The sequence below is a fragment of the Castor canadensis genome, chromosome 5 (genome assembly GCF_047511655.1).
Source record: "Castor canadensis chromosome 5, mCasCan1.hap1v2, whole genome shotgun sequence".
In the NCBI taxonomy this organism is placed as follows: Eukaryota; Metazoa; Chordata; class Mammalia; order Rodentia; family Castoridae; genus Castor; species Castor canadensis.
In genome coordinates, this window is record NC_133390.1 from 153793135 (window position 1) to 153865223 (window position 72089).

Below are 72089 nucleotides of genomic sequence, written 5' to 3' on the forward strand. Positions count from 1 at the left end.
TACAAGGCAAAATAAAAGTGATTTTAAAAAAGATTGCACATGTTAGATTAAAGCAAAGAAAGCTTAGTGTGCCTAAAAAAGGCTTCTGGGAGGAGGTAACATTTAAAACAGATTAAATCATTCAACACTGGTTCCAACTCCCTTTTAGTTGGCCTTTAGAAGCTAGAAAACTTAAAACCTTCCCAGACTCCCTTAGACCTGGGGGTGGTTAGGTGGCTCCATTCTGTCCAATGAGACATTCAGAGGCTTATTCTAGGAGAGCTTCTAGCTCTTTCTTCTTGCCTGGTACATGTATAACGCCTAGAGCCACAGCAGCTGTTACTAAAGAAGGTGGAGAGCACAGATGGCAGGAGCCTGGTTCCTGGATGGAATCCCTAAGGTGCCATACCAGCCCTAGACTGCCTACACGAGATAAATTAATCCCTATTTGGTTCAGCCAACATTGCAGGACTTCTCTTAAATGCCACTGAACAGCTCAGCATCTGAGAGAAACAATGGACATATGGGACTGTGTTGAACTAAAGAGCTTCTGCACAGCAAAGGAAACAGTCACCAAGCTCAAGAGACAGCACACACAATGGGAGGAAATCTTTGCCAGCTACTCATCCGATAAGGGACTAATATCCAGAATGTACAGAAAACTGAGCCCCCAAAGAATCAACACTCTGATGAAGAAATGGGCACATGAATTAAACAGGGAATTTTCACAGGAAGAGGTATAAATGGCCAGTAAATACATGAAAAAGTGTTCAACTTCCCTGGTTATAAAAGAAATGTAAATCAAAATAACACTTAGATTTCAGCTTATCCCAGTTAGAATGGCCGTAATCAAGGGTAATAACAATGAGGATGTGGCAAAACAGGAACTCTTATACACTGCTGTGGGAATGCAAATTAGTACAGCCACCATGGAAAGCAGTATGGAGATTCCCCAAAAAAACTAGAGCTAGAACTGCCATATGATCCAGTGATACTCCTCCTGGGCATCTACCCAAAGGAATGTAAATCAGGATACAATAGAGACACCTGTACACTGATGTTCATCCCAGCACTATTCACAATAGCTAAACTCTGGAAACAAACCAGGTGCCCTACAACCAATGAATGGATCAAGAAATTGTGGTATATATACACAATGGAGTAGTACTCAGCCACAAGGAATAATGACATGTTATTTGAAGGTAAATGGATGCAACTGGAGGACATCATGTTAAGTGAAGTTAGCCAGGATCAGAAACACAAAAGCCACATGTTTTCTCTCACATGTGGAAGATCGATCCAAAGATAAACATATACACAAAAATAAGCATGATCATATACAAACTCAGATGTAGAACATGTTTGTAACAGTGGAACTACTCTGTGGAACTCGGGGAAAGAGGGAGGGGAAAAGAGAATGATAGAGCATCAGTAATATTGCATACCATAAGATGTGAAGGTAGAGGATATATGGATATGTACTGAAAGCTGTTGAAAAATGGGAGGTGGAAGGTGAAGGGGTAAGGGAGAGTGATGGGTGGTGGGACTGAATGGACCAAAGTGGAGCATGCCCACAGTGGGCATACATTTGAACCTGAACTTAAATATTGATGGAGAAAACCAGGACTGTGGGATAGGTACAGTGTGTGTACAGTGTGTGCTGGTGGGAGGGAAGAGAGTGAAGGAAGGAGATTGAGGTGATGGTGGATGGTTAATGAACTTCATGCACCTATGTGGAGTGGAACTGGGAACCTCTTGCAATTGTTTTGAGTGGGGTGGGGAGGAGGCTGAGGGGGAGAGATGAAGCGGCAATGTAAATAACATACAATATAAGTCGGATTGGAATTGTCACTATGAATGCCCCCCCCCCCCGTATAATGAATATATCCTAATAAAAAATTTATATAAAAAATGCTGCTGAACCCACCCTGGATCAATTCACTGGCCTATGAAAGCTGTGGGATTTCAACAAGCAGAGGGAGTAGAGAGGTGATTCCAGGATGGGGAGAGCACGGGGCTTGTTCTTGGCAAAGCAGGAAGGAGCAGAGAGGGAGAACAGAAGAGAGGTCCAGAAAGGCAGGCTGGAGGTGGGGATGGAAGGCTGGGGGCGTAGAGTGTAGAGGGGGCTTCATTCTAAAAGCAGATGTTACCAAACCAGGCTGTTTGCCCACCATGCAGTATGCCAATTGCAGAAGTGATGAGTTTTGCAAATGACACAAAGTTTATTCAAAAAGTGACCAATGTGAGGAGGGAGATTTCCCAGATTCAAATCTGTCTCCCCAGGATAGGGTTTAGGAATATTTATGGAATAAAGAAACAGGTTGGTCTCAGGTAGGGGAAAGGCGATTGGAGGTAAGGAAAGGTGTAGTAATCAAACTTCATGGGTCTTCAAGGGATGCGTGTTCAGAAAACAGCAGCCTTGGTATGATCTGAGAGTTTCTGGCTCTCTGATGTCAAAAGTCACCCACTGGACACTTGTGCAGGCCCAAGTAAAGGGTTTCATGGCTTTGACCAGTTTGAGTTAGATAAGGCTAGGTGCAAATGCCTAAAGAAAAATGTTAAGTAATTGTTACTAAAGCGACTATACACCATAGGTGTTAGAGTAAAGCTAGCTATCCACAGCTACTTTTATTGACTGGTCAAGCAAGTTCTAAAGTCAGTCATGAAAGTGAGTAACTAGATGGAGGTGAAGCTATGGGGTTTATTCAGATTTTCCCTGAAAGTCCAAAGAGAGAATGAGCTCTTTGGTTTTTTAAACTTTAATCAGGGAATGAGAATGGCCTAAACCTCTCTCAAGAGAGAAAACTATTAATTTTATTATGAGGACTTACGCAGAGCGGAATTGTAGCAAGAAGTGAGTGGGCTGTTACCATGAGCTGAGGTTAGTTTCTTTGCACTGAATACCAGGAGGATGGGTGAGGAGCCAGGAGACTGGGTGAGCAGGCAGGGCGGGAGCTGGGAGCCTGGAGCCAGAGTGGGTGGCCTCACTCATTCTAATCTGTTGGCATATATTACATTCCTGTTGGCTGAGGATTTACACGGGGCACCACGAACCACAATACCGCAGACTTGCTCAGGTTCCGAAGGCCCTGTTCCTAGTGTGTCACTTTCCACCCACCAGCAATTACCAGGCTGGCAAGCCACAGCAGTTGAACCCAGCCCTCTGGCTTCTAACACGTGCCCTGCTTTGGCTGCAGCCCAGTGCAGGCCACAAACATGGTGGTCAAGAGTGGCCAGGGATGGAAGTGATAAGACAGATGTGTATAAAAGGAAAACATGGTCTCAGGTCATTGATAGGAAAATGGAAGTGGAAAAGACATCCAGCCTGCTGTGGCTCTGAACAGCGTTTAAGAACTCTGGCAGCTATGAGAAAGAAATACTCAGTTGGTTTCACCTTTCTTTGTGTCTTTGGCTCTCTGTGTCTGCTCATTCTGTATTCCTGGATGCAACCAACCTCAGATGGAACATATTTGAGAAAAAAATTGTACGAAACATGCACAGACTTTTTCTTATCATTACCCCCTAGCAATACAGATAACTTTTTACATAGGATTTACTTTATAGTGAGCATTATAAATACTCTAGAGATGATTTATGTATAAAAGAATGTGCATAGTTTATTCACAAAATTCTACATTGTTTTATATCTATTTATTTATTTTTCAGTGAGACTGGGGTTTTAGCTCAGGGCTTTACACTTACAGAACAGGGTCTCTACCACTTGAATCATACCTCCAATCCATTTTGCTCTGGTTATTTTGGAGATGGTGGTCTCACAAATTACTTGACTGGCTTGAACCTTGATCCTCCTGATCTCAGCCTCCCAAATATCTAGATTTATAGGTGTGAGACACCAGCACCCAGACACATCACAGGCACCTAGCTACATCATTTTATATAAGGGACCTGAGCCTCAAAGATTTTGGTTATTTGCAGGAGCCCTGGAACCATGCCATGGATGCCGAGGGATGGCTAGATGTGTTTCTCTGACTTAGATACTGGAGCTTCCTTCAGAGGCAGGGTGACGACGCAGCAGAAAAATTACTGCTCACAGTCTGCTCCCAACTCAATATATGAGCTCAAAACTCAAAACCAAATCAAAAACAACCAAAAAATAAAACTACTATTCCTTAGGCTTCAAACTTCTCACCTATCCACTTATCTATTGAGAGGTTTGGACCAGAGAAACAAAAGTCAAATCAGTGTTCTTTAAAAATTTTTTTTAAATTGACAAATAATAATATGGAGTACACTGTAATGTTTTGATATATGCTTACATTGTGGAGTGATTAAAACAAGTTGATTAGCAAATCCATTGTCCCATTAATAACCTTTTTTTTTGTGGTGAGAATATTGGAAATCTACTCTTTTAGCAATTTTAAAATACACAATAATACTGACAGTTGCCATTCTGTGCTAAGGCTCACTAAAGCTTATTTCTCCTGTCTCCTTGAGACTTTGAATTCCTTAAGAATGCTGACCTGAACCTCCCTGGACAGATAGCAGAGGTACACCTCACATACCAGGTCTCACATTTTATGTGGTTTGAATCTGTTCTGAGTCCCCGCATGGTTCCTCCAGGCCAAGAATCCTATTTTGTCCACGGTAGCTATACACAGCAGAAAGTCAGCAAATCTTTACAGAATAGATCAGTGAGCTACCCTGGTTATTTCTTTTTGTTCATTTGCTTGAGACAGAGTCTGGCTTTGTAGCCCAGGCTAAGCTCAAACTTGTGATCCTTCTTCTTCAGCCTCCCAAGTGCTGGTCAAAAAACTTTAGAAATTTTCTAACCTCACCCTCCCTGCCTCCCATCCTTGGCCCCATTAGCTTAGTAAAGGCCCCCAGAAGTACAATATAAAGATATCTGCAGTCTTCTGGAAAAAAATTCCAGGGGTAAAATCCAACCAACCAATATAGGGTCAAAATGGAACGTACAACACCAAAACTCAGTGGTAAGACTGAAATTTGAATGATTATAGAATTACAGCTATATCACTATGAAAGTATTGTTCTAAGAGTATGATACAAACCATGTCAATGTAAAAACAACAATATAACTAAGAAAGTTAGGAATGGAAAGATGGGAAGTGGGAGAAATGAAAGTTATTAGCTTTCTTTCATTATTCATAACAATAAGACAGTAAGTCAATAACCACTGTTTAAAATTGAAGCACACTGTAATATATATAACATACACATATAATATGCATAAATCGCAAAATTATTTTTCCCTTAATCTCAAAGAAATTATTTAGAAACTAATGGTTCCTGTGGTCAAGAAATATTTATTAGTTTCAATATTTCTATTAATATTTAGTTGTTTTTTTCTGTTCAACTCAAAGTTAAATTAGTTTTCTTTTTTAAAGTATATTTTGTATGGACTTAATTTTATAAAAACTCTTCTATCCAACCTTTTTTTTCTATATACCTACCTACATACATATGTTTATAAGATAAAGAATTCTGTCTGGAGGTCAGGGGCAGATGGCTCACGCCTGTAATATTAGCTACTCAGGAGGCAGAGATCAGGAGGATCACAGCTGGAAATCAGTCTGGGCAAATAGTTCATGAGACCCTATCTTGAAAAATCTCATTACAAAAAAGGGCTAGTGGAGTGGCTCAAGGTGTCAGCCCTGATTTCAAACCCCATACCACAAAAGAAAAAAAAAGAATTCTGTCTGGAAGAATGAACATCTCATATTTGTAATGGTTCCTCATAAGTAGTAAGAATAAAAGTAAATTTTGACTTGCATTTTTGTAAATTCCTGTATTTTTAAGAAATAATAAGCATGTATTATTTTTATAAAGTAATAAGCAAATGCTAAAAAGAAAAGCTATTTGCTCAGTTTTGTGTGACCTAGAAATCTCCAACTTACTTATCCATGAAACCTGTTTTTGGAAAACACCTACAGGCATAAAAACAGGTAAAGAAATGCTGGTTTAGTGTAAATGGTTTTTAGAGTGATGTTTTCACTTACAAACCCATATGAAGAGCCCCTCTAGGACCAAAACTGACTGATTGCTGCATAAACAAATGGATAAGACATGGCAATGACTGCCATGACATACACATGCTAGAAATGAGTATGCCAATTGAAGACACAGGAACAATCATCTCAGCAATGCAAAACTTTACTTCTGGCCAAAAGGGTGCTAGCATGCATATAGGCAAAACCAGCACAAAGCGGGGTGGGCAGTCTGTTCCCCCTTATATCCCTGAGCGAATTATCTGCCTCTTGACCTGGATTGGTCCAGATCAAAAGTTCAGAATTTTCTCGACTAGCCGAAATTCTATACCTACTTGAGGGAGGTGTAGTGACAATTCTCGCAGGCAGTGGGGGCTCTGCAAGAATCTGGGAAAAACAAAGCAGGTGGAAACACAGGCAATTAAAATGGCGACTTTGACTAGCTAGCATTTGTTGCCCTTAACGCAGAGAAACTAAAGCAGATACCTTAAAGCAACTGAGGCCAATAGGAAAAGGGGAACAGGAACTAGAGAAAAGGTTAGATCAAAAAGAATTAACCTAGAAGGTAACACCCACGCACAGGAAATCAATGTGAGTCAATGCCCTGTATAGCTATCCTTATCTCAACCAGCAAAAACCCTTGTTCCTTCCTATTATTGCTTATACTCTCTCTACAACAAAATTAGAAATAAGGGCAAAATAGTTTCTGCTGGGTATTGGGGGGGGGGAGAGGGAGGGGGTAGAGTGGGTGGTGAGGGAGGGGGTGGGGGCAGGGGGGAGAAATGAACCAAGCCTTGTATGCACATATGAATAATAAAAGAAAAATGAAAATAAAATAAAATAAAGCAAGACCTTATTTGAAAAATAAATAAATAAATAAAATGGCGACTTTGATAGAAAAGACTATTTTCTCACAATTCCCTCTTCTTTTATTTCATATTCTTTTCTTCAAACTCTTTTAATATCAATTGACTTTCCATTTCAGCTGTGCTTAACAACAGCTGGCGTAACACAGAAATTTGTTTAGCTAGAGCAGTTTCTATGAGCCAAATTGTCAATCTTCGTATACAGAGAATAATAGAGCACCCAATTAAGGTTAGGGCCCCAAATACAACAATGAGGGTTATTAAAATTGAGGCCATCACTCCCTTCCATTTTCCAAACCATTGTTCTAACCAGCTTATAAAGGAGTCATTTATTCCTGAATTTTTGATAGTTTATTCCACAGGGCTGTCAGGCCCTGGAGGGCCTTGGCCTTGGTTATAGTTCTATCTGGGGCTGTATTGATAAGGATGTATATGCAATATTCTCCTCCAATTAGCACACATACTCCGCCCTTTCTCTGCTAGAATAATGTCCAGAGCTATTCAGTTTTCCCATGCCATTTTACTAGTGGGGCTTAGCTGTTTCACAATTCCCTTTATTGCATCTCGGGTGTAGTTAACAAACCTCTGTTGATTATAATAGTTGTAATTAATCCTGTCTACATTCTTATTGATAGTAGATCATCAAAATAATGCTAATTCAAAGCCTGCAGCTAGTTGATTTCTTGCTTTGAATTCATCAGGATCTCCTCCTGGGACCCTGATAGCATCTATATAAACATGAGAGTCAAATGACCCTCTGGGGGAAGTAAGATCTCACTTTTTTGTCTCCTCCTAGCCAGAGAGGGTTTAGGGTTTTGAAATGCCAAGGTGAAAGGGATAGCCAATTGGACTAAAGTACAAGTCCCACTCCATTTAACTAGAAGAAACTCAAGTAAGGGTCTACCACAATACTACCAGACATGTGCCCTGGCAACAGCTAGAGTGGTTTTACTAGTTACCTCTTCAAAGGATTGGCCTTCACTGCACTCTAATAATGCAGGAACTCCAGTTCTTCCCCCTACCTGGAGAGGCATGAGGTATAGTTAGAGTTTCAAAGTGGGGGTCTCACCAACTTAGGTGGCCTTGACCTTCCAAGGTCATTAAATGAGGGGAACAGTAGTGACAAGGTCTGGCAAGACCTATTGCCCCAGGCTGTCCTTTCTTGGAAGAGAGCAATCATACAAGCCATTCCAGCATTGTCTGTGGTCCATCCCAAAGGAAAGAGGACAACTCGGGGTTCTGGTCTCCCTGCCACACATGCATAGCAACCTTTTTTGTTTAGAGTGTGGATGGAATAGTTAATCCATTCCAGCCAGGCATTTGTCTCCCCATAACATGTCTCAATGGCTATAATTTGCCTTAAGTCTTTGACATCTACTGTAGTTACTCCTATCTGATTATGGTGGAGTTTGGGAGACAACACTGAGAGCAGAGCATTAGGGGGTGTTAGGGTAGTAGGTTCTGGGAGCAATTCGAAAAGAAACTTACCTATTGGGTTTCTATAAGCATTATGAGCTCCTAGACCATATTTTTCTGAAGACAGATGGCTCGGTGGACATAGAGGAAGGGTCATCGATAATCAGTATAAGGGGGTTTCATTGAAGATGCTGACAGTTGGGAGGGGGCGTGGCCCTATGGATTTGCATTTTTGGCAGTATATGTTTCCAAAAAGGATGATTCATACAGTCAGAGAACCATGAAGCCGCCTGTGCAGCACTCCCCTTTGAGTGCTGTCCACCACTCAGCACTCCAACTAGCACATGGAGGATTGTTACATTGGCTAGTACCATTATCTCGATAGGAATGGGGGTAGGGGGCAGAGCGCCACATGCATATATATATTTCTAAGCCCTGGATATAATGTTGGTTTTTAAGATAACCACAGGGTATAGCAAGACATGTATCAAACTTGATGGTTATAGGAGAGGAAGCTTGGAGAACACTAATAGTAGTTATGTAATTCCCTAGATAAAGAAGAAACAACAGTCCCATTAGTGTCTTTTCAAAGTTACTTTTGTATCACCCTGTTTTGAGGACACAGCCCAGTGCTCTCCCTGGGGTGCTAACTTTATTTGAGCGTAATGGATCTATTTTCTTTCAGCAATACATACTGCTATCTCAGTAGTGAGTAGCACCTGGTATGGTCCCTCCCAGGATGGCTCACACTTCTGTTTGCTCCAGGTTCTGACCTGTAATCTCTAGGCTGATGTTGGTGTGTTGGGAACTCAAGTGGTGGGGCCTGAGCCAGAAGTCCTTGGTGCCTAAGGGATGACAAGACTGAAGAGAGACCAAGTACATAGTTTGAGAGGAACTGGTCTTTGGTTATAAAGGAGAGAAGGCCCAAGGGCTGGCCTAAGTAAGGTAACCCATATAACATCTCATGAGGAAAAACTCCTGTGAGATACATCCTTTCGGAGAGCTGTTCTGATCTGAAAGCAAGGCAAGCGATAGGCACGTAGTCCAGGGTAGTCTGGTCTCAAGAACTAACTTAGTTAATTATCTTTTTAGGTCTGGTTCATCCTTTCAACTCTTCCTGAGGAAGAGGGGTGCCATGGGGTATGACATGCCCATCTGAGGCTTAGTGCTTTCATGAATTCCTTAATTACATTGGCTGTGAAGTGGTTTCCATTATTTTAACAAGTCCAAATTGAGGGATTATGTTACCCAAAAGTACTTTAACCACTCCTTTTGCAGTGGCACTTGATGGAGGCATAGCCTCAACCCAATTGGTTAGATGGTCAACCATAACCAGTAAATATTTCAAATGTCCCCAACCCCCAAGGTAACTCCATGTAACCCACTTGAATACTCCAGAAGGGCCTTAATCCTGGACTTCTTCCTCCTGGGAGTTGTCCTCTCAGAGCCTGCTTGTTAACTTTTCAGCAAGTTAAACAACTTTGAATAACCTGCTTTGCTAAGGTATAAGTTCCTGGGCACACATAAGCCCTGAGAATAGCATCACACATGGCTTAAATTCCCCAATAACTTCCCCAGTGCAACTGAGTCATTACTTCTCTCATAAGGGGCTTAGAAAGTACTTCTCTCCCATCTGGAAGAAGCCATTTCCCTTCTGGGGTTTGGGAAGCACCCAGCTTCTCTAGTTGGACCCTCTTCAAGGGAGTGAAAACGGGTTTCATGGATGGTGCCTGGATAATGGGGGTGAGATGTAACATTTGAGTTCCAGATCGGGGGCAGCTCAGCCATATCAGCCAAATTGTTTCCCTGAGCCTCTGGGGAGTTACCCCACTGATGTCCTGGGATGTGGACCATTGCAGTTTCTTCAGGAAGCGTGAGACTCTCTAGCAGTTTAATAATCAATTCTTTGTGGATTAGATCTTGTCCTCTACTGTTAATTAATCCCCTTTCCACCCATATCTTCCCACAAGTGTGTACTACCCCAAATACATACTTAGAATCTGTATAGATGGTTCCTTCCTTATCCTTAAGTAACTTCAGGGCCTGATTTAATGCAAACAATTCACAGGTCTGGGCCAACCAGTTGTTAGGTAATCCTCTCTTCCTTTTTCCCTTCAGGACATTCTCATTTGAAATGTCCCAGTTTCCCACATTGTATATTTGTTTTCTTTCTTTCTGCCTGGGGTCTGTGAATCCTGCCTTCCTTTCCCAGGTTTTGGAGGAGGTTTATATCCAGCTCTTTGAGAAGTGCTTTTTTCTTCACTTTCTGCCCCAGGGTGGACAGCATAATTTTAGGCTTCTGTTTTTGTTTTTCTTCATCCCATCTCACGTAAACCTTTTGGGCTTCCCTCAATAAATCATCCAAACTTTTGTCCTTCCAGTTTTCTATTTTCTGTAATTTCTTAGCAATGTCTGGCCAACTATTACTTATAAAATGAAGCTTAAGGATTCCCTGTCCCAGGAGATCATCTGTATTTAGCTCTGAATACCTTCTCATCTGGTCTTTCAGTCTATGAAGGAAGTCAGCAGATCCTTCATTTTTCCCTGCTGCACATCAAAGGCCTTGGTTATGTTCTGGGACCATGGAACAGATTCCCTAATCCCTTTAACGATCAGGTTCCTCAAGACCCTCATTTTCCCCCTGTCTTTGGGATAATTGTTACTCTGATGAGGATCCTCAAGAGGAAATTTTCTGTCAGCTCAGTCAACTCCAGGGCCAGGGGGTGCTCTCTCTCCCATATGGCCATGGTGACCCTCCTTATCATAATTCTTTCCTCCCCAGAGAATAAGATTCCCAGAATTGGCATAAGTTCCACCCAGGTGTGAATTTGTGGGCCCAGAAATTGGTCGAGCTGGTCAGCAACCTTATGTGGATCTTCTAAAAGGGACTTTAATTCTCTCTTAAAATTCCAGACCTCAAAAAAAAAAATAAATAAATAAAATAAAATAAAGGAAATCTGAAAAAAAAAAAAAAATTCCGGACCTCAGAGATAGTCAGAAGAACATCAACAAAACTGAAGTTTCTGCCTCCAGTTGGGCCCTCTCTGAGTGATGGCATCTTGGGAGATGAGGGAAAGGGGAGGATTTGAATGTCCCTCTGACATTGTTGAAGCTCCATTCTGAGCCCTGAAAGGGATGATCAGTGACCCGAAGGTGGGTCCAAGACTGGTTGGGAGTCACTTGAGGACTCAAGAGGCTTTATAAGATGGGGAGGTAGAGGGGGACAAATGGGAAAGAGGGTCCCATCTGGAGGGCTTTTCCTTTGGTTGTGTTTTGTTCTCTGTTTTATTATCTTTCCCTGATTTTAGAGGGAATGGACTATAGGTCTCTGTCTCCAACAGAGAACATATTCAATTTCTTCTTTCTTCAATTCAGTAATTGACAAACCCAGTCCTCAGCTGACCCAAATCTTGGCCAGAAAAATGCTAGTTTGAGGATAGGTCCTTGAATCCAGATATGACAGCAATATTTAATCATCTGTTGCTTCTTTTTGCCTTTGGTCCTCAGGTTATTGGACCAGTATCCTAACATCTGTCCTAAAGGAGCTGTCTGAAGGGATTTTATTTGTGGATCCATTTTCCCCAGAGCTCTTTTTACTTTATTGTTTCCCATCCTGGTCTATCTTACTGGTGAGAAAACCCAGCAGGTGCTTAACCTCTCTAATTCCCTGGAGGTGTCTCACACCTACCCCACTTGGCTCCTTTCTGACTCATTCCCTTGTGGGACTAGGACGATAAGGCTGGTCGGTATAAATCCCCGACTAGGACCTTGTGGTTGGCCAGAAAGCTGTATGTAGCCACCTGGATACCTACGGAACTGTGAATCACAACTCTGCATTCACTCTGTGTCTTAGATCGTCTCATTCACTCTCACGCAACCTCTAAGACACACCCCCACCACCCGCATCCTGTCACCAAGGAATACTTCGCCACCCAATGGTACTTCTTACCTTGGCCTATGCGTAGGATTTGCTTGACTGCTGTGGAAACACAATCAAAATGGCAACTTTAATAGAAAACACTATCTTCTCACCCATGTAACAGTTCAGGCCATTATTATTATAATCATTTCATTCAATTAACATGTACTTGACATCAGTTGATTATCTATTGTGTCAAACATGACAGCTGGAAAGATAAATAAGACAGGTTTCACCACAAGAGCACTACCTAATGGGGAAGAGAAAGTAAGTATGGAATCACGGGCTAAGTATAAGCAGATGCTATAGAAGCCAGAAGAAGATACCTGAAAACTAGACCTTGAACAGTAAAAATAATAGCATTAATGATGAAGCCTTCATATAGTTCATGCCATGTATCACACTGTTGCAAACATTTTACATATATTACCCTACCCAAACCTCGCAGCAGTCTTAACCGTGTACCTTCAATACTTGCATTTTATGAATGAGATCAGTGAGGCTCAGAGAGGCTAAGGAACTTGCCCAAGGTCACACAGCCAGAAATAGGCACAGTCAGTATTCAAACTCAGGTGATCTGATTCCAGGGTCTATGTTTTTCAGGTCTAGGCTGTACTGTCTCTCCAAGGATGACCAGTACTAGATGGAGAAGAACAGAAACCCCCCCAGGCAAGGGGAAAAGAGAAAACAGCAAGGAATTCTGTGTGTATAGAAACACAGACTCCATGGGGGAGTCACAGCAGGTAAGAGTGGATACAGAGATTGGGACAAGAGTCACTAATTGTGAGGACTCCCAAAGCTGTGCTAGCAAGTTCTGATGTATCCTGTGGACTGTGTTCTCAGACTTTTCCACTAAAGTCCTTCAGGCAAGAAAGGAAAACATGGGCCTTTATGTGAGTCTGGAAAGGCAGCTTGAGTTATCTCCATGAATTTCTTCTGAAGTCTCCTACTGCCATCTGAAAAATTCATAAGAATCCCACTTTTTATACTATAATAGAATTGTGTTGATTTAATAAGAAAACTTTAACTACTTACCAATTCAGTTAACATTTTTACATGGAACTCCAGGAAGCTATGCCATTGTTTCTTTGTGGCCCCAGGTATCCCTGGCAACCTGCCTTTGCATCTCCAGTTCCCAGTTGGATGCAGAGCTGTAAATGGTGGAAGTCATTTAGGATGTCTGAGTCAGGGGTAGAGATGAGCACATTCAGGTTTTCAAAAGATAATTCTTGGAAGAGCAAGATTCTACAAAGAACTTAGGTATCCATAAAGAGAGTACCGGTTAGAGTAAATTTGCATTCAGACAACAGACAATAGAATATTATGATCTTTGAAAAGGTGAGGGCTGGGGATGTAGCTTAGTGGTAGTGTACTTGCCTAGCAATGCCCTACACTGAGAGAGAGAGAGAGAGAGAGAGAGAGAGAGAGAGAGAGAGAGAGAGAGAGAGAGAGAGAGAGGAAGATAGATCAGGTAAATGAAGAGCAAAATGTGGAGAGTATACAGTGTATTCCTGTTTGTGTTTTTAGGGTTTCTCTACCTACGCACGCTGTATACACAGAGAAAAAATGGAAGGGTATGCAACAGATTAGTGAATACCTGTGGGAAAGGGCACTGGGAATATGTTTTGTTTTTGCTGGTGCTGGGGACAGAAACCAGGGCCTTGTGCAGATGCAAACCCCTGGCCAGCACAGGAAGTAAGTATATCCTTTCATACTATTGGAATTTCTGCCATGTGCATGTGCCACTTTTTCAAATGAAAGAAACAGTGTAGCGAATCTTAAACTATTTCTACAGAGTTAAAAAGATTTTAGTAAAAAGAAAAATTAAAAATAATTCTGACAGCAGTCAACATGAATAGTACATGGGGACAAAAGGACAGACAGCCATTATAGAAAAATACCTATTAGAAAGCCTTACTGTCCCAAAGCAAGATGACAAAAATTGAGGTAAGGAAACAGTAGTGGGAAAAAGGAAGAAGACTAGAGACATTTAAGCAGGATGGGGCTGCCAGCAGCAGTGGCGAGCATAACAGAATACAGGTAAAAAGGGGTAAGGGTGGAAGGGATGCAAAGGGATCATGAATTCATTTTTAGACACACTTGGTTTGAGGGATCCTAGGACATTCAGATAAAGATGGTCTCCTAGAAATATATGAGTCTAAGATTTGTGATGACAGGCGATCACTTTTACCTTATCTTCTTTCTAATAGAATAAAGTCTGAAAGCCTTTCTGTGTAGTACAGCGTTAACAAAGCAGGCCTGAGCCTTTTGGCCATACAAAGGCTATTCTGTAAGGTTGTCCCTTGGGAACCTGCCCTGTAAACAGCTCCCTACAGATATGAAACTTGCCCTAAACGAGGGGGAATGGAAGAGCATAGACTGTTCGTGCCAACAGTACAGCTTATGCTGAGTTTCCTTCTAGAATTCCAGAAGTTTGGAACACACCTGGCAAAAAGTGCCAATGTGATCAGCCCTGAGTCTTGAATGAGTGTCTCTTGGTAGGCAACATCTAATATGAGTTGTCACAAGTCATTGGTGGAGGACTTAGACCCATCCTGTGTGAGTCTACTGGGAGAGGACCCTGAGACTGACTCCTGCTTTCCTCTGGATTTTACCTCACATCCTTCCCCTATTTTGGGGCCTTCATTTTGGATTCTTTCCTTGTAATAAATCTTAGCCATGAGTACAACTAATGCTGATTCTTGTGATTCTTTCTAGCTAATATCCAAACCTGGGCTGGATGTGGGATCCCCAACACTCCTTCTCTCAGATGGAGGTGAGATAGAAGCTATAAACTTTGATTGTGCCTGGCCTGAGGCCTCTCCTCACTGTCTGCACATCTCTGTCATAGTTCCAATGAAGATATAACTTTCAAATGTTAAGAAAAGCCTTGGAGCTTCTCATAAAGAGGGGGTATTGCAAGAGAAGTGTAACCCCCACACCTCGATACTATGTCCTGGGAGTTCTGCTGCATGCCTCAACCTGAGCCGCTCATCTCTGGAGCTCGAACATGATGTTTGGTTGATGACTGCATGTCTTGTAATTCTGACAGTTTGTCACTCTGTGATTGTCCCATGTTTGAATGGTTTGGGATTTTCCCAAGACAAATTCCAACAGAGGAGACAAAGGCCACAAAAATAGAGGTACAGGGCAAACTCTTCTATCACTGGCTAGACTCCAGAGAAGCCCCAATTAACATGGGATGAGTGCAGAGTGAGCCACCGAGAGCTTTTGTTCTGCATTGTCCCCACGCTGTCCAGTTCAAGAATCTTCTCCCAGCCAGGCCCTGGCTCCAGGGGGTCTCAGTCATAAAGGTGTGGCAGGGAGGAGCTGCTAGGACAAGCAATGGTTCCTGTGTTGGCTCTACTCTGGAAACTGGCAAAGACACTTTCCTAAGTATAGGAGTGGAGCATGAGGACTTTTTACGTTCTAAGTCACAAGTGTTTTTTTTTTTTTTTTTTTGCTGCCACACCTTAAAAGACATTATCATGAGCTGGGTAGAGAACAAGACCTGGCGAGCCCTTCATTGTTGAGCCCATCATTCAAGGACTGACCTCCTTCCTCCAGCTTTAACTTGGCTGCACTGCTTTTTCTTTTATTCTTTCTAGAATACTCCTCCCAGGGAAACCTAATATCACCAGTATCAAAAGTAATCATCCTACACAGCTATGAATGGGATTGATAGGGATACAGCTTCATCCCTATATGTGAAAGTTGGTCATTGTTTTCCTGTAATTCTAGAAACTGTCTAAGCCTTCATAAGACTTAATCTTTTTTAAAAAGAGAATTCTTAATCTTCATTCTTTGATACAGTTATCTGAGTTTAATCTGGCCTAGAATCTGGGTTCTTATCTTGGCAGTTTACTGAGAAATTTCTATTTTCTTCTTAGTCTTACCCAAATTCTATTTCTATCCAAGCTATAATAGTCTGTCTATATTTCATTGATTTATTGAATAACCATAGTTCTGAATGGTTAAGATCCAGAAGGCTTCACTTCAAATCTTATCTATCAGCTATAACCCAAAACATCATAAATGAGGTTAAAATAAAAGCAAAGGAAGTTTTTATTTGGGTATAGAATAGATTTACAAATCAGGAGATACAGGTTTAGTTAGAAAACAGAGAGGTAGTCCATCAAGGGGAAGGAAGACCGGGTTTTTAAAGAAAAAAAGGGGACAATGGAATGAGGTAAAGTAACTTGTTTTGGACAATTTTTACTTGGCCTCCTTAGTTACCCAAGCTATTATGAGCTTAGACTGGTGCTGAGGGTCTGTTCATATTTAAACTACATGTGACTAGCTGCTGGGGCCTCGGTGAGGGTGTCTTTCAAGACACCTAATAAGGCAGCAGAAGTCCTATGACTGGAAATGGTCACAATCAAGGGTCTTAGAAGCATGTTTTCTCTGCTCTCACTCTTAGCCAAACTGTGGCCATCTTGATTTTTATTTCCATACAACTTTAGGCAAATCAGTTGCATAATCTCCTGAGCTTCCCTTTCCTCACCTGTAAAATAGGGGCCCTGTGAGGAAATGCAGTTGTTCATGTGCCACTCAAGTTTTAAGCCTGCCACAGGCACTGACTCACAGTAGTTTCTATGACATTACTTGCCATTCTTGAGGCTTTTTAGGATTTGGTTCTCCTGATTTCTGAAAGGAGAGGCTCCCACACTGACAAAAGTATTGCCTTTTTCTTCCATTTCTTTGTCTTATATTTTATTAACTTGTGACTTTTTTTTCTCATCTCCTTGTGATTTATCCACCAAGATACCCGAGTCCTGGAGGCACTCTTGCCTGACCTTTATTCTCTATAATTCCTTCTCACTTACCCATTCTTCACACTTCCTCTTCAGTCCATCAGCACGTGTTCACAGAGAAATTTACACACCACAGGCAACATTTTCATGTCACATAAGACACATTTTTTTTTATATGAGTCACTGGGAATTCATGATTAACAAAGGATCCCAGGAAAAAGTTGGTTTTCTGATTTAGTTCTGAGTTTTGTAATACCTGTGACAAAGGTATATAATTGACTGAGATATCTGTATGGACAGTTTTTCTTTTTTGGTCATAAGCCTCATGCATTCTAGATGTCTCTCTCCAGGTTCTTTCTCTTCGGGTTCTACTTCTTCTGCCAGAATAACAATGGCCATATGGCACACTGTTCATATATGTGGGTTTCTGGGATCTGCAGGGAAAAATAAGTGTGAAACCACTATCATAAACCTAGCCTGGATAACTCCAAGGTAATGCAAAGGAGGGCTCTTAAATGTTAGATTCCAAAAGCTGTAAGGTCCAGTAACTGGTAGACATAAATCAAAACTATAAGGAGATATCACTTCATACCCACTAGGATGGTGATCACAAAAAGAGCTGACAATGTTGTAGAGCAATTGCTGGTGGGAATATAAAATGGTGCAGTCACTTTGGAAAACAGTCTAGTAGTTTCTCAAAAGGCTACACATAGTGTTACCACATTATCCAGTAATTTCACTCTTAGGTATATACCCAAGAGAAATAAAAATGTTCACATGAGGAGAAAAGGCTGAGTCTGCTTTGGGTTACTCTACATTGTATAGAACAACAGCTTTCAGGCTGTGACTCACCTTGAGTTACCCCATTTACAAAGCAACAGTTTTGACCTGAGCAGCTTCACTTTGACTATAAATGCCAAGATAGAATGACTCTACATCTTGTTTATATAAGTAAACCACCATCATTTGCCACCGTACCATGAGGCACATACTGATAAATAATTTATTTACAAAAAAATTACCACCTATGAAATTATCAAATCAAATCATGAACACGATGGCACATGAGCATATCAAAACCATATCAGAAAAACCAGACCTGTAAATTTATCAAACACACCAGACCAACGAATGATGCAACTCACTTGCCTGGATCATATAAAAGGAGGGACACTTAACTCCAGGTTGTGGTGGAAACTTCCCACACACCCATCATCAGACCATCTGGAGCATATGTCATGGGATTGACAGGTCATAAACGCTGTCCCTGGGGCTTCAGCTGCTTAAAGCTGCTTTGCTGTGTTGCTATCCCAGCTAACCACCTGCAGTGACTCTGCATCTGCATCAGCTCTCTGCTCTTGCTTTCAGCAAGGTCCCATTTGAACCACTTTAATCCTTTCTTATCCATTCTGTTACACATACATGTATGTTTGTGGGTGTGTGTGAAGTGTAATGTGTAATCTGAGAGTTAATATTAGTAATTAAAATTGGGATAAAAAGAGTCTTGTGATTGTAAGTGGCCCTTGCTATCAAGTGAAATCATAGTACTTGGCTAACTAAGCCAACAAAATTATCATACTTTTTTTTTTTTTTTGCCAGCCTATACCTTGAGCCACTCCACCACCCTTTCTTGCAAAGGTTTTTTCGAGATAGGGTCTCAGGAACTATTTGCCTGGATTGGTTTTGAACTGCGATCTTCCTGATCTCTGATTCCTAAGTAGCTAGGATTACAGGCATGAGCTACTGGCACCCAGCTAAAATTAGTGTATCTTGTGAGTTAATTGTTATTCAATAAATTCGCACATTGTAGAAAGACATAAGTGTGTCCATCTATGTTTCCGATGTAGTTTGCTCACATTACACAAAATTTATATGTGAATATTCATATTAGCATTATTTGAAATAGTTAAAAAGTAGAAATAAAACAGATGACCATAAACCAATAAGGGGATAAGTAAAATGTGATACAGTCACATAGAGGGATATTATTTGGCAATAAAAGGGAATAAAGAACTAATAGAAGCTAAAACATGGATGAACCTTGAAAACATTATGCTAAGTGAAAGAAGCCAGTCACAGAGGACCATATATTATATTGTTCCTTTCATATGAAATGTGCAGAATGGCAAATTTGTAGAGACAAAAAGTAGATTAGTGGTTACCTAGGGCTGATGAGGACTGGGGAGAAACAGGTGGTCAGAATAGTTTTCCTTTTTAAGTGATAAAAATGTTCTAAAATCAACTGGGGTGATGATTGCTGACCATCCTAAAAAAACATTGACTTGTACACTTTAATTGGGTGAGTTGTTGGTATGTGAATTATATCTCTATAAAACTATGATATTAAGGATGAAAAGAAGCCAAATGGGGTGGTGGCCAAGCCTGTAATCCTAGCACTTGGGAGGCTGAGACAAGTTTGAGGCCAGCCTGAACTACATAGTGAGACCCTGTCTCAAAAAAGAAAAAAAAAAACACATACAAAAAAAGAAGCAGTACATAATCTTATCTTGAGAAGAAAGACTAAAGGTCAAAGATAGTTTGAATAACTGCAAATCTCTGAATGAATCTTCTTATGAATGTGAACCTAGTAATATCTGCTGTAGCAAAGTCATGCTAGGAAAACCCAAACCTTCAGCCATCTAAAAAGATACTTCAATACTACCTCACCTAAGCTGCCTTAAATTATTCTGTAAGCCAATCTGGGTTGTTTAGAAAGAATATTTATTAGGTAAAAGATAAACCTGAATCCAATTCTACCTAGCAACAAACCAAGTAAAGGTGTTATTGGCATATCTTTGTGTATCCCCTGTCCTATGAACAACCCACAGGTCATGCCAGCCACTGCTTCAGAGATGCTTATAATGTCTGATGTAGACTTCTGCCTGTAACATGACAACTAAAATCAGCTTAGCCATCTGTCTCAAATGTTCTCACTTCACCTCTTACCAGGAGTGAATAGCAACAGTAAAAGATGGTGTTTCTATAGTCAGTAACAACCAACTGACAACATCTAATAAGTAAGGCCCTACTGACAGTGGAATACCAAATGTGTGAGACCTATATATAGGAACTATAAAATTTTTATTGAACAACATAAAAGAGAAGGCCCAAATAAAATGAATAGTATTCATGTTCAGGATGGGAAGAGTCAGTATTGACAAGACATGAATCCTCTCCAAATTATATTCCATGAATTCAATGTAATTCCAAGAAAAATGCCAGTGTAAGTGTGCGTGCATGCGTGCATGTGGGTGTGTGTGTGTTACATCTGGGGACCAGTGTGCACATGTGTAGACTAGCATGAAAGCAGGGTTAGGGTCATAGTTAGGACAAGTTGATACTCAAGTTTTCTTGGATAAGACTGTCCCAGGATTATCAAAAAACGAGGACAGTGGGAGTGGAACAAAAGGATGTCTTCCACAGAAATAGTATCCCAAATTTATAGAAAATTTGTAACTAGTGTTAGAACCACTGTCCAGTATGAGAGGCCACAGCCTGACCTGCTGCTATGGAGGCCCCAGGCTTGTTAGTATCTCCATTTCATGGAAATCGCTTAGGTTAATTTGTTAAGCCCTGGCTCTATGGCACAGTAAAAATCGGATAATAAGAATCTAAATATGAAGACATTTAGATGTCAAGTCTAGATGACATGGCAGCTACAGAATAGATGATCACATAAGGCAGGGCTGGAAGGTATTGCATTAAGGCATCAAGGCATCCTTTACTTGAGTAAGTGCTTACCACCCACTACATGCTGAGTGTCTGACTTCTGCTGACTCAGAGCCCAGCAGAGGTGTTGGCCTCCTACGACTTTCATTTGGAAAAATACAAAATTCTCTCTCTCTCACTCTATACATAAAAGGTAATTCCAGTTAGATTAATCTGATGCAATAATTCGGCTTCTAGGAATCTCACCTACTGAAATACTCATAAAAATTATATCAAGATACATATAAAATAATGTTCATTTTAGCTATATTTCTATTGGCCCAACGAGCAGAAGATAGTAGCCAAGATAATAGCTACTACATGTCGAGGACTTTTATGAGTCTGGCTCTGATTAAAGCTCTTTACAGAGTGTCTCATTTGATCTTTGCAACAACCCGATGAGATAGGTGGTGATGTTTCTGTTTTACAGACAGGGAAATAGTGGCAGAGGTTATGTTACTATCCCAAGTCTCATAGCTGGGTTTGAACTCTGGATGTCTGCCTCCCAAGCTCTTAACCAATACTTTTTACTACCTCAACCTAAATGCCCATCATTCATTCATTCATTCATTTATTCATGCATTTGTTCGTTCATTCAAACAGTATTTTTTGAGCACTATCGTACTTAGGCCCTGTGTGGAACATTGAAGACACGCTGAACAGAAGTGGACAGAGTCCCTCCCCTCATTGGTCTATAGCCTAATGGGAAGACAAACACAAAATGCAGAACCACAAACTGTGACGAATGCAAGGGAGGAAAGCAGTGCTTTCTAGGAGACCTTAAGTAGGTCACACATGAAATTCAGGGTTAGAGGAAGGTTTCCTGAGGAAGCACTATCAGAACTGAGATCTGAAGTGGAGAGAGAGGGAGAGAGGGCTGGGGAAGGGAACAGCTTGCACAATGACTCTGTGAGTAGAGAGTGTGGTATAATCACTTATGCCATGCCACTTACTACAGCACCATTTTAGGACCCTGGCTTCTGAGAAACCTATCCATGCCATCCCATTTGCAACCTCCCAACCAGAGGACCAGGGAGTGTGGAGGGTTGGGCACTTTGGGAGCCCAGGCCCCTAGGGGATGAGAGGAAAGAAGGAGCACACACATTCCAGTTGCTGGGTTGGGGCTTACTTTGCATTCCTTGCATGCAAATAGTAGCTCTGGATGCAAATTTCTACGGGATGGAATGAGTCTGAGCTGGTCTAGAGGGAGTCCACTCCTGTAACCAAGGCCTTCAAACAGGTTCCCTTCCAGAAAAAAGACACAAATATAGATGGGTACAAACATAGCATTCAGTTCCAAAGCTACTATGCCAGGGACACAGCTGGGTATCCAGCCCCCCTCCACTGGAAAGCAATCTTCCCAGGCCCGCCCCATTCACTCTGTGAGATCTCAGTAGGAACGGGGAAATACTGCCCTTGGATAGGGATTACAATCCATTTTAGAAGCAGCAGCAGCATAAACAAACAGCACAACCTAACATTAGGAAAAATAAGGCACACAAATATAGGAAGATCATATTCTACATAAAATATATTATGGATATAACCATATTTAAACAAATCTACCAAAGTACCATACATTACAAAGGGACTAGAAAGAAATATATTTGAAGTGTAAATTATTTTTTGTGCCTCAAGTTGAAATTATATAGGACTTTCCCTCTACTTTTTAAAATATTTCCTAAAATTCTAAAATAAACATAGATTACATTTATGATGGCAAGATAATCTTACTTAAACTCATTCATTTATTAATAGAATAGCTACTTACTGAGTGTCTCTTGTACCAGGTATGGTTCTGGGCACTGGGGATACAACAGAGAGTATATTTGACATCTCAAGGATCAGGAAGGACCATGTGGCTGAGGCAGAGGGAGGGATGAGACTGGAGGGTAACAAGATCCCATAGGCTGTCATAGAGCATGAAAAGATCTTGGACTTTATTCCAAATGGGATTAAGTAAAATGCTAAGAAAAGTTAAATGCCTATCCTGTCATGGCGGTGCATACCTGTAATCCCAGCTACTTGGGAGGCAGAGGTAGGAAGATCTCAGTTTGGGGCTGGCCTGAGCAAAGATAGCAAAAAATCCTCCTTAACAAACTAAAAGCAAAAGGGCTGGAGGCGTTACCCACAAATGGTGTTTCCAGAGACCTTGGTTCTTGTGTTCTGGCGTGGAAGAATCCAGGCAGACACGTGAGTGTGGATGGGGTTTATTAAATGTTGGGGAAAGGGGAATACAAAGGGAGCATGGTGGGGTGCAGGTGGAGTCTGCCAGCAAAGAGATCATGCTTTTCTTCTTCAGGTGCTTTTACAACCTCACTAACCCATGGGGAGGGCAGATTCAAGAGATTCTCATCCAATAATCAGTGAGTGGGGAGTGGCATGGGCGTTCCCAGCCAGGTGAGGGTGGTCTGCGCCATCCCTGGGCAACCTGCATGAGCCCCAGACCTTTTCTACTTCTAGCCTGTCTCAGAAGTGTGGTATTGTGCTCGTCTAGCAAGCACAATACCCTGAATTCAATTCCCAGTATCACATTAAAAAAAAAAGTTAAAAGCCCTTTCAGGATGGACAGCAAGGCAGGACACTGGAGTGGCTCCAGTGTGGCCCTGAGGACTTGAGAGGAAGACTAGGACTCTAGGTGGCTGCAATTAGGAAAGCTCCCTGGAGGCAGTAAAATGCAAGGCGGATGTGAAGGTCAGTAGGTCCTCACTGACAGACAGATGAGCCATAGCCCTTTAACTAAATCATACCAAAGCTGACCCTTCGAAGTGCATATTTTAAATGAATAAAGCTCTGTGTTCTATGTGGTAATGGATAACTAGACCTTTTATTCAGCTAAGAATATGTAAAAAAAAATGATAGCAGGAAATTGTCAAATGTTGTCTGATTTGCTCCCACAAGAACTTTGAGTGTAAGAACTATCCACACTAGAGGAAAAGGAAACCCCATTCAGAGAACTGCTCAGAACTTTTGGGCTTTCGTGAACCTATGACTCAATGAGCAAGTGTTTTCAATTGCTTTTCCCCCCTGCTTTCTTGGTGTGCTTCTGAATGAGGCTGGCTAGTCATTCAATGCTGGGTTTCAATGGACAACTCCACCTCCATCAGCTGTGTGTTCTCTAGAGCAAGTGGGGCGTGGCTCCCCATGTCACTACAAAAGAATATCACAGTACAGTACTCCAGCAACAGATAAATTGCCGGGAATGTCAAGTCAGCAGTGAGGGCCACTCAATAATTATTGCACAGGGAGGAAGCGAAGTGGGGAGGATGCTAGGGTGGTGACCAAGTACCTGAAGAATTCTTGTTTCAGGTCCTCGCACAAACACAAGGCAACATAGGTCGAGCAGTGTTGGCCTCAACCTAGCAAGGGAAAGCAGCCCAGGTAGGCTCTTCCCGACCCAGAGCTAACACCAGTCCTTCCAACACCACCAGGCCGGCCTGGCAACACAAGCAAGAGGGATAGACTGGGAGCTCTGCTTTAAAACACAGCAGCCAAAGGAGGTGAGTTCCTTCCTGCTGGGCCTGATTTCCATCTCCACCAAGAGACACTGAGGCTGTGGGATGGGGCTGAATGAGGGTCTGGTCACAACAATCTGCCCAGTCCAGAAATCTTTGTCCCATGGGCCAAAAAGCCCACTCCTCCCACCCAGAGATACAGCATAGCAATGTAGCATGGACGAAAGGGATTCTCTTGCAACAAATGCCTGGCCTAAGAAGACTCTTTATCCTCCTGGGCCCAGGACTCCGATCTCCAGCTGAGAGACACCCAGGCAAAGAAAGAGTAATATGATCTGATGAGGATGTTAAAGTGCTTGTCTTAACAATGTTACAAGAATCAATTACAAACTCTCAGGTAAATGAAAAAATAGAAAATTTTCCGCAGGAAATAGAAGTTATATATATAAAAAGAACCAATGAAAATGACAGAACTAAAAATACAGTAACAGAAATAAAAATCTCTTTGGATGGTCTGATTGTTACAGAGGAGATAACAGGATAGAGTGAGTGCACTTGAGGACAGATCAGTAGAATTCAGTCAGTGTGAACAAGAGAATTAAATACACTGGGAAATAAAAGAATAGAGCTTCTGGGGCTTGTGGGACAATAACAAAAAAGCCAGCAGTTGTTATCACTGGAGTCACAGAAAGAGAAGAGAAGTGGGGGAGCAAAAAAAATATCCAAATATATAATGGTTGAACATCTTCCAAGATTGGCAAAGATACAAACTTATAAGAAGCTGAGCTAACCCCAAAGAAACCCATGCCAAGACATATAAATAATTAAACTTCTAAAAACTAAAAATAAACCAAAGAGTTTTAAAAGCAGCCAGGGGGGACTACATATTACCTATGAGGAACACCAACTTGAATGACAGTAGATATGTCATCTGAAACCACAGAGGGAGGCCGGTCAGAAACAGCATGACATTTTTCAAATGCTTTGAGAAAAGAACTGTCAGTCATGGATTCCTTATCCAGCGAAATTATCCTTTGTGAATAAAGGAGAAATAAAGCCTTTTCTCAGACAAATGAAAGCTAAAAGAATTGGATACTAGCAGATACATCCTTAAAAAAGGTTGACTTAAGGAAGTTCTTCGAATAGAAAGGAAATGATAAGATAAGGGACTTGGGGCATCAGGAAGGAAGAAGGAACAAAGGAAAAAACAGAAATATGATACACATGATACACTGTTTTCATCATAAGCTTTGCAAATCCCATTTGATGATGGAGACAAAGTCAAATACTATTTGATACTTACTAAATGAAAGTGAAGTTTCCATGTTTCACTTAATGAAAGTCACATATGTATAATGTAGTACTGAGGCAGGCTAAAATTAGGGAAAGTTCAGGACTCACAGAAAAATAACACAACTCAGAGTACCCATGCTCTGTCTCGGGAAGCACCCTCACCTGGCTGGAACCGCCCATGCCCCGCCCCCTCATTGACTATTGGATGGGAATCACCTGGATCCCCCCTTAGGTTAGTTTAGGTTTTAAAAGCACCTGGGGAAGAGAAGCATTTTTCTCTCAGCCTCCAGATTCCACCTGGGCCCCACCAACGCTCCCTTTTGTATTTTCCTTCCCTAACTTTTAATAAACTCCTTTTACACCCATGTGTCCTGCCATGGATTCTTCCACATGGGACAAAAAATTTGGAAGTCTCCTGATCACAGACTGCACTGTGCTGTTAACAATACTGACAGCAGCCACTAAGAAAACAATACAAAGAGGCAGAAATATTATAGGAGGAAGTGACCTCAGGCCTGAGCACTGGGCAGCGCAGCGTAGCAGGCAGGTGAAGGCATTTCTCCTGCAGGAGGTCGGGCCTTCAGGAGCAGCTCCCGTGCTAGGAGATGGAGGAGCGGGACCTCCTACTGAGGCAGTAAAACCTAAGGCTATGAGATATCAGATGTGACCTGCCAGAAACTTGAAATGGAGGTGTGCCTGAAGAAACTGAAAAGTTTAAAACAAAACAAAACAAAATGCCCAAACCTTCTGTGAATGTGGGCATGTGAAAAGCACAATATGGGAAGGTCTCTGAAAACACAGTGGAAAATGTAAAAGTTAGAAAAAAAAAAAAGCCCAAGGGATTGGGGGCATGACTCAAAACAAAACAGACAAAAACAAACTTAAAAAAAAAACTCCCCAGAAATCTACCATATTAACCAATGAAAAAGCAGAAATGCAGTTTCCTAATTCAGAATCAAAAAAGAAAAGAGAAAAATGGTGAGTGTTGCTGATTCTAAAAAAAAAAAAGGAAAAATTGAAAAAGGCAAGAAGCTCCTGAAACCAGTGTGGAGAAGCCAGACAATGAGGAAGGTGACAGGCACCCTGCCTGCCCCTTGGATTGACAGGTGCAACACTCTGAAGGCCACAAAAGAAATGGGCTGCATGGTCATGATTCAACTTTAAAGTATTAGACCACTCCTGGAAGGCAGGGATCTGCTGGCAGCTTCAAAACATGGCAGTGGCCAAACCCTTGTATTTTTCATTCCTGTGACCGAACTCTTTGTGAAGTTAAAGTTTATGCCCAAGAGTGGAACGGGAGTCCTCTTCTCACACAGGAGTCCTCTTCTCACACCTACTAGAACTGATCACGAAGACACTCAGTGTTCTTAAGGAACTGGTGACTCACCACGTTTACACATATGGCTGATCACGGGTGGGAGTAACAGATCTGTTGAAGCACAGAAATTGGGATCACGATTCATACCATTGTGGCCACACCAGGCCGTCCTCTGAACCATCTGCAGACTACCCCACGGCTTATGTGTAAAAATCTGCAGTGTCTGGTTATCGATGAAGGATATCATATCTTGGATGTTGACTTTGAAGAAGAATTAAAGCAAATTATTAAACTTCTGCCAACACACAGACAGACTATGCTCTTTTCTGCCACACAAACTTGAAAAGGTGAAGTCTTGCCAAGGATCTTTCTGAAAAAGGAGCATTGTGTGTTGGTGTTGATGATAAAGCTAATGTCGTCCAGCATGGATGGTCTTGAGCAGGGATATGTGGCTTGTCCCTCTGAAAAAAGATTCCTTCTTTTATTCACATTCCTGAGAAAGAACAGGAAGAAGAAACTGATGGTCTTCTTTTCATCCTAAAACCACGAAATATCACCGTGATATTTTCAGATTTGCCTGTGTTGACCATTCATGGAAGGCAGAAGCAACCTAAAAACACACCCACATGCTCATAGTTGTGCAATGTAGGTTTCAGGGGTATTGTAGGGTACAGACATGCCCGTGAGTGGGCTGGCCATTCCTGAAGTTGACTGGATTGGTCTGTTTGACCCTCCAGAAGTCTGTAAGAAATATATTCATCATGTAGGTAGAACAGCCAGAGGCATAAATGACCTTGTTCATTTTGTGCCAGGAAGCATTGGCTTTTCCTTCTTTCCTTGCAGCAATCCAAGGTTCCAATTAAATGAATTTAATTTTTCCTGGTCAAAAATTTCTGACGTTAAATCTCAGCTTGAAAATCTGAAAACTTTGTTCCAGAGTCAGCCCAGGAAGCATACCAAGTCATACAAATGAGCCTGTGATTCCCATTCTCTCAAACAGATCTTTGATGTTAAAACTTAAATTTGCCTCAGGTTGCTCTGTCATTTGGTTTCCAGGTGCCTCCTTTTGTTAACTGAACATGAACAGCTGTAAGGCAAGTGTAAAAGGAGAGTAGGCAGTGGTGGATTTGGCTACCAGAGAACCAAGAGAGTTGAGAAGTGTAAAATCTTTAGACACATTAGCAAGAAGTCTTTGAGCAGTAGGCGGTTCTCACTGAAGACATGCTTTTCTTCTACCTGAGTAACTTTGCCCTGAAATGATTCCTTTTTCTACAAAGGAATTTTTATAGCCTTCAGAACATTTTTGTCTTTGCTGTGGTAATACAAAATTCTAATTTTAAATACTTCCTGTAAAAAAAGTTATGTCATTGTTTCAATATTTTTTGAGACTTTGGTTTCTGGTAAGTGAAGCGTTCTGTGGCATGGATTGCTATATAAAGTGATGTGGTATATTAGACAGGTGGTGGTAATGCAAAAAATAGTCTTGATTTATTTTGAGGGTTTGTTTCTTGGTCCTTAACTGTAGTCTGTAGCTCCTTGAAAATGCAACAGTATGAAAGAGCAAAGGACTTTGGGAAATATCTAAGATGCTACTTCAGGTAAAAGCATCAGTTTTATGTATTCCTGATTTATAAAACAATGAGCCTTTCTCAGTTTTTAAATTTTTTTTTTTAAGAGCAAGAAGTCCAAATGATGTTGCATGTGAATAAAGTGCCTCTAGTCTTCACATCGTGGAAGAAGGGACAGGATTGAGATTGCTGGGCCTCACAGTAATCCAGGTGTAACATTCTGTTTCCATTGGGTAACTGAGCGAAGACCTTTTGAAAAATAAAGAATGGTGACACTTAGATTTACTGCAAGGCAGTTTGGATTTTGGGAGCCCTTCCAATTCTGCAGAGTACTTAGAAGCCAAGGCCAATTATCAGCACAGTTAAAATCAAGCCATGATGTGCACATTAATGTTAGTTTCTGTGTGAGAAAAAAGCGACATATTCCAGATCCATGAAACAAAAACATTTGTAATAAATGACAGTTGAAAATGAACAGAGGTCAGAAAAAAACAGCAGTCAGTGATTTAGTCAGATGATTTTTTTTGTTGTAGCACCCTTGATTTCTAGTGTGTTTTGTGTGCTACATAACTACAAAATAGTTACATTTTATAGTGATTCAAAACAAAGTTTGATAGCAGCATTTTGCTATTGTGCTGTTAATATTTATAGAATGCCATTAAATGTAATTACACAGAGAACATCAAATATAGAGGAAACGACTGGATAAGCCATTCTGGGTTGGCGGGGGGGGGGGGGAAGAAGAAAAGAACCGTGTCTCACCTCTAGAACTGAGCAGACTTCTGGGTTTCTGACTTTGCTGGGCACCTGGCTTGGTTTCTTGGGTTCCTAACTCCTGGCATTGGATAACTGTCTCTCTTAGGACTGTTTGTTTGCTTGCTTGTTTCAGAAATAACTGTGTTTTAAAAAATACACAAAAGCAAAGGGAAGAATGTTTAATCATTGACAAAGTTGATTTTTGGTATGTAACATTTTAGGGTTTTGTTTGTGTGTATATACTTTTTAATTGTTTAAAGCAAAAACAAAGTCATTTTCTACCTATCCCTGATAACTAGCTTTGCTTCATAACATGCTTTTCTTTGTGACATTACATAATTACTCAATTAAAAGCATAATTAAAGCAAGACAGAATCTTAAAATATGGTAAAAAAAAAACAGAGAAAGAACAAAAGAGAAACAAAGGAACGAGAGAACCAGAAGAAACAGAAAACAAATAATAAAATAACAGACCTAATTGCTAACATATTAATAACTGCCATAAATCAAAAAAACAGAAATTGATGGGATTAATAAAAATTATCTAGGAGGTGTGGCTTAAGTAGTAGAGTGCCTGTCTTCCAAGTGCAAAGTCCTGAGTTCAAATCCCACTACTATTCCCTTCCAAAAAAGATACAAATATGTGCAGCTTAGAGGAAACTTACATCAAATTCAACAGACATAGGATGAAAGTGTAAGGATGTAAAAAGATACATTATGTAAACATTAATTTAAAAAGCAAGAATATGGCTGATGGAGTGGCTGAAGCAGTAGAGCACCTGCCTAGCAAGCATGAGGCCCTGAGTTCAAGTTCCAGTACCACAAAAAAAGCAGGAGTATCTATTATATGTGCATGTATGATAACATAGACTTCAAAATAAAGAAAATTACTAGAGACAAAGAGGAACATTTCTTAATTACAAAGGAATCAGTCTACAAGGAAGACATAACAATTCTAAATGAGTATTCATTGAACAACAGGGCCTCAAAATATAAGAAGCAAAAACTGATAATGCTGAAAGGAGAAAAAGACAAAGCCACAGTTAGTTGGGGATGGCATTCCTTTGTCAGAAACTAATGGAACTACTAGATAGATCAGTAAGGATATGGAATTGTTGTAACAAGATGCTGGTTTTAGGATGTACTTTCCATCTTTTGGGAGAAACTAATCTTCCTCAGAAGAATGAATTCCTCAGGAAAACGATTCCTGAGAAATCACCATGTTCCTGCCTCCTGAGAGCACAGAAGCTTCATGTGGATACCTGTCAGCAAAATATAAGCATTGCAATAGGTTTGTAAGGTTGGAAGAAACCTTAAAGCTAACTTTCCCCACTCCTGGCCCAAGTGCGATGTTTCTCTTACAGCATTTCCTCCACAAATCTAACTCTGCTGTGTTCAACTAGGCAGCAAGAGAAAGCAACTCACCCCCTTATAAGCCATCAAAACGGATTCTATGCTAGTAAGGAAGAAAGGGCTGAGGCCACAGCTCTAACCTATGCTCCAACAACCCTTATGACCACAAGCTTGCTACCTCCTCTTCATTCATTGGCAGCTGTTAGTGTTCTTTCTCATAAAGTGAGCACTCTCCTACAATGTTTTTAGTACTGACAATTACTACAAAGTCTTGAAAAGATGAAAATATGTATGAATTGCCCTAAAATATTTATACCTCTTCAACTAGCAGATCAGAAAGGTGCACGGAGATTTACAAACAGGTGTTTATAGCAAGCATGTCTATTATAGGCAAATCTTGAATCCAATAAGACAGAACTGGGTCAATTAGATTATGGTATATCCAATATATGAAATGTTACAAATCACAATGATTAAAAATCTTATTTTAAGATAGCATTTAATGACACAAGGAAAGGTTTATTTATATTTATTTCAAAATATATTTCAGGTACTAGAGAAAAGGTTAGATCAAAAAGAATTAACCTAGAAGGCAACACCCACGCACAGGAAATCAATGTGAGTCAATGCCCTGTATAGCTATCCTTATCTCAACCAGCAAAAACCCTTGTTCCTTCCTGTTATTGCTTATACTCTCTCTACAACAAAATTAGAAATAAGGGCAAAATAGTTTCTGCTGGGTATTGAGGGGGAGAGAGGGAGGGGGAGGAGTGGGTGGTAAGGGAGGGGGTGGGGGCAGGGGGGAGAAATGAACCAAGCCTTGTATGCACATATGAATAAAAAAAGAAAAATGAAAAAAAAAGATAAAAAAATATATATTTATATTTATTTCAAAATATGTATGCAAAGTGTGTATGCATATACAAGTATACAAATGTTAATAAAATATACTATGGAGAGGGGCTATTTCCAGCATTATGCAGATTTAAATTTGTTTCAGTTTGTTTGCTTTTCTCATATTCTACAAAAATTTTTCTTCCATAAAATCAGGAAACCATTGAGATTTTATTTGACTTAAATTTTACTCTTCAAAATTGAGGAAGAATATAGAAAGTGGAGAGATCTCCCATGCTCATGGATTGGTAGAATCAACATAGTAAAAATGTCTATACTCCCAAAAGTAATCTACATGTTTAATGCAATTCCCATCAAAATTCCAATGACATTCATCAAAGAGATTGAAAAATCTACCGTTAAATTTATATGGAAACACAAGAGGACATGAATAGCCAAGGCAATACTCAGTCAAAAGAACAATGCAGGAGGTATCACGATACCCGACTTCAAACTATATTACAAAGCAGTAACAATAAAAACAGCATGGTACTGGCACAAAAACAGACATGAAGACCAGTGGAACAGAATAGAGGACCCAGATATGAAGCCACACAACTATAACCAACTTGTCTTTGACAAAGGAGCTAAAAATATGCAATGGAGAAATAGCAGCCTCTTCAACAAAAACTGCTGGGAAAACTGGTTAGCAGTCTGCAAAAAACTGAAACTAGATCCATGTATATCACCCTATACCAATATTAACTCAAAATGGATCAAGGATCTTAATATCAGACCACAAACTCTAAACTTGGTACAGGAAAGAGTAGGAAATACTCTGGAATTAATAGGTATAGGTAAGAACTTTCTCAATGGAACACCAGCAGCACAGCAACTAAGAGATAGCATAGATAAATGGGACTTTGTAAAACTAAAAAGCTTCTGCTCATCAAAAGAAATGGTCTCTAAACTGAAGAGAACACCCACAGAGTGGGAGAATATTTGCCAGCTACACATCAGACAGAGGACTGATAACCAGAATATATAGAGAACTTTAAAAACTAAATTCTCCCAAAATTAATGAACCAATAAAGAAATGGGCAAGTGAACTAAACAGAACTTTCTCAAAAGAAGAAATTCAAATGGCCAAAAAACACATGAAAAAAATGCTCACCATCTCTAGCAATAAAGGAAATGCAAATTAAAACCACACTAAGATTCCACCTCACCCCTGTTAGAATAGCCATCATTAGCAACAACAGGTGTTGGTGAGGATGCGGGGAAAAAGGAACCCTCTTACACTGTTGGTGGGAATGTAAACTAGTACAACCACTCTGGAAAAAAAATTGGAGATTACTTAAAAAGCTAAACATTGACCTACCATATGATCCAGCAATATCACTCTTGGGGATATACCCAAAAGAATGTGACACAGGTTACTCCAGAGGCACCTACACACCCATGTTTATTGCAGCACTATTCACAATAGCCAAGTTATGGAAACAGCCAAGATGCCCCACCACTGACGAATGGATTAAGAAAATGTGGTATTTATACACAATGGAACTTTATGCAGCCATGAAGAAGAATGAAATGTTATCATTTGCTGATAAGTGGATGGAATTGGAGAACATCATTGTGAGTGAGGTTAGCCTGGCCCAAAAGACCAAAATCATATGTTCTCCCTCATATGTGGACATTAGATCAAGGGCAAACACAACAAGGGGATTGGATTTTGATCACATGATAAAGCGAGAGCACACAAGGGAGGGGTGAGGATAGGTAAGACACCTAAAAAATTAGCTAGCATTTGTTGCCCACAATGCAGAGAAACTAAAGCAGATACTTTAAAGCAACTGAGGCCAATAGGAGAAGGGGACCAGGAACTAGAGAAAAGGTTAGTTCAAGAAGAATTAACTTAGAAGGTAACACACATGCACAGGAAATCAATGCGAATCAACTCCCTGTATAGCTATCCTTATCTCAACTAGCAAAAAGCCTTGTTCCTTCCTATTATTGCTTATACTCTCTCTTCAACAAAATTAGATATAAGGGCAGAATAGTTTCTGCTGGGTATCGAGGGGGTGGTGGGGAGGGGGTTGGGGGAAGGAGGGAGAAATGACCTAAACATTGTATGCACATATGAATAATTAAAAAAAAGAATTTTACTCTTCATTACTACAGAATCATCTTGCCTCTTGCTGTCCCTTCCCTCCCTTTCCTCCATCTTGCCATTCTTCCCTTGGGGTTCTCAGTTTGCATCCCATTGCGCTCACCTTGCCTAGACCCAAGATGTTCCTGTCTGCTCTTTATTGCTTTAACCCTAACAGAAACCCATATTCTTTTTTCTTCTTTCTCTTTGTAGTCTGAGACAAGGCGGCATTTCCAAGTTGAAGGGGAGAATAAAAAGGGAAATTTACAGACAATACTAGTAGCAACAAAACAATTGTGGCAGGATGCCATTTTGCTCACCATGCATGCTGTTTGTCCAGTGCTGTTTAAAAGGTGCCTGCTGACATGATAAAGCGAGAGCACACAAGGGAGGTGTGAGGATAGGTAAGACACCTAAAAAATTAGTTAGCGTTTGTTGCCCTCAACGCAGAGAAACTAAAGCAGATACTTTAAAAGCAACTGAGGCCAATAGGAGAAGGGGGACCAGGAACTAGAGAAAAGGTTAGATCAAGAAGAATTAACCTAGAAGGTAACACACACGCACAGGAAATTAATGAGTCAACTCCCTGCATAGCTATCCTTATCTCAACCAGGAAAAACCCTTGTTCCTTCCTATTATTGCTTATACTCTCTCTACAACAAAATTAGAGATGAGGGCAAAATAGTTTCTGCCAGGCATTGAGGGGGTGGAGGGGAGAGGGAGGGGGCAGAGTGGGTGGTAAGGGAGGGGGTGGGGGCAGGGGGGAGAAATGACCCAAGCATTGTATGCACATATGAATAATAAAACAATAAAAATTAAAAAAAAAAGGTGGCTGCTAAGCACTTGAAATGGGGCTGGTCCAAATTAACACATGCTGTATGTGTGGGACACAGATCAGATTTCAAGGCTTCACACAAAAAGAGTATAAAATGTGTCATTAATGCTATATTAATTACATGATGAAATGCTTTTGGGTATATTGGGTTAAAACATTTTAAGCATTATTAACTTGGGTTTTCTTTTTTTTTTTTTTTAATAAAACCCCTTTAAAATACGTAACCAGCTAGGTGCCAGTGGCTCATGCCTGTAATCCTAGCTTCCTGAGAGGTTGAGATTGGGAAGATTGTGGTTTCAGGCCAACCCAGATAAATAGTTCAAGAGACCCCATCTCCAAAACAGTCAGGGCAAAATGGGCTGGAGGTGTGGTTCGAGTGGTAGAGAGTCTGCTTTGCAAGTGTGAAGCCCTGAGTTCAAATCTCAGTCCCGCCAAAAAATGTAACTACTGAAACATTTAAGATTATATGTGTGTCATTTTATATTTCCACTGGACTGTCCTGTCCTACCCCTTCCTCCCTTCACTGCCTCTACCAGAGAGACTACAAAGTTAAATTTGGTATACAGTTACCCATCTTTCAGGCTCTTTCATGTAAGAGTGGTTCTGTGACGTACCTCTGGCCACTGGGAAGTGGCTTGGGTGAGGATGGTGCTGTGTTCTGTGAAAGCTTTTGCCTTCCTAATAAAGAAATGATGACAACAAATGCTGATGAGGAGTGGCACTCTCATTCACTGATTGTGGGAGTAGAAAATGACAGTCATTTTAATGACTTTTCAAAATGTAAACCTTTTTTATTGCATTTCTGGAGATCAAACCATAGGCCCATGTGTGCTAGGTAGGCCCTCTACCACTGAGCTACATTCTCAGCCTGAAAACTAAACATGTCCTTGGAATCACACACTTTGGTATTTATCTAAAGGAGTCAAAAACTAAAGTCCACACAAAGACCTACACACAGATGTTTATAGCAATTTTATTCATAATTGGCAAAACTTGGAAGCAACCAATATGTCCTTCTAGAGGTGAATGGATTTAATAAACTGTGGTACAATGAAATGTTATTCTGTACTAAAAAGAAATGAGCAGGGCTGGCAGAGTGGCGCCTGCCTAGCAAGTGTGAGGCCCTGAGTTCAAACCCCACTAGCACCCAAAAAAAAGCAAAAAGAAATGAGCTATCAAGTCATGAAAAGATATAGAAGAACCTTAAATGTACTACTAATGAAAGAAGTTAATGAAAAGGCTCTGTACTTATGATTCCAACAATATGATATTCTGGAAGAAGCCAGAACTATGGAGACAGGAAAGAGACCAGTGGTGCCAGGGGTTAACAGACACAGAGGGATAAACAAATGGAGCATAGAGGATTTTGTTTTTAGACAGAGTTTCACCATGTTGCTAGGCTGGTATCAAACTCCTGGACTCAAATGATCCTTCTGCCTCAGCCTACCCAAATAGCTAGAACCACAGGTGCAGGCTACCGCACCCAGCTCAGGGGATTTTTCAGATATTCTGAATGATACCAGAATAATAGAAGTCATACTTTTGTCCAGACTTATAGAATGTACAACACCAAGAGTACACCCTGATGTAGATTAAGATTTTGGGTGACAATGATGTATTAATGTAGGTACATCAATTATATTAAATATATCACTGCAGAGGTTGATAACGGGGGTTGATCCTTCATATGTATGTGGAGGTCAGGACTGTAAGGGAAACCTTTGCTCAATGTTGCTGTAAATCTAAATTTGCTCCAAAAAAAAAAACTAATTGAGAGGGAGAGACTCAGCCAACACTGACTCCTGTCCCCTTCTTTATTTCTTTTTGCCCTGAATAAAGGTTTAAAGCCCAGAGCTAAGACAGACAATTGGTGGCCATGAGAACAAAAGCCATCCTGTCAAGCGGAGGGCAGATCTAAAGGCCTGACTTCCAAAACCAATACTGACAACGGCCCATTCAGATCTCTTATCATGTGAGAAAAATAAACCCCTGCTTCTTCAAAGGCACCTGAGGTGGCATTCTGTTATTTGCCATGTCAATACTCCTAACTGACAGAACAGTCAAGTTTCCAAAGGGCAGACCACAGGCCCAACTTCCATGAGCACAGCACTTCCCCAGCTGCCACAAGCCACTGCAGCACCTCCTATTTTCTCCCCCTTGACTCCTCTTCAGCCTGCAAGGGACCCATCTTAGTTCATGCTCCCATGGGAACAATCTCATCTCCCAGCAGTCTGATACCTAAAAGCCCCAGTTTCTGAGGGCCTAGGAGTATAGCTCAGTAGTACAGGGTATGCTTAGCATATATGAGATCCCCAGCACCAAAAAACCCAGTATCAAAAGAGAAAAGAAAAACTTCCAAGACTCTCTAGGCTATTCAGTTTTCAGTCTAAGGAACACATACTAGATGATGGCAAAATGGTGTGACAGTGAATATTGACCTCAATCTCAGGCCATCTGCCTCCCTCTTCAAAGGGAAGTAGTCAATCCCATAAAGAGCTGCAGGAAATTATATATTACCAGAACAAGCCAGCACAGTAGCAGGCAGGATGCTCCCTGTAGAGCCCGTCAGTCATCAGAGGACACATTCAAGTCCCACCTAAGCTTCTCCAGGTAAGCATCCCAGTCTCTTGGCTGTCCCTGGTCAGGGTGGGAGCTTAGTGCCCAAGCCATTGTAAGCATCCTCTCCCTCCTTCTCCTGTCCTACTGGGAGAACAGAAAAGGCTGGTCCACTTGCTAAGCTCCATGACCTGAGCTCGTCTCACTTACAGAACCACCCAGGCACCAAAACACACCAGCAGCAGCCCAGTGCCTCTGAGCACAGCTTCCTGAACCAGAAGTAGGGCCAAGAGAAATGGGATTCTTTGGGTGCTCATAGGCACTGTGAGGACCAGTTGATCTAGCTTCTAGATCCAGCTTGTGCAACCTTCAGCAAACCACTGTTATGGGAAAACCTCAGCTAAAACACCCTCTGATCTCAGACCTTCTGACATCCCATCTAGCAGCAATGCCTCCTCCATCATGAAAAACAGGTGAATTGGCAAACCATGACTAATGTCTGCTGTCACCTCTCCCACCTTTGTCATTGCAGTAAGTGGCATCTTTCAGCCAGTACTCAGGCACCAAGCCTTGGAGTCATGCTTCATTTCTCTCTTTCCCACCCAACATGGAACTCATTAACTCCAACTTCAAGTCACCCCAAACCCAAGCACCTCTCACCTTTCTTTGCCACTCCAGTCTAAGCTCTTGCACCTCCCACCTGCACTCTCTTAAGAGCCTCCTAATTGGTATTGGTCTCTGACTCCACTTTTGATCCCTCAATTCTATTCTCCTCCCATTAGCTAGAATGGTCTTATTAGTCAGGCCCTGTCACTTCTCCAATGTCCTCCCATCTCCCTCAGAAAAAAATCTGAATTCCTTTCCATTGTCTCTAAGGTCCTAGTAATCTAGCCCCCAACCTCTCTCTTTCCACTGGCTCCATCATCCATCCTTCAGCTGCTCTGACCTCCTACCTAAGAGACTGCATATGGCTCTTCCCTCTGTTTGGAATCATTTACCCACCCTTTCTTCCTTTACCTCTGCAGAGAGGCAATACCTGGCCCGTGCTGTATTGTCTATCTCCTCCTACTAGAATTGATGGCAGGATCTTCATTTTGCTTAATGCTGTATCTCCAGCACCCTAGAATAGTGTCTAGGAGTGTGCTGAATGAATGAATGAGAGAACAAATAAAAGTGTTAAGTACCCTGCTCAAAGCTTCTGTCTGACACCAGTGCTAACTTGCTTTCAAAGTTTCTATTCAGGAATAAAAAGAAACAGGTTCCCCAGTATCCTGCAAACTTCACATAGCTCACTCTGGTTGTACCAGAGATAGGATGTTCCAAGCTCAGGTGGTTCTTATCTCCCAAAGCAGTTCCTAGCAGGGGATGGATGAACCTATGAACCTTAAAACCCTCAGAAGAGTATAAAAAGCACCAGATTGGATGGGGCTTCAAGGCTTCTCTTACTACAAACTCAAACACAGTGAGGGGATCTGAGTCACACAAAGACCTAGTCTCTCTTTCCTCTATGGCCTCTGACAGCAGCCTCAGAGGGGCAGAAGAGGAACTGGATTCCCATGCAATGTGACATTATGGCCGGGATAAATGGGCTCCTTCCGAGCTCTGATTGAGCTCTGCTGCTCCAGGAGTGTAATCTCAAGCAATCCACTAATAAGAGGTGAGGAAATTGCGTCCAAGAAGCCAGCTCATCCTTGGGGAGATGACAGCACAGTGCCGGATGTCAGCATGACACCAGTCTCCTATCTTAGCAGGAGGCTGTGGGAATCATTCCCCTGTCAGCTTCATTATGGAAATCATACAGAAACCTACTGCTGATGTCACCCTCAGCTTCTGGACTCTTAGATTCTGGGAATCATGACACCAATACTTTAGGAGTCAAATCAGAAGGCTAGACAATGTCATCAAACTGGAGTATTAAAAGGAGGTAACAGGACCTAACATGATCTCTAGCACAAGTGTTCAATAAATGTTAGCTGCAAAGTGAAAGTCAATGTCATCAGAGCTCCCGCGCTGAACATCCTTGTTTATTCAACAATATTTGCCGGGTCTCTGTGATGTGTTGGCAATAATGAGAATAAAAAGACTACAAAAGATTATTGTCTTTTGTAAGCTAGTAATACAATACTCATGATAATGGTGATAAAAAGAGCTGTAATTTTTTTTGAGAAAATTGCTCTGCCCCAGGTATTGCTGGATCCTTCAAGTACTATATCTCATTTAGTCATCACTACAGCACTGGATGTTACTATCCTTGTTTCAGAGATGAGGAAAGAAGCAGAGGCTCAGACACATCTGAGGTCACCTCAAGTCTAAAATTCCCTCTGTTAAAGATTATGTCCACAACTTGCAGGAAACACTGCTTATCCTTTAACCTAGTGGATTAGTATTAACGCAAGGATTAATAGGGACCTCACCTCCTGGTGAGTTAAGGGAGAGCTTCTGAAAACAAAAGGAGAAAACTATTACCAGTTGCTCCTGCAACAGCTAGTGGAAGAGGTCAGTCCAGGAGTCCTTAGCAGGCCCAGGTTAGCAGGCAACAATGAACTTAGCTGCATTACTGCCAACTGAGAAATAAGGTGGCTTCAGAGGGGAATTCATTTTTCCCTGACTTTTCATTGGGGTGGAACCATTCTCATTTTTATCTTCAAATTGCTTGTCATTTCTATTTATTAGAAAGTACACATTAAGAAACTTACTCCTTTTTCTCAGGACCCCCATAGCGCCTCACGTATAACTTCCTCAAAGCACTTGTCACTTTTTCTCACTATTGTTTTAGGCTAGTTGCTGATTTTACTGAATGTATTACCTTGCCAGAAAAGGCTAAACATACATAAACAGATAATTTATTTATCTCTTTGTTGAAAGAACTCCAGATATAGATGAGGAAACAGTAAGTGATCTGCCCTACTTCACACAAAAACCAATAGCATAACTAAGTCCAAAATCCACCTTTTAAAGACACTACACAGCCTCTTTTAACCATTAAAAGGGTGAAAAACTTTGAGAGGTAAAGGGAAATATGTAGGCAAATATTTCTGTAACCCAACAAGAAGCTAAAAGTTCTTGTGTAGCAAGACAAAAGCAGTTCTTTCCACCTTTACAAGGCCAATAGATAAAAGTGACAACAGTATGATTTTGGTAATAATAGAGCATGTATATAGCAGGCACTATGTGCCCAGTACCATTCTGGGGACTTTGCAATACTAACTCATAGTCATCACAACTGTGTGTGGGTGGTGGTGGTGGTGGGGTACTTTTATTACCTCAAATTTTCCGTGAGTTTAACCTTAAGTATAGGGGGTTACATAACTTGCCTAAGGCCCTCTAATAGCAACTAATGTTTATTGAGCACCTGGCATGTACCAGAAACTAGGTCCAGAAAGTATGCTAAGTCCCTTTAGCTCGGTTAATACTCAAATCAACCTTAAGATAATTACTATCATTATTGCCATTTTCAAATGAAGCCAGCGGGGCTCTGAAAGGGCGACGTGCCCAAACAGCTTGAGTCCAGAGCTCGTGCTCTTGATCACACATTACATCGCTAAACGCAAGGAAGCAGATACAGGCTGCAGCGAGTGGACCCGAAGTGGGCAGGGAACTGGGTGTGAGCAAGCCCTCTACTTTCCCATCCCTAGATCCCGCGCCAGGATCCTCCGTGCCTATGAGCCATTACTGCCCCCTGCTGCCGGCGGGACCGGAGCAGGGGCCCAGCTCATCACCGCCCTCCTCCGAAAGAGATGCGCGCCTGGCCATCGGCACTGTCTGTACTCTTCTCTCGGCCCTCACGTCCTTCCCCACCCGCCTGCGTCCCTTCCCCTGGGGCCGCGAGCTACCAGTCAAGGATGTAGGGGCTCCACAGCTGGCATCGGGTTGCCATGGTGAAGGATGCGCGAGGCGCGCCGGAAGGGGCGGAGTCCTGTGACCGCGAACGCGCGCTGAAGGTGCTTGTAGCTGGTCAAAAGCCTCCCGGTTGCCATGGTGACGCCGGGCCTCCAAGAAGTGTCGGAAGGGCGGGGTCCGCGCGGAGGGTGGGGAAAGAAGGTCCAGGTCGCCGGTTGCCACGGTAACGCGGACACCCAGAGTGGAGCGGGAAGGAGCAGGGGCGGAGAGTGCCCCCAGGCGCTTTCCCCTCCCAGGCGCCTTTGGTCTTTTAGGAGTCGGAGGAAAGCTCCTTGCTTTACCCCAACCCTAACTGCCGACCAGCGAAAGAAATGGGGGCTCCGAGGTGCAGAGACTCTCTCTGGGCGCATCGAATTCATTGCCCGCTCTGGCCCTCATCTTCCCCCCACCAGTGAGGGGTAGCTCAGGTTGCCATGGTGACGAGGGCCGCAGAGGAGGACTGGGATGCCAGTCTTGTGGGGTCAGCTCTAGTCCCCTTTACCTTCTCCCCGCCTTCCCCGCGCTGTGCGTTGTAGAAGGCACTACAGGCACTACGGAGGATCGCTGCTAAGATACCAGGGGCCCTACTAAGACAGGACAGTAGGGTGGGGAGCTACCTCCTGGGTCCTGTAACTTCACCCTGCTGGCCCCACCTTGCCGGTTTGTGGGTGCGCAGTAGGGTGGGCTGAGTCCTGTCGCTGGGGATTATCTGACCTTGTCGAGGCCTCTAGGTTTCGGTAGCACAGATATGCCATAACGTATTTAACAGGCCTGTTACTGAAGGACATTAATTTTTCCCAATCTCTGTTAGTACAAGCCGTACTAGTGTAATATAGTAATATCACCTATGTATACATTTGCAATTTTCTCTGTAGAATAAATTCCAAAACTAAAATTACTGTGTCAAAAGACAAATGCCATTTTAATGTTCATGAATATGGCCAAATTGCTCTCCAAAGACACTAGCAAATTTACATCTCCACCAAAACTGAAATCCAATAATTTTAATTAGGATTATATCAACAACGATGAGCTACTACTTGGAAAGAATTTTCCAGAGCTAATGTCATTAAGCCAATTTAATTCTTTGATTCGCTTTTATCCAACATTGTTAAACTATCCAATCCCATTTATTTCACAATAAAGATTTTACTTCTTAATTTGTATGTCGAATTTTACTTTGGTTTCTGTCATTGTGAGGTTTCTTATTTCACGTTCATTTTATTAAGAAAATGAAAAAGAACACCCTGATATTCTGAAGCTGGCCTGCCACCACTTGGCCACCTTATTCTTCTTTGGGACACCTAGACCATCACAGAATTCCAGCCTCAGACAAGGTGACACTGAAAGCATGATAAGATGAAACACAGCAAGTCTGCTTTGCAATGTTGTCTAACCACAGATAAAAAACATGGTCAATTTGCCACCCATGAGGACAAACACACCCCCAGGGTGAAAATGACTGCTACTTCTTACCAATGACAATTTTACCTTTTTTCTAGTCTGCTTTTCCTATAGATTAGATTTACTGAGATTCACATCCTTGAAATTGTGCCTGCATCTTGACAATATCCAATCTAGACCAAGCCCAGCTTTCATAGACAACTCACCCAACCCAAGCTCAAAGCCAGTAATAGTTTGATTACCTTAAATCGAGATGTCACAGTGCCCCCTTGGTGTGTACTTTCCCTCAATACAAGGTAATAAACCCAATTTGTTCAACTATAGGTGTGTTCCTGATGATCTTTGGATAAAAGGATTGGCACTGGCAAGTTCTATTTTCCTTGATAAAATTTTCTCAGTGGCAGTCCTATATAATTGTTTGATAAAGAACAAATTTAAATGGGTGGTCTATTTTAGTTTGTATTGACTGATTTCCCCCAGTTTTTGTAATTTCCAATGTTACCCTAAAGATGTTTTTTAAATAAAAATTTTAGCAGATGCAATCTTAACCATTGTCAGTTTGATTTTAAATTATGTTTTTTTTTAACCAGTGATAGTCACTGTAAAACAGACAGAAGGTTGATAATTTTTTAATTTACTTCTTGACTCAAGAACCTTCAGTAGGGCAATGATGTGGGATGTGGATACAAAACAAAGTAAAATGGTTCTGTTTTAATTGGCAGGCTTGCTGTATGCTACCATGCCATTGACTGGGCACTGCTAGGAAGTAACTCATCGTCTAATCAGAGAGCTAAAGGAGTTGGCTGGCCTCAATTTGCCAGATGGATGAGAATGAAAAAGGCTTTCCAGATGAAGGGAACAGCCAAATGCAAGGTGCTTATTCATTCAGTAAATATTTATTGAGAGCCTATTTTGTGCCAGAAATTGGGGTGGGCACTGGGGCTTTGGGAATGGACATGATCCATGTGGTCTCTGCCCTCCCACGAGCTGGATCCTGTGAGAAATGCTTATTAAATAATCACACCAATGACTACAACATGTGAAAACCATTGAAAAATAAACTCCAGGGTTCTGTGGGTGCCCAGGGTAATCATGACCTGACAAATGGTGTCAAGAAGGGCTTCTTTTTGAGACTGACTTTTAATTTGAGATATGAAGGAGGAGTTGGTACTCACCCAAGAGTAGGTTGTTCCTGGCAAAGGAAACAACCCATGCCCTAAAGTGAGAAAAGTCTTGGCTCTTTTGAGGGGATGGAGGCAGGCAGTGTGACTGGAATGAAGTGGGCTGGGGGAGGGTGATGGAGGTAGACAAGACCTTGTCCATCACCAAAGGTGTTTTAATTTAAAGGCAACACACTAGAGGAGAGTATCAAGATAGGGAGTAGCTTGATTAGATTAGAAATACATTGTACAATATCCATATAGATGGGGGGGGGGCGATGTCACCAAACCACTTTGAAAGAGACCATTACAGCTGTCCATAGGAACAACAATCATAATTGGGCCAGGTGGCATTCATAGGAGGGAAGAATCCAGTGGAATGCTGGAGGTGGAAATGGGATTGGGATAGACTGAGGGGTATGTGAGGCAAGTAACTATCTAGTGACAACTATGAGAAACAACCCCGTTATAGACTAAATCGTGTCCCTCTCCCCCACCCCTAACTCACACACATACAATTCATGTGTTGAAGTCTTAACTTTCAGTGCTCCCATTTGTTTGGCAAACTCCAACTCATCCTTCACATCTCAGGTTAAAAATATCATTCTCAAAGAAGCCCTCCTTGACCCCCACTTGTCAGGTCACCATGGTCCCAGGCACCCACAAAATTCTGGGGTTTACTTTCCAACAGTTTTCACACATTGAATATATTTGGAGCTAGGCCTTTAAAGGGGTATTAAAGTTAGATAAAGCAGAGTACTGACCTAAACTAACGTAAGGATGGGGTGAGGGAGAGGAGGAGGAGGAGGAGAAGGGAGGAGGGAGAAAGGGAGAGAGAGAGAGAGAAAGTAAATGAGAGAGGGAAAGGGAAAGAGAGAGAGAGGCCCTAGGGACTAGGGCTGCACTTGTGCAGAAGGAAGACCATTGAAGGACAGAGTAGAAGGTGGCCACCTGCAAGCCAAGTAGAGGGGTCTCCAGAGAAACTAAACCTGGTGGCACCTTGGTCTTGGACTTCCAGCCTCCAGAATCATGAGAAAATAAATGTCTGCTGTTTAAGCCACTCAGTCAGTGGTATTTTGTTGTGGCAAACCTGTCAGACTGTTACAAACCTAAATGTCCACACAATAGGGTAGTTGGGAAATAAACTATGGTGCATCCATTTCATGGAAAATATTCTTGTAGGTATGCCCATACAAGCCTAAGATTTCACCTTCACTAACAGTCTCACTTCATATCCTCTCTTTGGCTTGTGAGGAATCTCACTGCTTTTACAAAGACCAAGGTTGAGCCTCAGGAACAGTCACCACAGCATCACTCTGCAGTAGTACAGTGAGTACCCAATTATGGCAACCCCAGGCAATTTTTTTCAGTGCTTCTTTGTCTCTGTTATTCTGGATTATTTTCAATTTCATAACTTTGAGAATCATACATGTTATTTGCAATAATTTGTACTATCACTTAAAATAGTAACTATCTTTTCCACCTACAAAAATTCATACAATGATTGTTTTTACAAACCATTTGACCTTGTAATGAGAGGGAAAACTATTCTATGCAAATGCTGAAAAGTTAAGTTAGGAGAAATGAAGTAAGACTATATATACAAACATGAAAAAATGTCCAAGCATATGGTTAAATGAACAAGAAAGATGCATATGTAGATATGAACCTATTTTTTGTCTTAAAGTAACCACTTGTTAGAAAATCTGGAAGCATGTATAGCCAACTTTCAAAGTATTGTGAAATTCTGCCATTTAAAGATTTAAATGAATCCTGTTGATGATTTCCTGAAGCAGGGAAACTGTAATACATGGTAAAATGCTGAAGGATAACAGAGGAGTAAGAGAGACACAGTCCACTATTCTGGCATTCCCATGCATACTAACCATGATCATGACACAGTAGGACCTTCAGGGGTCATAGTAAATACCAGTAAAACTTGACGTCTGTCCTTATTTAAAATAAGCACAACCAAAAGCACAAATCCTAATATTCTCCCACCTGAATGGATCTTGTATGCTCCATATACCTTACTCAAGAGTATGTGATGTTTACATAAACATACAGATAGAGTACTCTCAAATGAAGTGGAGGTGACTCATTAGCATGGTGTTTTTGTGCAACTGGATAAACATAAAAACATCCAGTGTGTTTGATTCGGGGAACATGGCTGTTATGAGAGGCTCCAACACTGTGAGCTCTTTGTCTTCTTGTCTGAGAAAGGAGGATGTGAACTGTGATGATCTCTCAGGTGGCTTCCCACTGACTTCTGAAACTCCTGGATCTCTCTCAGCTATTGATGAAGCAGTTGAAGTGGCTGTTGTGGAAGAAAGTGGTGTCCTGGGAGGGAATTGTACCCAGGGTGACCATTCAACAGTGTGATATCCTACAGTCTTTGGAAGGAAGGCATTTAAAGCCATTTAGTGTGATTCTGGGTAGTTAGGACACATTGAAGATGGTCTGTTTACAAAAACTTGAATTTAATAAATATCCCCTCATAATAAAGCAAAATACTGTTTTTTAGATTTTGAACTACTTCTGCTGGAGGCAGAGTTTCTGGAAAGGAGCCTAAGCTGAATGGTAAACACTTAACTGAGTAGAGAAATGAAGATCGAACGGCACCAAAGTGATTGTGTACACTTTGGAAAATTATTTCGTTTATCAAAATGAACTCCACAGTGCTTTTAAAGTAGGGAAATGATCAAATGGCACTGGATTAGAAAAACTTAATCGAGCAGCCTTTATTGAAGCCCTCTGTGCTAGGGAGGGTGAGGCAGCATTGTAACACTGGATGACGTTTATCATGGTGTTTATTGTGCTGTGGGCCAGGCAGAGGCCCATCAGATGGTGAATTATCTGTACAGCTGCCCAAAACACTACTCCATCAGCAGCACTGAGATGTCAAGGGAACAGGTGGGGAATAGATGCCAGTTACCTGACAAGTTCACACAGGATTCCTTCAGAGGTGCCAAACCTTTCTTGGCCCCGCTACCATACAGACAGCACATTCCAGTAACTTGACAGAGAGTATGGATGTGTTGGAGGTGAGCTTTAGATCATGTTGAGGATGGGACTTTCAAGTGAGGACTGCCTGATGGTGAAAAGGGAGCCAGCAACTTGGGGGGCCAAGACATTCCAGGCAGAGGGACACTGGGGACAAAAGACATGGTCTAGGTGATTAAGGGACTAGAGTACAGAGTCTGGCAGAGAGGTATCAATAAAATTAGGAGGTAGTCAGGACCCACAGGAACAATTTTTACTATTATTTGAGCTGTAATGGAAAAAACATTGAAATTTTCAGCAAGGATATGGAATGAATAACTGACTTTTGGAAAGACCCTTTGACTGACTTGTGAAGAATAGCTCCAAAAAGGCAAAAGTGAAGTTAGGAAGGTAGCTAAGCCACTCCTAGGGGTAGCATAATCCAATAAGAGGCGAGGAAGGTGACAGGCTGAAGGGAAGTAGGCCAATGTGGGCCAAACCAGCAGGGTTTACCGAAGAGAAAATAGATCAAACCTGACACCTAGGATGGTAACTTGTGCATCTGAATGGACGGTGGATGGGGACCTTTACTGATCCCTGGGAAGGACAGCATTCTGAGTGGAAAGTCAAGAGTTCTGTTTGGAGCATAAGGGTGAGATGCCTGTTAAACACCAGGTGGTGATGTGAGCAAGCAGTGGAGTACATGGATCTCCAGCAGACCTCAGGGAAGAGGCCAGAGCTGAACACAGGAATACATGACTCAGCACGCAAAAGCATGCAAAACTGCAGGGTAGAATGCAATCACCCAGGGAGATGATGCAGGAAGGACAAGGGATTCAGCGCTGACCCCTGACGAAGGCCAGTGTTTAGGCAACCTGTAGAAGACTGTCCCCTCCTCCCGCAAAGGAGACCGAGAAAGAACCTACTGAGACCAGAGGAAATTCCTGGGGATCAACTCCACTCAAACTGCATAGAGATGTCCAACTAAGCATTATGTTACCTTTAATGCACAAAATATATTTTTTTGTCACATAAAAGAGGGGTCTCAGGCAGAGGATCCATCTTTTTCTGCCTGTTCTTGAGCCTTTACTACCTACTGTTTACAGAGGTCTGACACAAAATGCTCTTGTGAGAATAGGGGAGCCTCACTGTTCCCCCAACTGCCAAAGCCCACAAGCGGTCTTTGATCCATTTTATTTACTTTGCATATTCCACCTCTGCTGGTACTAGTATTTACCATTTCTGTCTTCTAAACATCCCACTCCATCCCCTTCTCATGCTCTCACTGCTACCATCCTGCCCCAAACTGTCACTGGTCATCTGGCTGAGGTCCTTCTGCTCTACCCAGATAGAAACAGTGAGTAGGTGAGACGCTCCTCTGGTTTTGGCAGTCCCAGGGACTTCAGTGCCCAAAGCTTAGAGACTGGGCTGGAAGACCAAGAAGCTTTCAGCTCCAGTCCCAGAGAGCTGGGAGCCTGTTGCTCCAGGCTTTTGAAGCCATGGACTTATGGCTGTAGACGCTTTAAGGGTTTTAATGATGGGGCCATGGTCAACTATTGTATTGTCAGCTTTCAGCAGCAGTGGTGGGAGCAGCAGGCAGTGCCTGCTAGTGTTAGAGCTTCCAAACAGGCCTAGGATGCTGGGCACCTCAGCTCCTAGAGTGGCAAGTGTGATAGCTCCTAGGCCTAGGACTCTTGGTCCCTAAGGCTTGGCAGCTCCCTGGAACTCTTCTAGTGACACAGAAGAGAGTCACAGATTCTCCTCTCTCTCTCTGTACCCCCCACCCTCCCGAGCCTTCTGTTTTTCTTCAGCCTTGGCTCTCCATCCTCTCTCACCTTCTTCTTAACTTCTACCATCCCTCATTATTGCTACTGCTTTTGCTCCCTGACCTTTCTGCCATGGCCACTTTCCATCAGTACTGCTGCCACTGCTGCTGCCTTTGCGGCTACTACCGCTCCACTACCACCATCTTCTCTTCATCTTACCAGCTCAGCCCACTCTACAAATGATCACAGTCAAAAGAAGGCAAGAAAAGACCACTTGAAAAAAGCCTCTTTTTTTCTTTTTTGGCAGCACCTGTGGTAGAACTCAGGGCCTCACACTTGCCAGGTAGGTGCTAACACTTGAGCCATGCCCTAGAAGTTTTTGTGCTGGTTATTTTTGACATAGGGTCCTGCTTTATGGAGGGGCCAGCCTGAACCATGACCTTATTTGTGCTTCCCCATGTAGCTGGGATGGCCAGCATGTGCCACCCTTGTCCCTGGTTGAGATGGGGTCTTCACAAACTTTTTACTGGGCTGGTTTCAAACCACAGTCCTACTGACTCTGTCTCCCAAGTTATCTAGGATTATAGGCTGTATCACATCCAGCCAGAAAAGCCTTTTATTGTGCCCAATGTTGCAACACCCAGGGGCAGCATAGGAGGGTGTCTCCTGAATGATTCAGAAAGTGAACCTAACTGTTTGCCTATATAGTCCGAATGGGGGAGTAGCAAGAAGTATTTGCACCAATCACAGGCCTTCTGCTGGACCACCAGGGGAAGTGCTCCCCCTCTGGCCTGGGTGAAAATGGCTGCACGGAGGCTTGTGATGGCAAAATGTCTGGCACAAGCTGTTTGAAACAGTTGTGGTTGGACAGTGCTTTCTGGAGCAGCAAGCATTTGTGGTTGCCACCTGTGGAATGGTCAAAGTAGTTGGGCTGCCCTGACAGTAGTCCAGCTGGTTGCTTGTCCTTCGCTCAAGGTAGCTGGGGCACTAGAAAAGGGATTTTAGTCAAATGGCCCTGGACCCCAACATCTTAGCTTATTTGAAAGATAAAAAAATAAATGTTAAAAGGGATGTTTACAATAAAGTCCTATCATTAACAGTTCATTAACAGTATTTACTGTTAATTACACAGTGCTTCACTTTCAACCAAATACTTTTGGGGAGAGTGAGGTCATCTCTCAAAACCACTATCTTCTCTTTCCTAGACAAAGTTGGTGGCTCCCGAACAGGAGGGTAAGTTACCTGTCTTCATGCTCACTCTCCTACTTCCCATCCTTCTGACAGAAGCTAGAGGGATCCTTATAAAATATAAATCAGAATGTTGCCTTAAAACTCTCCAGTGAAATAGGTTAAATGATTATCAAGAGGAACTAGCTAAATAAACAGCAGTACTCCTATGCCTTGAATGCCATGCAGACATGCAGGGGAAAAAATAATAATGAGAACACTGGATACAGATGGTCTCCAAGATAGGAAGTGAAAAAAGCCAAGTGTGACTATCATGCCACCATTTGTAAAAGAAAAGGGGAGGAGAAGAATGTGTATGTGTGTTTTATTGTCTGTAAGAAAACACAAGCCAGGCATGGTGGTGCATGTCTATAATCCCAGCAATTTAGTAGGCTGAGGCAGGAAGATCACAAGTTCAAGGCCAGCCTAGGCTACATAGAGAGACCCTGCCTCAAAAAGACAATAGCAAACAATAATAAATAAAACTCAAAACAAAAAAGGAAACACAAGAAACTGATAGCAAAATGGTATCCAGGGAGAGTAGCTGGAGAGGAAAAGTTATCTGTTTAACAATAAATAAAAGATTTACATAGGTGAAATAATTAACTCTTACCTCACTTCCCTTCTCACTTAGCAAAAAATCTATTCTCACCTACAAGGCCTCACAACCCAGCATACCCCACCTCTGCTTTCATCTTCCAGCACTTTCTCCTTGAGTTCCAGCTGCACTGACCTCCTCTTGACTCTCACATGGTGAGCGTAGTTCCTTTGGAGGGCTATTCTCTTGCTAGTCCCAGGACCTTGACCTTGCTGGGGACCCTATGTGGCTCACTCCCACTTCCTCAGGAAGAATTTGCTCCCCTTACTCGTAACTGCTGACAATCCGTGTTGCCTTTCTTCCTAGTAATTGCCTGAGCTGAAATTAGCTTACTCACTGGCTCATCGAATGTCCGTCTGCCCCCATGCTCCCATACCACCGTCATCCGGGCCCAGAACGGTGCCCAGCTCACATCACACAGCAAGTATTTGTTAATGAAGGAGTATTTTCCCATCTTTACTGCAGCCTCATGGTGGCCCTTACGGCCACAATACTTATAATTACTCTCATTTCCTTACTTTATGGGTCATCGCAGCAACATGTAGACGACAGTGCAAATCCTGGCTTGGTTTCTTTGTGACCTTAGGCAAGTCACAAACAACACCGGGTGTTGGGAAAATTCAGCAAAATCTGAGGTTTAAGTGTCAGTTCTGGCCAACCTCACTGAATACGAATGCTGCTTGCCTAACACAGGATGAGACGGGCTAGTTAGGGGAGATGACCTGCCCGAGGTTACACAACCCGGGAGTAGAGGTGTCTACTTCCAGGAATTCTGACTCCACGCTCAGCACTGGGGAATAACACCTTTTCCTCATTGTTTTCTTTTCCTCCTTCTCCCCCTCTTCCTCCTCTTCCTCTTTTTCCTCCTCCTCCTCCTCCTTCTTTTTCAGTACTGGAAGTTGAACTGAGGGCCTCCTCACGCTTGCTTTGCAGGTCCTCTAACACTTGAGTTGCTCCGCCAGCACTTTCTGTGCTGGTTATTGTTGAGATAGGGTCTCCCTTTATGCCCAGGCTGACCTGGCTCGTGACCCTCCTATTTTTCCTTCCCCACATAGCTGGGATGACAGGTTAGCACCACCATGCTCAGCCATTGGTTGAGATGGGGTCTTGTGAACTTTATGCTCCACCTGGCCTTGAACCTCAATCCTCCGGATCTCTGATTACCAAGTAGCTAGGATTACAGGCTTCAGCCACCTCACCTGGCCTCTGTATTGTTTTTTTAGTCACACAATAGCCCTCACCCCTCCTCCTGGGATTGGATCCATACTCTCAATCACCCACCGTCATGGTTCTTCTCCTTACTAGGAGTTGGTAGTTTGTCTTTTGATTTTCTTCTTGTAAATGAGTGATAGGTTTTGGCCCGGAAGACAGTACATAGAGTTTCTGAACAACATCATCAAATTAAATGCTGTGCCACACTGACTTAGGGAGGCTGTTCATCTCTTTGTTTCTTAAAAGGAATGAAACGGTTGATCAGCCTTTGCCACTGTGTGTTTATTTGTTATAACTGATAGAAACACCAACATTTACAGCTGGAGAATTGAATACACATTCTAATCAAAGTGCCTAAATACAACGCCGTTTTCCAGACACCATGTTCATATTTTATTTTCTCAATTTACACTGCAGCCTGCAGGAACAGGAGCTGGATTTGTAATGACCTGGAGGAAGTCGTGGATCTCTGAAATTTGACAACAGATGTCACTTGTGCCACATTGCTCACAGAGCCATCAGCACTACCTGCCATTTCACAGTGTCTACATCTTCTTTGGCACAATAAAATTTTTTGCAAGAATGTAGTGGCTTATTGTCAAAAATGCCTGCCTTCTTGTGCCAGTCATCACACCCCATCAGACCTCATTTATTCTCAAGTTGAGTTTAGGAAGTCACGAGTGTAATTTACAGCCAGGGAAAGTGAGGTTCAGAGTGGCCCAGTATTTCCCAAGGTCATGCAGAGGACGACCCTTACCTGTCTGTCTCCAAAGCTGTGCTCTTCCTGCTTTCCTTGGTTAATGTCGATAGATGTCCTCCGAGTGTGTCATGCTTGGAGCCACCATCTGAGCCAATTCGAGCTACTTGGAGTAGGAGTGTCACACAGAAGCAGATCGATAGACATGGGGGGTTGAAATGCAGAAGTGAAGCAAACAAAACAATGGTATAGAAGCTTCCAGAAGCAGAATCCCACAGGCCTCTTAGCCTGCCGCTCCCTGGTGCTCAGTTGCTGACATTTGAAAGCTTTTTCTTTAACAAATTATGCACTCCATTTTTCTCTTCCACCTCCCCTCTGTGAAGCAGCAATCAGTGCTGTCATTTACTCTTCAGAAAGCCAGCCAGAGTACGCCAGGAAGACTGCAGCTGGGAACCTGAGCGGTCACTTTCTTACAGCATCTGGGAGCAAAGAAGCTGCACTGTGCCCTTTGACACACGGCACACCTTTCCACATGTGGAGAATATGTTTGTCACTCCTAGCCCATGTGAGCTTGGGGAGGGCAGGGATGGAAGAAGGTGAGGCATGAAGGTCGCTTTTGGGATGGGGCAACAGAGAGTCATAAACATTGGCTGGTACCTACCTGTGGGCCAACTGCTTTTATATGTGGTCCCATATACTCTAAACAGCCCTGCTAAGTGGCTATAGTCTTCTGGCCTCCCATTTTACAGATGGGGAATGAGAGCTTTACAGGTCACATGACTTAGCCAGGATCCACAGGCTGGATTCACCTGACTGACTGACTAACTGATGTCATCTCATTCATTCTCCTGTGAATTCCCATTCTGTGTTGCCAGTGCCAGCCCATTCCCCATGCCCTTTCCCAGGACAGATCATCAGAGATATGACTTCCACTTCCTGGTTCTGGTGTAGGCTGGGTAGCCATACATAGACCCCTCTGATTCTCAGTGTCCAGTGATAGAAGAAGGACAAGAGTTACTGTGATGAACTCAAATAAGACACGGCCCAATCAGCATCATTGCTGGTGCTCTTGCCTCCCCAGGTGTGCCTCAGTGCTGGGCATGGAGGAAGCAGACGGTTTCACACTTGTGCATGGTGGTGGGGGAGTGGCTAGCATGCAGGTATTTTGTAGTCTGTAAAGTACCACACAAACATAAATTATATGAAGTGAATAATATGATCTCACTAAAATGTTGAGAAAGTTCCTTTTCTTAGAGTTGCCTAAGACTTGGTTGGAAGTTTTCAAACAGGAAACTAAAGAACAATCTGCCCTCCACAAAGCACAGCATCCCCCTTGCTTAATAGAGCTGCTTTTTTTCTTTTTTCTACTGATGGACTGGCACCTGTTCACTCATCAGTTCATCATCCATGACTTCATTCATTCATTCACCCATATCATTTATCTTATACCCAGCATTTGATATTGAGTCTACAAATGATGTCAAAAGGGTAATTAATGTTCAAGCAAGAAAGAAAACATACTTTTTTCTGAAAAGGAACTTAGAACAGGAAGTTACCTGTGTCAAAATGTCTCTGTAATTCTGTTTTTTCAACTTCACAATTCTTTTCCCTCATCTTGCTTGGCTCTTCCCCTGCGGCCTCACACACAGGGGCTGAAGGATGGAAGAGAAGAAACGGGGTCATGGATGGCAGGTGGGGACTGGTGGTGGTGACCTCCTAGAGACTGGCTGTGAGTGTGCTGAGCAGGTGAGTCTTCTGGAGGAGGCAGAGCAGGTGGGAGGCCCACAGGTGCGAGGAGGAATGCTGGCAGTGTGCCAAGGATGGGGCTGAGCACTCTATATGCTCACTGAGTGGCATCTGGGGCCTGCACCCTTCACCCCACTTTACTGCATGAGGCTCCCTGGCTCCCAGGAAGAGTTTTGCTCATCTCTCCCTACCCTAGCTGAGTGTGGTGGGTGGATTCAAACCTAGACTCACTCAACGACAAAGCTCTTCTTCTCTAGCTCACTCTGCATGGTTAAAAAAAAAAAAGCAGACTCCAGACCTCACTTTCCCCTTCAGTTATGATCTGAGAGGTCTGAGGCGAGGAGCAAAAATTATCATCACTGGCAATAATGGAGTTTGTACTGAGGGCAAATGTTCTACCACTTGACCATACCTCCAGCCCTTTTGCTTTTTTGCTTGTTTTTCAGTTAGGGTCTCCTGCTTTTGCCCCAGCTGCCTCAGACTGTGATCATCCTATCTCTGTCTCCTAAGTACCTGGGATGACAGGCATGAATTGCCATGCCTGGCCAGAAATTCTCATTTTGGTAAGTACTCACGTGATTCTAAAAATGGCTGTACACTCTACCTCAGGTACAAGTAAGGAGGCTGTGACACTCCTGAGCACTCACCAGAATGGACCCCAAAACAACCAGAACCAAGATTGCCTCATCATCCACCACACTCTTCTGTGGGCAGTTACATCATGGAATCTTCCTAGCAAATCCATGGGATGGAGCTGCTGCCGCAACCCCCTCCCAACTCATCTCATCTTTTATCTTATATCTGATCTGCTGTTTTAGAATTAAGTTTTATAAATCAAGAAAGGGAGCAATGTAATTTGAGATCAGAGAAGACCCTTCTGAGGACATATTACTTGCTCAAGGCATTTTAATGGCCAGGCCTGGTTCAGGACATCTGGACCCAGGCCTCTGAAGCACCATGCTAAACAGCCTCTCCAAATGGTAAAGAAGTGAGGGAAAGATGGAGGGTGGTAGTTGTGATGCTACCTGGAATGTTGGCTGGAGAGAGAAGAGGCTGGCTGGGGGTCCTTTGGGAAGGCCAGGATTCCCAAGAGCAGAAAGCCATCCCACAGAGAAGGTGGGAAAGGGCACGACAAACTGAAATCACTCTAGTAGCACCTGTGAAGCCTGGGTAGGCAGAGTGGGAGGAGTATGGCCCATGGGGAGTATTTTAGTCTGTCGTCTGCTGCTATAACTAATGCTTGAGATTCGGTAATTTATAATGAACAGAGATTTATTTGTCTTATGGTTCTGGAGGCTGGGAAGTCCAGTACGGCACTAGCATTGGTGAGGGCCTTCCTGATGCATCATCCCATGGTGGAAAGTAGAAACGCAAAAGGGAGAGAGAGGGAGTGAGATGAACTCACTTTTACAACACATCTGCTGGGGCAATGACTAATCTACTCTTTGGACAATGACATTGGTCCCTTTATGTGGGCAGAACCTTCATGATCTAATCACCTCTTAAGGTTTGCATTGGAGATTAAACTGATCACAAATGAACTTCAGGGACATATGTGTGTGAGAGAGAGAGAGCCAGGGCTGAGTTATGACAACCACATATGGCATTTGAGCTCATGGATTCTCTGAGAGGGGACCCAAGTGGAAAAGCCAGCCTGGTTACCTCATTTTTCCCATGAGCACTCTAAGCTAAGGCCTGGAGAATAGAGGCTCATCTGAGCTCACACCACCGGTCAGGAGCAGAGAAAGAGGATCCAGCCTGCTTCTCCCAGGCCAGTCCTTCGCACCCATGAAACAAGGGAGAGAGGGAATTAACCATGACTGAGCCCAGCCTTGAACCAGACGCTTGACTCTGTCCTCTCATCCTCTGGTTTAAGCCAGGAAGAAAGTGAGAAGTTCCTGAAAGCTGTCCACACAACATGCCATGCAGCACGCAGGCTCCTCACTCCAGCTACGAGCTCAAGAGGGATTGCTGCAGGAGGAAATCTTGGTCTTCATTGGTGGTTCTCAGAGCATGGTCCCTGACCAGCAATGTCCCTGTCACATGGAACTTGTAAGACATGTACATTCTCTGTGTCCCACCCAGACCTGTCGGTATGAGAATCCAAATGGGTGTAGACACCCTGCACTCCCAGGTCAGTCTCCACCACATCCTTTTGGCCTGGGTTACTGGAAATTGCTCTTAATCCCCTCATTGATGTCTCCAGTTCATTCCACAGATAATCAATAGGTTAGCAGAGGGAGTGGAGGAGGAAGAAGGCTGGATTCAAAGAGTACTTCTGTTTGGAAAACAATTAAGTCTGAAGCCAGAAGCACTTCCTGAGTGAGTCTGACACCGTGGGCCTGCTTGACCCACCTGAGAGTGGTGGAGAGTGGGCACAAGTGGCCTCTGAAACAGACTCATTTCCACCTTATTGTCTCTGAGTATGGGCTTCCGGCAGGGCTTCAAAGGGATGAGTCTACACCGTTTCAAGTATAGCATCAAAAGTGTCAGCTGTCACTTCCTGGATCTCCCCCAGCATTGCCTTCATGCCTTAGCTGGTCCCCCGACTCACTGCTCCAGCCATGGCCTTCCTGCTCTTCCACAGGGCACTTGCTCTCCCGCCTCCAGTGCTCTTTCCAAGAGGCTTCCCTAGTAGGGGCCTACTCTGTCACTTGATGTGGATCTCTGCTCTGATGCCACCACATCAGAGAAGCCTCCCTGGTCACTCTGGCTAAAAGAGTCATGCAGCCCCACCTCATTCTTCTCACCCTCTTTTAGTTTTCTTCCACCTGACATTGTGCAACCTACTTATCCATTTATTATGTATGCCCTTCCCTAGCAGAACAGTTTCTCCAAAGAAGACAGAAAAATGGCCAATAACACATTAGAAGATGCTAAACATTGCTAGGTACTAGGAAAACGCAAATAAAAGTCATGCAACATCACGTTACACACGGGGATGGCAATGATGAAAAAGATAGACATACGTATTGTCAAGGATTGGTGAAATTCCAGCTCTCATACATTGCCGCTGGGAGTGTGAAATGGGGCAGTCACTTTGGAAAACAGTCTGGCACTTCCTCAAAACGTGACACACAAAGATATTTGATGACATAGTATTTCTGCTTGTAGGTAAATAAATACCCAAGGGAAATGAAGATATATGTCCACCCCCCCACCTAAAAAAAAACCCCACGGTGCACAGATGTTCAGCACAGCTCCAAACTAGAAACAACCTAAGTGGCCTTTAATTAATAAACAGATCAATGTGGTATGCAATACAATGGAATATTATTCAGCAATAAAAGGTAATACAATAATGATACAGGCTGCAACATGGATAAGCCTTGAAACCTACCACCAAAGCCATCGAAGGCCACCTATACTATGATTCCATTATATGAAGGGCCCAGAAGAGGCAATGGCTGCCAGCGGTGGGGGTGAGAAGAAATGATGAGTGACTGCTGATGGGTAAAGTTTTCATTTCTGTGGTGGTGAAAATGTTCTAAAATTTACTGGGGATAATGGTTGAACCACTCATGACTACACTTAACACCACTGAATTTAAGTGGGTGAATTTTATGGTATGTGACTTAGAAGCAGTTTAAAATTTTTTCCATCTTTGCCATATTCAGTGTCATATTGTTTTCACCTAGTTTCCTCATAGTCACAAAGTGATCGCCATGGCTCAATGTGTCATATCTTCGTGGGACAATATCTAGAATAAAATAAAAAGGTGTATGCTTGGCAGGTGTTTCTCCTAATTTGTTTTAAGATCAAAGAAACCTTCCTCAACAGGTTCCTCAGGCAGGCTTCCTCTTGCAATGCATTGGTGAGAACTGAGTTGCATGTCCACCCTGAAAATAAGATCACTTTTCTGCTCAAATACCATCCAAGGGTTTCCCTTCTTACTCAGGGCCAAAGTCCATAGGCTGGCCCACACTACCCCATGTGATTGTAGCACTGCTCCTTCCCCACACTACAGCTCTGCCACACCCCTCTAGAATTTATGGGGTCTAACACAGCAAACAGAGTTCGCTTGCCTCCTCAGAAGCTCAGGGAGGAATGGGGTTTGAGGTCTAGTCCAACCTTTCACAAGTCCACCAGAGCACAACCATGACACTGTGCTTCCGGAGTGGAAGGCTTTTAACTCCAGAAAGCTTTCGCATGGTTCATAGACAAAATGACCAGATCCCGCCACAAATTGAAATTCTGTGTGTTTGGCAAAGGAACAGTGTGTATCCAGCTGGTATTTTTTTTAAGTCTGTGTAGTGTTCAAGATTATCTGACACACTGGAGTATCTAAGAGATTAACTTATGATCCCAATTAAAATGTATAATTGAGTAATTCGTTTAGATTTATGATTTTACATTAAAGATTACAAATTATTTTTATATTTGTAAAACGATTGGGACGTATAAGAAGGCTTACAGTCACCATATTGCATGTTTTAAAAAAAAAAAGTTTAAGAAACCAACGTTTCGTTGGTTAAATAAGTAATTAAAGTACCTAAAAAAGGAAACCAACTTGTCAAATTTATTACTGCATCTTAAAATGTTGCAAGTAATGGCCAAGGCCTTCTTCACCTTGATTGTTAAGGTTTGCTAGACCTAGAGGTAGAATAGTAAAATTTATAATTTGAACTTAAAAGTTGAAAGAACTAAGCTTAAAATTTCTAACCTTAATGCATTTGATATTAAATTTAACATCTAGAGTAACAAAGCATAGTCTGTCCTGCAGGGAAGTCATTGTCAAGGGTTTACACGATACATCATGAGAGAGGTAGAAATGTTTGCCAGACTTCCAGGAAGGTGACGGGTTTCTCTTTCTCTTACCAGGAGTCCCATACCACACTCTCCTGTCTTCCCTGTCGCAGTGGAGACGCTCTGAGGTCTAGAACAATGACCCCCATGGTGCGCACGGGAGAACCCAGACCTGTTTTGTGATGGGGCAAATATGGAGGCAGAGGAAGAAGCCGTACAACTCTGAACCGTGGGACCAAAAGACCATGACTGTAGGTCGTCGTGACCTCATTTAAGGGGCTGGAGTCAACCCTTACCTGATCTCCCTCTAGACTCTGTGGTGACGTGGCCCTATAAATCCCCTGTCAGTCTGGCTTTCATTGGATTCCTTGAACAGGTCCTGATTGGTGGAAGGAGTGGCTGGAGAGCAGTGGGTTGAGCCTGGATTTGGACTGAGACACAAATGAGTTCAAATCCTGCCATGGCTGCAAGACATTAGGCAATGTTTCTTCTCTCTGGTGTGTTCTGAAAAATATGGCAACTCCTCCAGACATATTCCCATGGTAGCTAGCAAGGTGCTTCTCAAACGCTATTGGTACCAAATAAATATGTTCACTTTGCATGCTTCAGGTGCTAAGTGAAACAGAGTCCCTGTCCTCAAGGACATATGCATCCCCGTACCTCTTTTTCTGTTGATCTTTGCATGCCACAGAAGTGAAGGAGCCAAATGGAGTCCCTTCCTCCCATCCACTAGCAGTGCAGTTAACATCATTCCCTCCCCAAGACTCAGTGCATTTCCTCTAGCAAGACGCCCAGAATTCCTTTGGCTCATGTTATAGTTATTTGTATCCATGGCTTATTGTTCTCACTAGAGTCACAACATCTCACTGACACCCAGCATAGGACCTAGTAGACAACAGGCACTTAACGAATGTTCGATGAATAAATGAATCCATTAATTTAAACACAAAGAAAGCCCTTAAAACGCTCATCTGTCTTCTCACACAACGGTTATAGGGTGTTGGTTAATTTTTCTTGCCCAGAAATGCCTTTGATCACCCATTTCGCCAGTGGGACCTGGACTGTGGGCGACTGGGGTTAAAATCATAGCAAGCTCACAGCTGATGTGGTGGCATCCATCAGTGGCTTCATTTTGCTGCCTTGGCTTGGCTGGTGGTGAGATTGAGGCACACCATTAACTCCAATGCTTCACTGGAGGGCTGTTCTGGGCTGCTGATAATGAGATTTGGCAGTTCCTTTCTGTTCTCTACTGGGGCTGGAGCTGAACCTGTGGTTCCAGGCATCTGAGTGAATGGTCCTAAGAATTTCTTTAATTCTCAAACATGAATAAAACCAAATCATTTGGGGAGCAGTTTCCATTGGCCACCACTGTACCAGTTAGAAATGTGTTCAGGATAAGAAACAGAAAGCCTGGCTCTAGGAGCTATAAACCAGTAGGGCTTTGTTTAGCTGGTATAACAAGGCTAGGGGAAGATGGCTGCTGAGTGGATTTTGCAGCTTAACTATGACAGGACACATGAGTCTAGTTCTCTTGACCTTTCTTTGGGGCAATAAGATGGCTGCTATGACCCCAAACATCAGGTCAACGTTCAAGGAAGAAGGGAAAAACAAGTTTCCAGAACCCTCACAATTACCCTGCACTCAACCTTGCAGGCTTTTGCTTAGGTCTCCTTCACCAGAAATGCACGAGGTCGCCCTTAACTTGCAGCACGGGAGGAAGACTGTCGAGAAGGGCTTATGCTTGAGGTTCATGCCGTGGATCTGGACCCCAGTCTTGGTGGGTATTTTGCCCCAATCTTTTTCAGAAGCTGAGCTTGGGATTAATTAGTGGTAAAGCTGCAAACTTCCTTTTTTTATCCAACCCTGGTGTTGGCTGGGGTGTCTGTGACTTTTGAGAGCTAAATATACTCTAGAACTCTTGACTCCAAGCTCTGATAAAATTTCCTTAAGGAATCTGTGTATTTCTGGGGCTGGGGACGGGGCGTGGCTGATACCCTCCATGTCAGTTCCACATTTGGGCACCTGTTTTCCTAAACTGTGTCTCTGTTCCATACTGAGTTCCCTCATGCTCCTCCCCTCTACCCATCACCACCACCCTTGGCTAAAGAAAAGAGAACAAATCCACCCTGAACACTTTCAAAAATGATGGACTTCAATAAAGCACTGGAGTCATGGGGAGAAGGTACATTGTGCACCATTTTGAACACAGCATAAGGTTGTGTCACCCAGGTCTTCAAACCCACCCAGGGCACCCTCTTTCCTGCTTCTTTTCCAGAGCAAGGGTCTCAGCAGAGCAGTTTGCTGTTTTCTTTGGTGCTCTGACCCTTGCTCATGCTTGAGTCTTTCTTCCTGTAGTGATTTTTCAAGGTATCTTCCCAGAGTTCTCCACCCTACTCCTCGTCAGAGAAATTCTGACACCAAACATTAATGCAGTGGAATGTACCTCAGAGCATGGAGTTGTGGAGTGGTCTGGGTCTCATGTTACACTTCTTCTTTTTTTTTGTAATAGTGGAGCTTGAATTCAGCCTCAAGCTTTCTAGGCAAGCTCTCTACCACTTGAGCCATGCTTCCAGACCTTTTTATTTTCATTTGGTTTTCAAATAGGGTCTCATACTTTTGTCCAGGCTGGTATCAGGTCATGATCCTCCTACCTCCATCTCCTGAGTAGCTGGGATTACAGGCATATCCTACCTTTCCTGTAGACTTCAATTTACTCTTGAGTTTGGGCAGTTGATAGAGAGTGGGGTGAGGATAGATCAACACACACCAGCTTGAAGCTCTTTAGTTCTGATTATCTTGAGAGAGGAGTCACTCACCACAGTTCACATTACTCACTAGAGACTCTGCTTTGATATTTGAGACAAAATTTGACCAACCATAAAATTCTTATCGTGTCTCCCCTCATCAAACCTTCCATATGTGTATGGTCATTCATCATGAGATCATGTAGGCTGCATCTTCTTTTTCCTTACATGCAATGAACATGTATGAATGGGGTTAGTATTTGTAGAACCTCACACAGCCTTCCATGTTTGCCAGCTTCCCATTGTTGTGTCAAAATACCCGAGAAAACAACTTAAAAGGAAGAAAGATTTATTTTGATATGTGGTTTCAATCCCTGCTTGGTTGACCCTATCACTTTGAGCCTGTGTCGAGGCAGGAGTACATAGTAAAGCAAAGCTGCTCACATCATGACAGCCAGGAAGCAAAAGAGAGGAAAGGCCAAGGTCCCAGTATCCCCTTCAAGGGCTCACACTCAATGACCTAACTTCCTCTTGGCCACCTCCTAACGGTTCCATCACCTCCAAATAGTGCCACGGGCTGGGGACCAAGCCTCTAACGCATGAGATTAAGGGGGACACTCCAGATCCATGCCACACACCATCTAACTGGATTTCCCTGTCCTGAGACAGGTAGGAAAATGCCCCCCCTGCATGTGTACCTGCCTGACTTTGGCTCATATGCCTTTTCATCCCAACTCCCGGTCTTAGAAAATCCCATCACAATAGTTAGGATACTCAGTTGCAAGTAACAGAGGTGTCCCCCTGCCGTCACATGCCACCATCCAAAAGTGGCTGAAGGGACATACGCACACACACACACACACACACACACACACACACACACACACATGCACACACATGCGTTTCTCCTGAAGCTCCAAGGACAAAGGTGGAGCCCAGATGGCCTTCAGAAGACACTCTTTTCCCTGCTGCATTCTGCTATTGGCTTTCCTCAGTGGAAACTGGCATTCTCAGCCTCTCTGCTATGGTCACCAAGAGCTGAAATGCTTTTACAGACAAGCCCATACTAAGTGCTTAGTACTAAATCAGTGTTCCCAGAAAAGAGATTGACTTAGCCAGGGTCAAGGATCTACCTTTGGTTCAATGAGCTATAGAGGGCAGGATGAGGTCACATTGCTTAAACAAGATAGTCTAAGTCCTAACCTATGGTAACTCATCTGTTTCCCAAGAAAGTTAGTTAAGGCACCCACAAAGATGTCCACCATACTCATGAAATACTTAAGCTTCCATACATATCAGACATGTCAGCTTCTGTATTTGGGGTTGGTTTGACATGGGACCTTTCACCCCTTCCTCAGGAAGGTGCTGGTGCTGGCCTGAGCACAGAGATCCCTTGTATGTCCCCTTATTTCTCTGTACCTCTCACTGTCTAAGAAGCTGGCCTAAACATGTAGAAATTATGCCAGTATCTCCCAGCTCTGAGAACAAAATTTACTTGTGCATTGTGGCACAGCAGATTGGCTTTGTTATAATCTAGACTCACTCACAATTGAACAGTAGAGATGGAATAAAACAATTCTTTGGAAAATTCAGGTTACCAAAACTGACAGAAGATGAAACAGAAAATCTGCATAGCATGCTCTCTGTTAGAAACATTGAATTTGTTATTACAAATCTTCATACAAAGAATCTAACAGACCTAACTGAATTCATGGGTGAATTCTGCCAATCTTACATTGCACCTCCTTCCAATGTGTACCCCCCAATGTGTACAGCAGAGAACATAGAACTGAAACTATATTTTCCAGCCTTTTGTGCAGTCAGGGATGGGGATATAATTGTCAACTGACTAATTGATGCATTTGTGCAAGACATGCATAGAACTGAGGAAAGAGAAAAGAGGGGACAGTCATGAGGCATTCATGCTGTCCATGTGGGTCACACCAAGTGGTTCTGGAGCCAGCAAGTGGAGCAGTTGCTTCCTCAGCTGGTGGCCTCACAATTGTGGCAGGGACAGTAAGAACTCTCTTGGCCACCTGATTCTGCAGTGTGGTTTTTGGAAGTTGTTCCTGGAAGCTGAGCCTCAGGGTTGCTTCTTCTACCTTTCTAGCAGTCTTGGGAGCCACTTAGTACTCAAGGTTAAACCCTCTGGGTAAGTTAGCAAGTCATTCCGCACTCTGAAACTGACCAACATAGACACAAACGTCCAGCTCCAGTCTTGGAGCTCAATCTCCTTTTACGCCTGGAGTCTCTTTTCCAAACAATTATTCCACAGATTGGACAACAGATTGGAGCAGATCTGTTCTTAGTGGTCCTAAGTTGCCTTCGCAAATCCTGGGTACCATGGAGAACATCATGAGCCACTCAGAAACAGAAGGTCTGGTGGAGGATCCTTTTGGAACTGTCATTCTCCAATTGGTGATTAAGAAATTGATTAGAGCCAGGAAGTCTTGGGTATCTGACCCTGTTATGCACAGTGTGACCTCCTTTAAGTGACAACATCTATTAGAGTATCCGTGTCCTCCACCTATAAAATGGGTGTGGTACACACTTAGTCACCAACTTCACCCTCTTACTCCTCAATGGGTTGTGGCCAGAGAGCAATATGCTGGAGGGCTGGAGCCCACCTTGTGGCAAGGTGTGGGTGGTGGTATGTATTTACCATGGTGCTGTGTCCCTTGGGCAGTGACTGGTGAGGAGTGAGCTTAAAACTCAGTTCTAATGAATATCTGGGAAGCTTGAGGGTCATTGAGTAAGATTTTCATCCTGATGCAACAGAAGAGCATTGCAAGAAAATAATCCCTTTGACCCATCCTCTTGTTTGGCTTTTTGAAACTAGTCACTATTTTGCAATTATAATACAAATGGCAAGTCTAAGGACAAAGAGCTGATACAGCTGTATCAAGTAGATTTTGCTGACTAATAAAATATCCCCAAATGTGGTGGCTTAAAATCTCAATCACTTATTGCTCAGGACTCTACAAGTCAAAAGTTGGGGCTGGGCTCGGCTGGGAGGCTCATATGTTCCACAAAGGATTGCCTGTGATCATTTATGTTGGGAGTCTCTTGCTTTGCTTTTTTTTCTTTTTCTTTTTTCTCTTTTGGTGTAGGTAGCCCAGTTTTGTTCATATGCAGCAACATTTCAAGAGGACAAAGAATGGAAGCCCAAGGTCTCTTGAGATCTAGGCATGAAACTCTCACACTATTGCATTTGCTACAGTTTGGATTTTGGATGCCCTCCCCACCAAAGGCTCAAGTGTTAAAGGCTTGGTCACCGTCCTGTGGCACTATTGGGAAGTAGTGGAACCTTTAGGAGGTGGGGCCTAGTGGGAGGAAGTTAGGTCATTGGGAACACACCCTTGAAGGGGATATTGAGACCCTGTCCCCTTTCTTCTGTCTCTTTGCTTTCAGCCTCCTCTACCATGCATTGCTGCCATGCTGTACTGTGCCATGATAGGCCCAAAGCAAAAGGACCAAGTGACCATGGACTGAAACCTCTGAAACTGTGAGCCAAAATAAGCCTCCCCTCCTTTAAGTTGATTATCTTGAGTATCTTGTAATGGAAAATGGAAAGCTGACAAATGCAGCATTCTACCAACCAACAGTCACATGGCCAGGGTAGATTCAGGAGGTGGGGAAATAGATCCCATTTCACGAAGAGACCATTTGCAATGGACTACAAAACCCAAAGTCAGCTAAATAGAAAAACGGAAAAAGTCTGATTACAGAGGACCCCTTGACTTGAACTACTGCAACAATGTAGAACTGCCCTCCTCCGTATCCTTTGTGATATAGCTACATTTTCTATCATAAAGAAGGTGATCATTTACTTGCAGACAAAGGGACCCGTGGTGTCTGTACTAGAGATAAGAATAACCTATCCATGAGACTGTTGAGAGTTGAGATAAAATATGCACATAAAGCACTTAGCAGAGCTTCCATAACTCAGTGAGCACCCAGTTAAAATGAGCAAGTTTTGGTAACTGTGGGGGACTGGCTCATTCCCCCAAAGCCTTAGAAGTTCTCATGCTAAACATAAGCCACAGCCCTGGTGGACTTCCGTTAGCAACCTCCAAAGGCCACATAAATATGCTGAGCCTGGGTCCCACAGGGACAACACTGTCTAGTTCCTAGGTGTAAGTAAGGACTGTGACTGGGCCACTGAGTGCTATAGAGACCTGGGGTTTCACAGAGATGGATTCAAGTTCCAGTTGCAAGCAGAGAGGCCTAAGAAAATCACTGCTAGGAAATTAGATGGGCAAATTGAGGTCCAGGAGTTTGGAACCAAGCCAAGACTAGAACCCAATCTGCTCACTTCCTACTTAGTACTATTATTAAAATAGCTCCACCTGGAAACTGGTTTTTACCTCTCAAAATGACAATTTGTGTGTGGCGGGATTGTACAACTGAAAGTAAAATACCTCCCACACAGACAGAATCAGGGTGGTGGTACCAAAATTGGTGGCACCAAGGTTTTGGGAGAAATATTCTGGTTTTTGGACTGGATACTGGATATATGGTTGTGTTTAACTGAGCCATACGCATATTATTTATGTGTGTGTGTGTGTGGTACTGAGGCTTGAACTCAGGACCTACACCTTGAGCCACTTCACCACTCCTATTTTTGTGATGAGATTTTTCAAGATAGGGTCTTGCAAACTGTTTGCATGGGCTGGCTTTGAACTGCAATCCTCCTGATCTCTGCCTCCTTAGTAGCTAAGATTATAGGTGTGAGCCACTGGTGCCCAACTTGTATTTGTTTTTAAATCTGTATTTCAATTAAAAATGTCATGAGCCCCACAAGAGGACACATGGAGGCAGATATGTCTTGATGTAAGGTACAAAGCTCAGAAAATTGGGGTTCTAGACCAGCCCCTTACCAGTTGGGTAACCTTATCTTACCCACTGAATGCTGCACTTCCTTACTTCTGAAAAAGGAATATTAATGCTTCTTTTGCCCAACCTGTAGTCCAGTTTAAGAGGGCAGATGATGCCATGAAAGTGTAGGGGTTTAGACAGCCATCAGCAGGTATGATGCATGTGTCCAGACAAGGGCTCACAACTCCCGCTTTAGGAATCATTGTGCTGGGCAGGAGGAGGAGGCAGGTGCTGGCTCAGAAAGGAATCAATGACTCAGTTCCTTTCTGAAGTGAATTAGAAACTGGTCTTGTGCGTCAGCTGTGCTGAACCTCAGAATCCTGGTCCTTCAAGGGCTGCAAATCAAGGCAAAATCAAGACAAATGTGGTTTCCTGGGACAAACAGTCATGCATCCCAGGCGGCTGTGCTCCTTGCCTGCTGACTGGTCTGCTGACGTCACCACAGATATTATATACCCCGAGGACAACGCAAACAGACAGCAAGTGTCTGGAAGATGGGCAGCTGCTACTTGGGGGAGCAATCAAAATCCTGCTCTGGCTCAGATAAGGGTAGATGGAGCTCACCCGGATTGGCAGGGCCAGTGGGGGGCTTGTTAGAAACCAAATTAAAAGCCTCTGGCAATTTGGGTCTCCATCTCTCATGCTATTGGTGATTGTGAAATTATAATTTATGGCCAGAATTAAAGGATAAAAGAAAAACACTATAGTGTGAGACCAAGGGGCTGAGGCAGGCAGGGGTGGAGGAGCAGGGGCCCAGCTGCTGCCTACAGGGCTAATGGTGGCCTGAGATGTGGGAGGTCAGTTCCAGGTCAAGTGGCCTTGCATCCCATCTCTGCCCCTGCTCACCCAGCCCCTTTTTTTCTGCTCTATGTACAGCCCTCACTAACCACAGGCTCCCCTCATTCCTTGTGGCCATGTTTAGTGTCTATACCTGAATCCCAACTGCCCTCTGCCCCTCCCTGCAGAGCTGGTAACTCTGCGTGAGGACTTCATTTGGTACAGAAGCAGCTCAGTCTGCAGCCAGACCCAAGTGTCCAGGAGAGCAGCTATGAGCCACTGAAGAATGGGAGTGGTGGACCATCTTCCTTGCCACCCAGGTGGGACACCAACACTTACAGCAGTGCTCTCCAGAGAAGTGAAGCCAATGGACAGATTAAGTCAAAGGATTTATTAAGAGGAATTGACTTGTGATGTGGAGGATGAGAAGTGTCACCATCTATCCTCTACAAGCTGGAGGCCTAAGAAAGCCAGTAGTGAGGTTGCAGTCCACCATGGTTTGGATGTGGTTAGTCTTTCAAAGGTCATGTGTTGAACACATGGTCCTCTGTGTGATCACAGGACCTTGGAGAGGTGGGGCTTTGTGAGACGTCATTAGATCACTGGCAGGAATTGTTACAGAAGCCTGAGCCTGACCTCTGAATTGCTCTCTGGCTTCCAGTTCTGAGATATGATCTCTTGCTCCCACAAACACTACCACCATGATCCCACCTGCCATTGGGCCCTCACCAGAGGCCAAACTGATGGGACCACTGATGTTGGACTTTCAGCCTCCAAAACTGTGAGCTAAATAAACTCCTTTTCTTTATAAGGTAACCTGCCTTAGGTATTTAGTTAAAGTAAAAGAAAATGGACTAATGCACAGTCCAAGACCAAGGGCTCAAGCAGAGACTGAAAATCAGCCTTCTTCTGTCTTTTTGTTCTGTTGGTCCCTCACCACACTGGTAAGAGCCATCTTTACTCAGTCTGCTAATTCAAATGCTAGTCTCTTCCAGAAACACCCTCACAGACACACCCAGCTGTAACATGTTATAGCTGTCCGGGCATCCCTTAGTCCAGTCAAGTTGACACATAAAACTAAACATCACTATCCTTCAGAACCCCCTTGGCATTAAGCCCAAGTGATAACCTGCTCCACTTCACACTCCTGTGTGGCCTCTTTCCCTTTTCCATGTTAGGAAACCCTGCCAGTGTTCCTTGTTCCTCCCAAACAACTTACTTCTACCCAAATCCTGGTCTTAGGGTATTCAACTGCCAGAACCAAACCTAAACCTTTACTGTGTGTCTTCCTCACTAGAATGTAAATGCTAGGAGAACAAGGTCTTTCATTCATGAATGTAGCCCAATTATCTACAATCCTGCCTGGGCCATCAGAGGCTCTGGGAAAATATTTGTTGGACAGATTGTTTATGTATTGAATGACAATTCAACAAATATTTATGGAGTGCCTAAACTGCCAAGCTCTATGCCAGCAATCTAGGACATCACTGGATGGAACAAGGCAGATGGGAGTTCTGTCTCCTGGTGCTCAGTCTAGCAGGAGGAAAAAAACAGACAGCCCTCTGCAAGCAATCAGCACTGAGACAGGAATACACAGAGGACTGTTGGGGCACAGAGGAGACCCTGAGTGCAGACATTAGGGTAACAGCCTGGAGTGGGTTTGGCTTCAAGGGCTTGTAATCTACACATATACACAATGGTTAAATGCTTTGCTGTTACTGTCTGGGAATTCTTTATGAATTTGGAATGAGTGCTCCATACTTTTATTTTGCTCTGGACCCTACAAATCATGGATCTGGTCCTGAGCCCTGAGAGGTTGCATGGATTGGGGGTGGAGGGGAGGTTGCCAAAGTACTGGATTCCAAGCAGGGAACACAGTATATGCAAAGACTTACAGCCCAGAATGTTCCAGGAACTGTAGTTGGAGTGTGGAGGGTATGGGGATGCCAGAGAAGGTGGCAGGAGCCAGACTGTGAAATGCCTTGTGAATTTTCCATGCTCAGAAATTTAGTATATTCAAAGGCCACAGCAAGTGTTAATAGTTGAGCAGGAGGGGACAGGGAACAAGAATGGTGGCAGAGAGACCCATTAGAGCCTGTTCCAAGAATCCAGGGCAAAAAGACAGGGAAACCCTGGCAGATGGGATGACACTCAGGAGGTGGAATATTCGGTGAGTGATTGAATACTGGGGGGTGGGGAGGCAAATTGTGCCACCGTCTGTGTTTACCTAGCTCTATCATACTGAGAACCCTGGGAGCGGCTCCCAGACCCGGGCATGGCTCCCCTCACATACTGGCTTGTCTGCTTCCCAGCCTCATTGGGGAGAGCTGAACCCCTGCTGGAGAGGCTTGGCCTTGGCCCTGCTTTTCCAAAACACAGGCTCCAAGTGAGCTTTCTGCTGGAACTTTAATATGTAAAAATGGCTGTGGAGCCAGACTCTGCCTCCCAGTGTCTGATGCTGCAGGAGCTGAAATCTCTCCAGGGTCTGGGAGAGTGAATGAGGATGATTTAGGGGACCTGACATGGCACTGCCAGTATCCCCAAGGTCAGACTCTTCCATCCCAGTGAGTCCTGGGAGGTGGAGTGTCAGAGGTAGAAGGACAGACAGATTGGTCCCATCTGACCTCCTTCCCAGGACGTAGACCCTGCAGGGAAGAAACAAACTCAAGGTCACAAGGAAGAGTGGATGGAGAATCCTGGGCTACTGAACCTTGTCCTGGTGTTCTGACTCATGATCCCTGGCCTCACCTTCCCCAGAGAATTTGAGAGGCACATGGCACAGGGTCACAGGATGCTTTAAGGAACAAAGACCTTAACTCAAAACGTTTCAAAATGTGTTTCATGGACCAGCCAGCATCATCATCACCCACAAACTTGTTAGAAATGCCAATTCTTGGCTTTGTCTACCCAATCAGAACCTGTGGGAGTGGGGTCTGGCCATTGGTATTTAAACAGGGATTGCTGATGCCTGTTCAAGAGACTCACTGCCTTATGTAACAAGAAAGATGTTAGTGACCTCATGAAACAAGAGGCCCAGGGTTGTTTACTTCTGTGGTTCTATGACTGAATAAGGACCCAAGTTACATCTGTCTTCAACTCCTCCATCCTAGTGCGTGGACTCTGCCTTCAGGCTCACCCCCTACTCCAAGTTACATGTGGCTGCAGTGTGGACAGTTTCACCACAACTCCCAGAAGAGGAGACAGCAGCCTCCTCCAGACATCTCTTTTAATCATGCAAAAAACCTTGCCCTTAAGTTCCTCACACATGTCATTGGCCAAAATTAGGTCATGTGCTCTTCTCAAGCCAATCACGAATAGAAAAAGCAATAGGGTTGGTTAGGAGTAAGCCAGCTCCAGAGAGCCTTATGATAAAAAGCACAGAATCTGAGTCCCTCCCCCTTCAAATCCTTGGCCTTGGTCAAGTTACTTAACCTATGTGCTTCAATTTTGCTCATCTGTCAAATAGGCATAATAATAGCACCTACTTCAGGTTGCTAGCAGGACCCAGTGAACGCATATTTGTAAAGCACCTAAGGCAAGACTTGGCTATTGAAAGATGCACACACTTCTTTGATTTATTTTAAAACTTAAACATAGGGCTCAGAGGGAATTCAATAACAGTATAGACAGTACTTTTCCATTCTCCTTTTTTTGTTATTATTGTTTCATTTTGTAAGTTATGTTCATAACTTATTTAACAATTAGGTTGTCTTAATTTCTTCAAACAGCAATGCAAAGGATAAACTTGTAGATATGTTGTTTTGTGTGTGTGTGTGTGTGTGTGTGTGTGTGTGTGAAAGAGAGAGAGAGAGAGAGAGGGAGAGAGAGAGAATCCTACCAATTAGTTGTGGAGTTGAATGATTTGCGCATGTGCAATTTACACTCCCACCAGCAGTGTTGGAAGGTGTCCACCTCCCTAGGGCCCCACATCTACGGTAGGTGCCATTTTTCAAGGCCTCTACCTTCATGATAATGCATGTGGATCATTGCGCTCATCTGCCAGAAAGAAAAAGACCCAGGCAAGCAAGACAACTTGCCTGTGGGGGTGGGGGCGGTGGAGAGATGAGAGCTCCAGCTCCAGCAAGTTCCTAGATGAGGCCCCTCCAGGTGCTGGGACAGCACTTCACAGTTTACAAAGCACTCCCCTCATGGAGTAGATGACCTTTTGGATCCCATATTGTGTACAGTTCCCAGTATGCTGTAACTCCCAGCAGCCATCACCTGTGTCTTTCAGAGGACGGGTCTTAGTCTCCTGGATTCAGCTTTGCCTGCACGGATGGAGAGCCAGAAGGGCTTGGTAGTGTAGGTCTCCACTGGGGAATTTATTCCTTCTGATCACTGATGAAAACAGGAGTGTGATTACCCAGCTCCCTTGACTCCCAGATGGGATGACTTTAAGGTCTGACCCACACAATCTCCTCCTTGCAGCACTGACCCAAAGTGGGATTTGGGGATAACACATCTTTGTTCAGCTAACCTCCTTTCCCGGACCTTTTTCCCCATCCTTCACCAGCTTTTCCTGGGAATGTGTGGCAGTAAGTCACTTGCACAGGAATCTCTGTCTCAAAGCCAAATTATGGAGGGCCCAACCTAGGACACCTCCATGGTCTCCATCTTCCCTGTCATCAAGCCCATTGTACAGATGGGAAAACAGACTGCAGAAGTGACTAGATGAAATTTACACAGCCACCAAGTGGCCCAGGTGGGGACTAGTACCTGGAACATCTAACTCTCCATCCTTGTGCCTTCAGAGGAAGCACTGAAACTCCAGCTCTGGCTGTGAGTGAAATCCATCGCTTCCCTTGTCCTACCTCCCCAGCACAGTGAATCTCCCTCAAACACCTACCCGAGTGTAGATCTCCCCAGATGGCTTGTCGAAGTCCCTGTGCCTTTGCCTTGTCTCATCTCCAAAGTGATTATGCTGTCTGATACTAGCATCAGTTCAGTATTTCATGTTGGTCACATCCTAAATGCTGAGCTTGACTATAATTGCAGCAGGCACACCATAATACATTTATTTAACATATCTTGAGTTAGGACCTCTTGCATACATTTGCATGTTATTTGCATCTATTTGATTGGGTCTGGGCAAACATCAACAGATGCAGCTCCCGAGTGGGTCAAATCGTCTTTTCATTACATGGAAAGGGGACTGAGGACAGCCAAGCTGGTGTCTGCCCTGAGGTCTATACTTAAATCAGGGCTGAGCCAAGTCACCCCTGCTGTGCCTACAGGGCTGAGGCTCTTTTGTGAACTTCACACCACCAAGGACTCACCTTGTCTAGACCTGAGTGATGCTCCCTCTGTGACCCCAATCCCATCCCATGCATATCAGTACTTCAGGCCATGAGCTCCACCTCCACCTTGCCACTACTGCATTCCCAGAGCCTGCCAAGATGTGTAAAGCACTACTTGTGGTATGAATGACTGAGTGAATAAACAGATGAATGAGTGAATGTGCATGTCTGGTTGATCTTTCTAAAGCACTGTTCTAATCCTGTCCCTCCCTGTGAACTGCAGGATAAAATCCAGGGCTTCTTTCTGG

At 43.2% G+C, this 72089-nt stretch overlaps 1 long non-coding RNA gene and 1 pseudogene across 1 annotated transcript; both read left to right on the forward strand.

The window, feature by feature from the left end:
- Window positions 1–26290: 26290 nt before the first annotated feature.
- On the forward strand, window positions 26291–27914 carry LOC109692906 (ATP-dependent RNA helicase DDX18 pseudogene; annotated as a pseudogene).
- Window positions 27915–53274: 25360 nt separating this feature from the next.
- LOC141423383 (uncharacterized) lies at window positions 53275–59116 on the forward strand. Its single transcript, XR_012448197.1, has 3 exons — window positions 53275–53399; window positions 53846–53962; window positions 58221–59116. It is a non-coding gene; the product is annotated as an uncharacterized lncRNA (long non-coding RNA).
- Window positions 59117–72089: the final 12973 nt, after the last annotated feature.